The following is a 72,089-nucleotide window of genomic DNA, read 5'->3' on the forward strand; positions in this document are numbered from 1 at the left end:
ACATAGAATAGAGGTAGCGGTCCTGGGCAGCGGCACGCAGAGCAGAAGATTTAATTCTGGCAGCCAACACCAACACGCAGACAAATTCTGGCAAACAGCGCAGATTCTGGCAAATCTCAGATCTACCCTCTCACGCAGGTTGGCAGATTCTGGCAAACCTCAGACAGGCTGAAAAAAGGAAATGTTTTGGTCTCCACACGCAGGTTCTAAAGCCGACCACGTAGGCAGCAACTACACAGCCGCTCTTCTGGCTCTTCACGCTTGACACAGTCACGCAGGTGGTACAGCCGCTTTATTCACAACAGACAGACAGCCTTTCACGCCCTTGGAGCTCCGATACCACTTATTGAACAAATGAAGGAAAAAGAAACAAAGAATCAACAAGACAAGAAACCGAAATACGAAACTGAATTCTGGATCAGACTTTTTCATTCAACAATGAGTTTCTTTGCCTTACATTTCATAGGCAAAATGATAATTTTATAGTTACATAACTAATTATTCGTTACAAACTTATTCGTTGCAAAACTCTCTATACCTAAATTTACTAAATCGTTGTCAAACTAACATAAAGGAATTGATTAATTGATTAATTATTATTTCTTAACAGAATTATTATTTGGTAAAACAATATAGCTGTCAAAATTGTGCTGATATAAGATACTTGAAATGTTTCCAATTTACGTGCGTAATGAGAGAATCTCGTTAACATAGTATATGAAATTTACGATGAAGTGAATCAAAATTATCGGAAATTGTTTTTATATTATTTATATTATAAAGAGAAAAAAACATTTCCGTATTGAACTTTAAATTTTATTTATTTTTTACTTATTTATATGGTTAAAAAAATAATAAATAAAAATAATAAAATTTTATTTATGATATTTTGAGTGATATAATATAAATATATTTTAAATAATTTGAGTGGGTTTAGTTTTTATCATTTTTGGGGTTTATATTTTATAGTGAGAGTTGATGATGGAAGTTATTTTGGGGAATTAAACTATTTTAGGGTGTCACCAAACACGGTTTATGATAAGTCTATGATGGAAGTCACATTAGGGAATTCAACTATCTTAAAAGATGTCACCAAGTCTCACATAATTTTGGTGATAATATTCCATTGTAAATTAATCTTTCTTCTTTCATCCAATAAAGATTTTAGTCCAATCCTAAACATAATCTAAACACAAAAATAAATAAAATAAATAAATATATTTTAAATTGCTTTTATATTTTTTTTAAATAAATTATATTTAAAATAAATAATTAAATACGATATTTTGGAAATATTTATATATTAGATTTTAAATTCAAAATTCTATTTTTTTTAATTGATTTATATTTTTAAAAATAAATAATTGTATTGAGAGACACTATATTTTAGTTAGCGGAAAAAGTAGTTATTGTTATATTGTCAATTTTTTTTTTTATAAAATTACAATTTTTTTTATGAAAATCCTATACACATATATTAACTAATGATTTAAATTAATAATGGCCATGGGTATGTCTATTTTGGAATAAGGATTATAAAATTTTATTTTAATTATCAATAATTATTAGCTAGATGGTAGGAATTTAACCTTCATAGACTATTCTAGAATATTTATATTAATATACACAATTCAAAGGATGAGATTCATCTCCAAAGTAGTTATGCTTTTTTTGTTGTTTTAACTAAATTGATTAATTAGAAAGAAAATGTCATTTGAACAAGTGTCATTTGAAATGAATTATGGTTTTTTTGGGCATGGGTATTGATAAGTCATGATATTGGTCCATAGCATTGTAATATGTAATAAAACCTATTTTCATATTAAGAATCTACATGGTAAATCTCCATAGTTAAGAATTTTGTTCCTTATTCTAAATGTATATATGTTTAACTTATATATTAATTCTTTTTATAATTAATAGTAATGATAATAATTTTTTCACAAGAGACAGTTTAATTAGAGATGGCCATATTATTAAGTATCATGTAAATCATAAAATTCAATATTAATTATTTTTATAATTAATAGTAATGATAATAATTTGTTCACAAGACACGGTTTAATTGGAAATCACCATGTTATGAAGTATCATGTAAACCATAAAATTTAAGGTTCAAATCCTAGTGGGTCAAGCTAACAAAAAAAATAGTAATAATAATAATTTAAAATAAAATTATAATTTTATTTTATTTTATTTTTTTCAACGTGAGATGCATAATGAAGTAATTGATTTGATGCTTGTTATGAATTGATGCTTATAAGTGTTTATCAAGAATTTAAGTTATCTGACTACCTTAATAACTATTATGTTGTAAACTTCATATTTAATTTTTTATTTTCTTTCTAAGTAATTCTATTCTATTAATATGAAACAAAATATGTTTAGATTGAGGCACAGGCCTCAGCAGTACTGAACATCATCTGTCAAAAAATAACTTGACTGCCCCATCGATGGGGAAACCAATCCACGAAGGAAAAAATACCCACATATGGGTTATCAGTCTTAAAAACAGGAAATATAAAAACATGGCAAAAAACCCAGGAAAGTTTAATCAGTTCAACCATTTCAGAAAAGAGCCAGTCAGTAAAAGAAATACCCAGTTGGCATAAGGGTGATACCTGGCTGCCAAGTGTCATCACTTGAGGTCGTTCGGGGCGGGCTCCTTTTCGATGAGGAACACATACTTATACCAATCATCCTCCTCCTCCGACACGCTGGTTTGAGGTCCACGAGCAGGTTGAATGCCACTAGAGCTGCCAGTAGCTGCATGTGGAACTGATCTGTCAACCATTCTGCCACCAGGTGTTTGCATGTCTCCAGATTTTCCTTCCACTACATGCTGACCGCCACCCAATGCCTTGCCATGCAGGATGACCATCTCCTCATCCATCAGTTGCTTGCCTGAATAAGGTCGCTCCTGAGCCTGTGAGCATCCCGTTGCTGCGCTCCAGTGTTCCCAACGGAGCATCCTGAGAATCATTTTCTTCAGAGAAAACGATGGTGATAGTGGCTGTAATGACAGGTCTCTTCAGGGTGTTGCGGAAGCGAAATTGGGTCAAGTGGGGAGCAGGGTGAGGGGGGAGAGGAAAATTTGCGGTGTGGACAGGAACATCTTTTCGGCTAGCGCCTTGAAGTTGTGCGCGTCCACGACCACTGCAGGTATCAGGATACCTGCCAGAGAAGGAGCCATATGGGTTGGGAATGTCAGGGGAAGGGGAGGTGGAGGCGGATTCAGGGCTAGGCGTCGCAAGAGGGCAGACGCTACCACCACGACATCCCCCTTTTCGAATTCGCATTCGGTGATGAATGCATGCCATGGCAGAATGCAAAGCCGAGCTATTAGTGGGGGAGTTGGCTGAAGAATTGAACAGAGGATGAGCAAGGGAAGGTTGGGTTGATGTCAAATTGCATAGCCTAGTTTGGGAGAAGTGATGCCCATTACCAAGGTCTACACAGCTTACCAACCAGCAACAGCTCCAGGTTCAGCAGCCTGAGGCGGACAAATGCAATGGAGCAGGGGGGGGGAAGAACAACATTATGGCGAGTGGAATTCATTGATATGCGCATGATGGGTAAATCTCAGCCAAAGTACCCATTTAATGAAGCTTGTAGGCCGCCATGAATTCATATCAGACTGACATGGGAGGGAAAGCAGAGGGTCATGTGGCCCATCTTCTCGCTGCCCATCAATCTAATCATTTTAAATGACTAGATTGTCACCTGCATCTGAATATATTTAAATTTAATTAATATGCATATAAAAATTTAATATTTACGATAAACCATTCTAGTTAAATATATAAAATTAATATTATATATATTAAATTGAAACATATAAAAAAATACCAAACATATATATAATCTAAATTTTAATAAAATTAAAATAAACATATTTTTATATATAAAAATGTAAAGTTTATATAAACATTTTAAACTTATATCTACCATACCACGTGTTAAGCCTTATCTACCGAGTGTTAAGTGTTTAGAAGCCAAATAATGGCATCACCACTATGATGTTGATCGTGTATTTAGAGGTTGTGAAAATAAAGGAAAAGTTAATACGGTGAAAGCTTGGTGTTATATTTTAATTAGTTAGAGTAAGATAAGATCTTTGTTAGTTTTGTTATAGCTAATCACATATGTGTCTCGTGTATTTTATTGGTTTCTGCATATTTTAGTGACATATTTGAATTTTATTTCTCACGGAAAGATATTTATTTATGTTTGTGTTTTACTTATTTTATGTTTTATTTATGTTTTACTTATTTTATGTATATTAAAATATTTTAATGATTTAAATATATTTAGGAAGATTATATTTAGTTATTTTTATGTATATTAAAATATTTTAATAATTTAAATATATTTAGGAAAATTATACCATTGTTAATTTTAATTATGTTTTTAAAACCATGATGTATACTAAAAATATTTATATTGTCATGGTAAATTTTGGTAGTCTTTATTATTATTTGAGGGAGTTGTCTTTAGTGTGATTTTTTGGACTTTCTGGTGCCAGAATAAGGTGGAAAAATTTGAGGTGAAATCTTGAATTGTGTTATTTAAACTCGTTTTTTTTATTGTATATATTGATTCAACGCCTGAAAAACTCCTAGGGCACTTCCATTGTGTAGGGGTTACCCATGATTTCAATAAATTCCTACCCAATTTTATAGAAATTAGAGCTAAAAAACCCACTAGAAAAACTTCCAAAAAATCACACTAAAGACAACTCAGAGTGCACTTTGTTCCCGACCTCTATAATCTTAAATTGAGTAAGCCATCAACAATAAAAAAAAAACAATACTGAATATATCTTCCACTTGTCTAATCATGCTTTCAAATACAATGTTCCATTGGTGTTAAAAACTCTTCTCTCCTATTCTTACACTTGAATTCATAATCACCGTTAAAAAAATTACAATTTACTAGTATCACGTCCCCTACATGAGATTTAGCTTTAACAATTGAATAATGCCAAGACCCAATATAATATTAAGGTCTTGCACATCCCTCCTTACATCATCGGTTTAAATGAAAGAAAAAACATGATAACTATGAAAACTTATTTAAACCTCTTTTAACAAGGCATTAAAAAACATTTAACAAAAAATCGTGTTCCATAAATGAAAGTGATTTCAGATTACACTAACCCCTTTTTAAGAAAATAAATATAATTTTTTTTAGCTAAATAAATATAATTTTTTTTAGCTAAATAATGTATTAACGTTGGTAAACTCATAACATGTATGGCTAACCAGCAAAGACTCCTAGCAATTTTGTTCATAAGCTTAAAGAAATAATTAAACTCAATGATAGAAATATTCCACAAAATTAATACTCACAATGATTTTATATTCTTTTTCACTTATACTTCTCTAATGATGAACATTAAAATGTGCAAACATGTTTATTCAATCAAAAATATTTTGAAAACCAAAAAAGAGCCATAGAAAATAAAATAAAATAAAATATATATTAATTTTTAATTTTTAATTTTATTTCAATTTTTTTATTATCAAAAACTCTCAACCACCAATATGAACTTACTCTTGAGAAGCATCATTCACATACTAAAGTTGTTATTGCTCTAAATTTATTTTATTTTAAGATAACCCTGCTCAAGAAAGAATCAATCACAAATAACAATAATCATACATATCTTTTGTAAATTATACAAGCTATCATAGCTCTAAACCCCAAATAAGAAAATGTTTGTCCGCATGAAATGACAATAGTTTGTGAACCGATAACCGTCATATTACTATAGATAAAATCCTAAATATTTATGAAAATATGGATAATTGCCATTACAATATGGTCGTGCTTTCTTTATCGGGGCTCCAAGGTTATGATTTTCCAGGTATCTCGTTCAATTGTCTTGTTTTGGTCTATGGGGTATGGTATCTTGGGAATTGTTTTATTGAGTTTTAATGGTAGCTTCTACCTTGACATTTCAAAGACGAAATTGAGAGTTTTATGGCTCACTGTTGTTAGTTTTGGGCTACATTGTTTGATGTTGGTGTTTGGCAACAAAACTCAGTCTGTAATCGATGGTTTTCTGCTATCGTATTCTGTGGGTAGTCCTATTGTATAAATTTTTCTCTGTAAGGTCAAGGAATTTTTTTCAGCATGTGTTGATTTCATAAAACTATTCAAGTTTCTGAAGGAAGATATGGTTTGGAGAGTGAATAACATATCAAAGATGACATCATTTTGGTATATGATTCCCATTAATGGAATACAGATCAGCAATGATCATAAAATTTTGTCCTCTTAAAGAAACATGGTGATTTTGGCAATTTATTTCTAGCTTTAAATTGCAGTTGAAAAACAAGCCTGTTTGCAAAACTTACAAAAATGTTGGGAAAATTGGTAGCAACTATAACTTCTAGGAAAGATTTAGAAATATAGATTCCTGTTCTTAATGTTTCCACTTGGATCTTTAAGTTAAGAATAGGTTTTTCTAAGAACATGTTACATCCAAGTTTCCAATAGTTTTTAAAGAGCACAACAATGATAAAGTTATTGTACTTTCTAACTATACAAGATATGAAGGATAATCTGCTCATGTTCAGACCCGTCGATACTACGAACTGTACTATAGGACACACTAGCTTTGGATTGGGAAGCCTTGGTCATTTTGCAAGTTGTCTAGCGACTGAGGTTAGCTTTAGTTTTGCTCTTGTACCTAGTTTTAAAGTGAAATGTCTAGAAATGAAGTTTTCACTTGTAAACTAGATAATTTTTTAATGCAATGGCCATTTCTGTGGATTTATAGCACTAGTTCATAGGCCTGCAATAGAATTAAGATATGATTTGTTACAAGGTTCAAATATATCACATTTAAATCCTATGGCATTTAATACGATGATAAAGGCCTACTTTTAAGCCATAGGTCTATGATGTTATGCATATGTTCAAACTTACAGAGAATTGAGTTGGTCCTTCATATCATTTCCTAGATGATTTAGTGAAACCCAACTACACTTATATCTATAAAAAAACCCTTGCAGACAGATATGGATGTGAGAAAAATACTTCCCAAAGCTTTTACTTCCAATAATATTATACATGCTCTATGTATAGATGGTAGCCTAAAAAAATTTAAGTAAAGTTTGTCAAAACTTTCACTCCCAGTAGACTCGATCTCTCATCAATGGGTTGTAAAAAGAGAGATAATGGTCAGCTCAATACTTTGATGTCGATTTGCTTATTGATGCTTTTGAAGAGGATAATAGTGACATCATTTTTTTACTTTATAACTGCAAATGATATAAAGGATAGCTATAGTCTAAATGTTAGATGTTTTTGCCCTTTTCCGGGCAATTTTTCCTGTCAATTTTGACTAAAATTTGGCAGGAATTTATTGGAATATTAAGTTTCAGTCGTGTAATCTGCAGAAATCAAGTGCCCCAGGAGTTTTTCAGGCCACTGAATTTATTTATACACTCACAGACACATTTCAAACAACTTAAATTCATGTTTTTTCCAAAAATTGTGACGTCAGATTCTAGTGGAAAAGGAAAAACTATCTAATAATTAGACTGCTCCTAAAAGTTAATTTGTTGATACCAAGACCCATCAATAGTTCAAAGTGTATAAGAGGAAATATTAGGTTTGTCTTGGGAAGCCATGGTTATTTTGCAAGGTGTTTGACTACTGACAATAGTTCTGGTTGTGATCTTGGACCCCAACTTAAATTGCAATGCAAGGTGTTTGACTACTGACAATAGTTCTGGTTGTGATCTTGGACCCCAGCTTAAATTGCAATGCTTAGAAAAATGAAGTCTTTGTTTCTAATCCAGAATACTTTTTTATTCAATGGCCCTTTTTTAAGAAAGAAGGAAAACCCTTGTTGGGATGGACTGGGTGTGCTTAACTTAAATTGCAATGCTTAGAAAAATGAAGTCTTTGTTTCTAATCCAGAATACATTTTTATTCAATGGCCCTTTTTTAAGAAAGAAGGAAAACCATTGTTGGGATGGACTGGGTGTGCTTAACTTATTTATGTCGTTGTTCTGGTGGTGCCTTTGTCTCTATTTCTGCTGGTGCCCTGCGTCATCTATCTCTGTTGCTGGAGTATAGATTTGTGGGAATAGGTCCCAGAAAGATAGTGAAGGATAGGTTTGGATGCCACCTTACCCCTGCAGAAGAGGGTGGTTCTGGAATTGAATATTATTTTTTTACTATGTAATTTAATAAATATCACAAATATCAACAACTTCTTTTGTTGCTCTTGTTTATTCTACCTCGGATAGGAACTGAGTTTAAAAAAACATGAATAGCAAGATTGATATAAATAACATACAAGTACATTTCCCAGTTCTATAAAACCCTTATCTAAACAGACTAAATCTAATGGAAAATATGTCATTAAATATATTTCACAAAACAATATGAATCATTATGGCAGATAAACTCGTCCCCTCATTGAACATAACCCCTACACTTTCCCATTGCCAAGGATTGTGGGGAAAACCTCTGTTTGGAAGGGAAATCGCAAGGACATCGGAAAACTGAACCTAAGAATTTTGATCTCCGAAAACTCAATGTCAACGTGGAAAATTTTATTTCTGGAATCTTATTGTCCGAAAAGAGTCAGACAAACATAGTGGCAGCAACATCATGATCATGCCCCACCAGGTTGAGTGGGATGTATTTAGAGAAAATAGTGGGATGTATTTAAAGAAAATATACAGGAAGTGTGGGAAGTTTTCAGTGTTTGTATAGACCGTTTTTAGGATGCTGTAGTAAAACCACACAAAAGTAGGGTTTAATCATTCCAACGTTTGGAAAAGAAGCACTTGAATGGCCCTTTGATGTGTAACACTGGACCGAGTTGTTTTAGGAGCTTATCGAACATGGGAGACAATAGTTAACATGAGTTGTGAAACTGCTAAATTCTTATGGTTTAAATGTAAATTTGATAAGTTTCCTGACTTGACCACGGATTCAGTGAACTATTGCTGAACCAAAAAATATTGGCAAAGCCAGCGCTCAGAGCGTGCTCTTCACCATCATGTGCAGAGGTAGGGTGCTCAAGCCTTTAAATTTCTCGTAATGCGAGTTGTTTCTCCCAACCTCAACGTCTCACAATGCATACTCAATAGTCCAGTTATCGTAATAAATTATGTCAAAAGAATAACTTTACAAAACAGACGAGCACAACTCAAACATACTCTTGAATAATATATAGAATATAACTATGATAGAATTAAATTCAATTTTTTTTTTTATGCCATACCTTCATTTATAACTATTAGATTGATTAGATAAAATTTCGCTGAGATATTCATTTCATCTCATTATTAAATATAGATGGAAAATTAGGTAGAATCTTTTATGTATTTTTTTAGTGTCGCTGGTTTTTTTTTCCTATTTTTCCTATTCGTGATATTAAAATAATTAGTATTTTATTTTATTTGTTTAGTATAATTTTTTTCTTCTTCTTTAGTAAGATGTAACAGTACAATTCTCTTCCTCTTTTCCTGTAAGATGTAATTGTTTATGCTTTATTAATAAATCAAATGATATTTTAACATTTACTAATTTAAAAATAATTTATAAATTTTATTTTAATACTAGATAAATCCTTATTCCCATACATAAATATTCTTAATCTGAGATAGATCCTTATTCTCATATATGAATTATTCATAGGCATAATATACTTTCAAAAACTTACTCTCTAAAAATATATCTTTAAATTTATTACTAATTTAAAAGGAGTTGTCTTTAATGCAATTTTTTGGACTTTTTGATGGCGGAAATTTTTGAGGTGAAATCTTGATTAAACCTAGGTACAATTTTTTATTTTTTTTTAGTATTGCTTGGTTTTTTTTTCCCACTTGTGATATCAAAATAATTAGTATTTTATTTTACTTAATTTGATTCTCTTAGTACAATTCTTTTCCTCCCTCTTCTCTAGTAAGATGTAACAATACAATTCTTTTCCTATTTTCTGGTAAGATGTAATTGTTTCTTCCTTATTACAATTTGTCAATAAATGAAATGATATTTTAACGTTTACTAATTTAAAATAGTTTATAAAATTTCTCTAAATATTAGATAAATCCTTATTCCCATACATAAATACTCTTAATTTGAGATAGATCCTTATTCCCATCTATGAATTATTCATAGGCATAATATACTTTCAAAACTTATTCTCTAAAATATATCTTTAAAATTTCTTAGTAATTTAAAAGGAGTTGTCTTTAGTGCGATTTTTTGGACTTTTGAGGTGAAATCTTGATTTGTGTTATTTAAACTGGTTTTTTGACTGTGTATATCTTGAAATTGTGCAAGGATTACTTATAAAGCTTGTGATTTCAATAAATTCCTATAGAATTTTGAAGAAATTAGTCCAGACCACTGGAAAGGTTTCCAAAAAGTCTCACTAAAAACAAATCGATTTAAAAACATATCAAACTTACTTACTCTCTATAAATATATCTTTGGAATTTATTAGAAATTTAAAACCCTGTTTATGAGCAATTAAGATTAGGAAATTTATGTAAAATTTTAAAAAATAATTTTTCAAAAAGCAATATATTATTTATTATTTATATTTAACTAGTTTCAACTCATTTCTTGAAATAGTTTATGATTTATTTTTGCATTAAAATAAATCATATTTAATTATAATATTAATATTAAAAAATTTACACAAAATTTAAAATCTTATATTTTAAACCAATACTATAATATCTATATTTTATTAATTCCAATCAATTTTTCTAAATATTTCAATTTGTTATTACATATAAAATAAATTATATATAGCCCATGGAGCTTAGAATACACTGGTGTATTGTTAAGACACTTTGTGATGTGAAGCTCACTAGTTCAAAATTCCATACTAGATATTTTGACGTCTTAGATGTCTTTGCATCATAGTTTCATAGATCCTTCCTTCGCATTTTCTCAAACTAAAGATTCAACATACAATCATCTCAAAAGTCACATAACTTCACAAACAAAAAAATGATATATATTTAAAGTATTAATATTAAAAAGTTAAAAAATAATATCAAATTAAAATCAATATATCAACTTTTTTATTAAAAATATTATTGTAAAATTCATATTAATTTATTAAAAAAATTATGCAAAATTTTAAAGTTTATCTAATGGATCTTTAAACTATTCCTACCTACTTTTATATATCTTTAAACCACTCCTATCAATTTGAGAATTACGATTTTTTTTTGAATGCATGAAAAAAAATATAAATTTATAGAGTTTATATTACAAATTTGATATATCTATATATATATATATATATATATATCTATATATATATATATATATATTTTATTAATATATATATATATATATATATATATAATTTATAGTTAATCTAAAAAATTATAATTATTTATAGAAACATCTAAAACCTAATAACATAATATTTTATGATAAATTCTCTATTATGAATACTGAACTAAGTTTCACCTATCAATTATTTTTCTTAAAGATAGCTACGATTTTTAGGTATGTAGAAAAATCGACTCTGTTTAAATCATTTATATTGTAAAAACCAAATTTATTTTCCTAAAAACAACCTCCAAAAAAGAATAAAAATATCTCGAATTAGCAAAAAGGAAAAAACCTAAATCGTGAAGACGGTTCGCTTTTTGGAGAAAAAAAAATATGGGGGTAGTTAAAAAAATTGGGACGATAATTATTAATTAAATTTCCATAAACACTTTCCTAGTCCAACGCTCGTTTTATAACCTAAACTAACGTTTTATAACCTAAACTAACGTCAACCGCGTGACTTGGTATTCAGGTGCGGTAAAAAAATTCAATTAAATTTCCATAAACTCTTTCCTAGATTTATATCCTAAACTAACGTCAACCGCGTAACTTGGTATTCACGTGCAGTAAAAAAATTCATGGACTTTTCCTGTTCCAATGCTACTTTGCATAACCTTGAGTAATCTAAAAGCTCATCTCCATATGTGTGCATGAGTTAAAAAGAAGAAAATTAGTGGGCAGCACGAACTTAAAAAAACATCTCCCAGTACGTAGGAACAGTATCATTCTTTAAAATTTAATATGACAAATTCTGTGCAACTAAAATTTCAAAATCAATATAGCAGATTCTCTGAGTGCACAATTTTCCAAATCAATTTTATCCCAAAACTGAGAAAATGGCAATGATCTGTCTATAGATAAAATAAATCGTGCCGTTCCTTACAGATTTCATAGAGTACTAATTTCAACATAGATGCAAAAAAGAAATTGGGTTTTCCTTAGGGTAAGAGGAAGCGAGAAGGAAAAAAAGTCATGACTAATTTCAACATAGATGCCAGAAAGAAATTGAAATGCGAAAAAGAAATTGGGTTTTCTTTATGGTAACAGGAAGCGAGAAGAAATAAAAGTTCCATGACTTCTGTATGTTCTTATTCTGGTATGAATTTTCATTTGTCATGGATAGTATGAAAAAATGGCAATGATATGTCTATAGATAATATCTATAAATCGTGCCGTTCCTTACAGATTTCATAAAAGACTAATTTCAACATAGATGCAAAAAAGAAATTGGGTTTTCTTTATGGTAACAGGAAGCGAGAAGAAAAGAAATAAAAGTTCCATGACTTACGTATGTTCTTATTCTGGTATGTTCTTATTCTGATATGAATTTTCATTTGTCATCCATAGTATTTAGAATTTGTCATCCATAGTATTTAGAATTACTTTAAGAAACTCACCTCCATAAGATGAGATGCGATGCGATGTGGCTGAGTTCCAAGATCCTAGTAAGCATAAATATGTTGGCATGTGGACTAGAAAACCAACTAGTGCCTCATAGCTCTTCTGAAACTTTCTCAAAACCGTGCTAATGATATGTGTAATCCTGCACAGTAGTACCACAACAAAACAAAACAAAACATATCAGTTAATTGCCAAAACAAAACATATAATTCCAATGACTTTGTAAGAATCGTGATTTCCATCACTGCAAAATATACACACCAACCTGCATGAATCAGCGACTTCTCAAACTACACATGGCAATGGCAAGGGAATGATTTATCTTACTGTGTCATTAAATTATGTCGATTTAGTGCACTCCCATTCATTTTTCTGGTCAAGAGATGTCATGCATTTGAAACTCATCAATATACCCGCACAAAAAAATTGAAAAGCAAAATTCGGTGCACCGAAAAAACACAGAAATAGGCCATGCAACCATGGTTCTGGAAATCAAAACCAATTGAATTTTGATAATAGAAAAAATATATAATATTTAAAATTATACCTTTCAAAGTGTATTTATTTTGATAGAAAATATGGTAAAACCAATAACAGCCTAAAGGAATTGATTAATTATTTTCTTAACAGAATTATTATTTGGTAAAACAATATAGCTGTCAAAATTGTGCTGATATAAGATACTTGAAATGTTTCCAATTTACGTGAGTAATGAGGGAATCTCGTTAACATAGTATATGAAATTTACGATGAAGTGAATCAAAATTATCTGAAATTGTTTTTATATTATTTATGTTATAAAGAGAAAAAAACATTTCCGTATTGAACTTTAAATTTTATTTATTTTTTATTTATTTATATGGTTATTTGTATCAAGCTGTTAAGCAAGGGTTCCCTAAACCTTGGACTGAGAGCCTCATTATCCCTATTTTTAAAAGTGGTGATACAAATAACCCATCTAATTATCAGACAATTATGATCAGCCCTCTCTTAGCCAAGTTGTATGGTAGTATTCTCGAAAAAAAGTTAAGCATATGGCTTGAAAATGAAGGTAAGCGGGCTAAAGGCCAAGCAGGTTTCAGAAGGCATCACTCAACAACAGACCACCTTGTTACGCTTAGGATCATTGCGGAGGAGTGTCGTAATGATAAATCCAATTTATTTTGCTGCTTTGTAGACTTTAGAAAGGCTTTCGATACGGTTCCTAGATACAACCTTTGGAATAGGTTAGAAGAGCTAAAGGTTCCTCTTGAGTTGAGAGTTGCTGCTATAAGGCTATACGAGAATGTAATTGCCAAGCTAAAAAACAATGAGGGGTGGTCAAAAGATATTAAGTGTAACATCGGAGTTAAACAAGGTTGCCCCCTCTCCCCTACCCTATTTGGCATTTACATCGATAAGCTCGAAGGTTATTTAGAAGAAGCAGGATGTGGTGGCACAATCTTAGCTGGGATAGTCTATCTTTCTTCTCTATGCTGACGATATTGTTCTTTTGGCAAGGTGCCCTTCTGATCTTGATAAGCAACTCAAGCTTCTTAAGGATTTCTGCTCTACCATGGGTATGACTGTTAACACTGACAAAACAAAAGTTATGATTATCAAATCCAAGAAGGACACTTGCGCTAATTTTATGTATGACAATAATAACTTGGAGGAAGTGTACTCTTACAAATACCTAGGAATTGATATCCATCACAAGCTCAACTGGAACCATAGTATTGAGAAAAGGATCAATGGGGGATGGAAAGCTTATTTTGGTCTTGAAAATAATTGTAAAACAACAAACCTCGTAATGTGGGATAAAAAGAAGTTCCTCTTTGAAACTTTAGTCACTCCTGTTATCTTATATGGCTGTGAAGTTTGGGGCTGCAGCATCTCCAGAGAATCATGGAGAAAGATTGAGCAAATCCAGAAGCATTTTATAACTTATAACCTGAAAATTAAAAGTAATACACCCTATCCTATTCTCCTTATAGAAGCAGGTCTTTCTCCTATTGAGAGCTTGGCTATGCTCAGGTTTCTGTTGTACAAGCACAAGCTCAATAACATAGACAATCATAGACTTCCTAAGCTAGCTTTAAATTCCAGCCAAAACCACCTAAGGCTTAACCGAGGATGGCATAAGGACACAAGGGCCTGGTTAAACTATTGGGAGATCAATGAGAATGATGCTTTGCAAAACATAAATAACATTAAAGATATTGTTACTTCTAAGTTCAAAGAAAAATTGTGGTGTGAGAAAGATTTAGCGTCTAAAAGAAAATTAAGTTATTATAAGAAGGTCATCAACCCCACCCTTGAAGATCAAAAGTATCTCTCTATTTTAACTAGCTGAAAGAAGAAAATTAATATAGCAAAGATTAGAACGAATTCTCATGAGCTCCATAGTGAAACTGGCCGTTAGGCAGTTCCTAAAACGCCATGGATGGAAAGGATCTGCCATAATTGTGAGAATAGGAGCATCGAGGATGAAAACCACTTCCTCTTAGAGTGCCCTGCATACAACCACATTAGATCTCAATTTCACAACCTTTGTTACAATACTGACCTTCCTAGCCTTTTACAATGCCAAAATTATAGTGAACTCGAGAGGCTTCTCTCCAAGATTTTTGAGCATAGGAATAAAATCTTAAATCAAAATAAATAATTTGTCTTTTTAGGTCTGATAGATCATTATTTGGTCTCAGCGGACGTTAACCATCATCATCATCATGGTTAAAAAAATAATAAATAAAAATAATAAAATTTTATTTATGATATTTTGAGTGATATAATATAAATATATTTTAAATAATTCGAGTGGGTTTAGTTTTTATCATTTTTTGGGTTTATATTTTATAGTGAGAGTTGATGATGGAAGTTATTTTGGGGAATTAAACTATTTTAGAGTGTCACCAAACACGGTTTATGATAAGTCTATGATGGAAGTCACATTAGGGAATTCAACTATCTTAAAAGATGTCACCAAGTCTCACATAATTTTGGTGATAATATTCCATTGTAAATTAATCTTTCTTTCATCCAATAAAGATTTTAGTCCAATCCTAAACATAATCTAAACACAAAAATAAATAAAATAAATAAATATATTTTAAATTGCTTTTATATTTTTTTTAAATAAATTATATTTAAAATAAATAATTAAATACGATATTTTGGAAATATTTATATATTAGATTTTAAATTCAAAATTCTATGTCTTTTAATTGATTTATATTTTTAAAAATAAATAATTGTATTGAGAGACACTATATTTTAGTTAGCCGAAAAAGTAGTTATTGTTATACTGTCAATTTTTTTTTAATAAAATTACAATTTTTTTTATGAAAATCCTATACACATATATTAACTAATGATTTAAATTAATCATGGCCATGGGTATCTCTATTTTGTAATAAGGATAATAAAATTTTATTTTAATTATCAATAATTATTAGCTGGATGGTAGGAATTTAACCTTCATAGACTATTCTAGAATATTTATATTAATATACACAATTCAAAGGTTGAGATTCATCTCCAAAGTAGTTATGCTCTTTTTGTTGTTTTAACTAAATTGATTAATTACAAAGAAAATTTCGTTTGAACAAGTGTCATTTGAAATGAATTATGGTTTTTTTGGGCATGGGTATTGATAAGCCATGATATTGGTCCATAGCATTGTAATAAACCTATTTTCATATTAAGAATCTACATGGTAAATCTCCATAGTTAAGAATTTTGTTCCTTATTCTAAATGTATATATGTTTAACTTATATATTAATTCTTTTTATAATTAATAGTAATGATAATAATTTTTTCACAAGAGATAGTTTAATTAGAGATGGCCATATTATCAAGTATCATGTAAATCATAAAATTCAATATTAATTATTTTTATAATTAATAGTAATGATAATAATTTGTTCACAAGAGACAGTTTAATTGGAAATCACGATGTTATTAAGTATCATGTAAACCATAAAATTAAAGGTTCAAATCCTAGTGGGTCAAGCTAACAAAAAAAATAGTAATAATAATAATTTAAAATAAAATTATAATTTTATTTTATTTTATTTTTTTCAACGTGAGATGCATAATGAAGTAATTTATTTGATGCTTGTTATGAATTGATGCTTATAAGTGTTTATCAAGAATTTAAGTTATCTGACTACCTTAATAACTATTATGTTGTAAACTTCATATTTAATTTTTCATTTTTTTTCTAAGTCAATCTATTCTATAAATATGAAACAAAATATGTTTAGATTGAGGCACAGGCCTCAGCAGTACTGAACATCATCTGTCAAAAAATAACTTCACTGCCCCATCGATGGGGAAACCAATCCACGAAGGAAAAATACCCACCTATGGGTTATCAATCTTAAAAACAAGAAATATCAAAACATGGCAAAAAACCCAGGAAAGTTTAATCAGTTCAACCATTTCAGAAAAGAGCATGTCAGCAAAAGAAATACCCAGTTGGCATAAGGGTGATACCTGGCTGCCAAGTGTCATCACTTGAGGTCGTTCGGAGCGGGCTCCTCTTCGATGAGGAACGCATACTTATACCAATCATCATCCTCCTCTGACACGCTGGTTTGAGGTCCGCGAGCAGGTTGAACGCCACCAGAGCTGCCAGTAGCTGCATGCGGCCCTGATGTGTCAACCATTCTAGCACCAGGTGTTTGCATGTCTCCAGATTTTCCTTCCGCTACATGCTAACCGCCACCCAATGCCTTGCCATGCAGGATGACCATCTCCTCGTCCATCGGTTGCTTGCCTGAATCGCGGTCGCTCCTGAGCCTGTGAGCATCCCGTTCTTGTGCTCCAGTGTTCCCGACGGAGCATCCTGCGGATCATTTTCTTTAAAGAAAACGATGGTGATAGTGGCTGTAATGACAGGTCTATTCAGGGTGTTGCGGAAGCGAAATTGGGTCAAGTGGGGAGCAGGGTGAGGGGGGAGAAGAAAATTCGTAGTGTGGGCAGCAACATCTTTTCGGATAGCGCCTTGAAGTTGTGCGCGTCCACGACCACTGCAGGTATCAGGATACCTGCCAGAGAAGGAGCCATATGGGTTGGGAATGTCATGGGAAGGGGAGGTGGAGGCGGATTCAGGGCTAAGCGTCGCAAGAGGGCGGACACTACCACCATGACATCCCCCCTTTCGACTTCGCATTTGGTGATGAATGCATGCCATGGTAGAATGCAAAGCCGAGCTATCAGTGGGGGAGTTGGCTGAAGAATTGAACAGAGGATGAGCAAGGGAAGGTTGGGTTGATGTCAAATTGAAGAGCCTAGTTTGGGAGAAGTGATGGCCATTACCAAGGTCTACATAACTTACCAACTAGCAACGACTCCAGGTTCAGCAGCCTGAGGCGGACAAATGCAATGGAGTAGGGGGGGAAGAACAACATTATGGCGAGTGGAATCCATTGATGTGCGCATGATGGGTAAATCTCAGCCAAAGTACCCATTTAATGAAGCTTGTAGGCTGCCATGAATTCGTATCAGACTGGCATGGGAGGGAAAGCAGAGGGTCATGTGGCCCATCTTCTTGCTGCCCATCAATATAATCATTTTAAATGACTAGATTGTCACCTGCATCCGAATATATTTAAATTTAATTAATACGCATATAAAAATTTAATATTTACGATAAACTATTCTAGTTAAATATATATAATTAATATTATATATATTAAATTGAAACATATGAAAAAATACCAAACATATATATAATCTAAATTTTAATAAAATTAAAATAAACATATTTTTATATATAAAAATGTAAAGTTTATATAAACATTTTAAATTTATATCTACCATACCACGTGTTAAGCCTTATCTACCGAGTGTTAAGTGTTTAGAAGCCAAATAATGGCATCACCACTATGATGTTGATCGTGTATTTAGAGGTTGTGAAAATAAAGGAAAAGTTAATACGGTGAAAGCTTGGTGTTATATTTTAATTAGTTAGAGTAAGATAAGATCTTTGTTAGTTTTGTTATAGCTAATCACATATGTGTCTCGTGTATTTTATTGGTTTCTGCATTTTTTAGTGACGTATTTGAATTTTATTTTTCACGGAAAGATATTTATTTATGTTTGTTTTTTACTTATTTTATGTATATTAAAATATTTTAATGATTTAAATGTATTTAGGAAGATTATATTTAGTTATTTTTATGTATATTAAAATATTTTAATAATTTAAATATATTTAGGAAAATTAAACCATTGTTAATTTTAATTATGTTTTTAAAATCATGATGTACACTAAAAATATTTATATTGTCATGGTAAATTTTGGTAGTCTTTATTCTTATTTGAGGGAGTTGTCTTTAGTGTGATTTTTTGGACTTTCCAATGCCAGAATAAGGTGGAAAAATTTGAGGTGAACTCTTGAATTGTGTTATTTAAACTCGTTTTTTTGATTGTATATATTGATTCAATGCCTGAAAAACTCCTAGGGCACTTCCATTGGGTAGGGGTTACCCATGATTTCAATAAATTCCTACCAAATTTTATAGAAATTAGAGCTAAAAAACCCACTAGAAAAACTTCCAAAAAATCACACTAAAGACAACTTAGAGTGCACTTTGTTCCCGACCTCTATAATCTTAAATTGAGTAAGCCATCAACAATAAAAAAAAATAATACTGAATATATCTTCCACTTGTCTAATCATGCTTTCAAATACAATGTTCCATTGGTGTTAAAAACTCTTCTCTCCTATTCTTATACTTGAATTCATAATCACCGTTAAAAAAATTACAATTTACTAGTATCACGTCCCCTACATGAGATTTAGCTTTAACAATTGAATAATGCCAAGACCCAATATAATATTAAGGTCTTGCACATCCCTCCTTACATCATCTTTTTAAATGAAAGAAAAAACATGATAACTATGAAAACTTATTTAAACCTCTTTTAACAAGGCATCAAAAAACATTTAACAAAAAATAGTGTTCCATAAATGAAAGTGCTTACAGATTACACTAACCCCTTTTTAAGAAAATAAATATAATTTTTTTTAGCTAAATAAATATAATTTTTTTTTTAGCTAAATAATGTATTAACGTTTATAAACACATAACATGTATGGCTAACCAGCAAAGACTCCTAGCAATTTTGATCATAAGCTCAAAGAAATAATTAAACTCAATGATAGAAATATTCCACAAAATTAATACGTGCAATGATTTTATATTCTTTTTCACTTATACTTCTCTAATGATGAACATTAAAATGTGCAAACATGTTTATTCAATCAAAAATATTTTGAAAACCAAAAAAGAACCATAGAAAATAAAATAAAATAAAATATATATTAATTTTTAATTTTTAATTTTATTTTAATTTTTTTATTATCAAAAACTCTCAACCACCAATATGAACTTACTCTTGAGAAGCATCATTCACATAGTAAAGTTGTTATTGCTCTAAATTTATTTTATTTTCAGATAACCCTGCTCAAGAAAGAATCAATCACAAATAACAATAATCATACATATCTTTTGTAAATTATACAAGCTATCATAGCTCTAAACCCCAAATAAGAAAATGTTTGTCCGCATGAAGTGACAATAGTTTGTGAACCGATAACCGTCATATTACTATAGATAAAATCCTAAATATTTATGAAAATATGGATAATTTCCATTACAATATGGTCGTGCTTTCTTTATCGGGGCTCCAAGGTTATGATTTTCCAGGTATCTCGTTCAATTGTCTTGTTTTGGTCTATGGGGTATGGTATCTTGGGAATTGTTCTATTGAGTTTTAATGGTAGCTTCTACCTTGACATTTCACAGAGGAAATTGAGAGTTTTATGGCTCATTGTTGTTATTTTTGGGCTACATTGTTTGATGTTGGTGTTTGGCAACAAAACTCAATCTGTAATCGATGGTTTTCTGCTATCGTATTCTATGGGTAGTCCTATGGTATCAATTTTTCTCTGTAAGGTCAAGGAATTTTTTTCAGCATGTGTTGACTTCATAAAACTATTCAAGTTTCTCAAGGAAGATATGGTTGGGAGAGTGAATAACATATCAAAGATGACATCATTTTGGTATATGATTCCCATTAATGGAATACAGATCAGCAATGATCATAAAATTGTGTCCTCTTAAAGAAACATGGTGATTTTGGCAATTTATTTCTAGCTTTAAATTCAGTTGAAAAACTAGCCTGTTTGCAAAACTTGCAAAAATGTTGGGAAAATTGGTAGCAACTATAACTTCTAGAAAAGATTTAGAAATATAGATTCTTGTTCTTAATGTTTCCACTTGGATCTTTAAGTTAAGAATAGGTTTTTCTAAGAGCATGTTACATCCAAGTTTCCAATAGTTTTTAAAAGAGCACAACAATGATAAAGTTATTGTACTTTCTAACTATACAAGATATGAAGGATAATCTGCGCATGTGCAGACCAGTCGATACTACAAACTGTACTATAGGACACACTAGCTTTGGATTGGGAAGCCTTGGTCATTTTGAAAGTTGTCTAGCGACTGAGGTTAGCTTTAGTTTTGCTCTTGTACGTAGTTTTAAAGTGCAATGTCTAGAAATGAAGTTTTCACTTGTAAACTAGATAATTTTTTAATGCAGTGGCCCTTTCTGTGGATTTACAGCACTAGTTCATAGGCCTGCAATAGAATTAAGATATGATTTGTTCCAAGGTTCAAATATATCACATTTAAATCCTATGGCATTTAATACGATGATAAAGGCCTACTTTTAAGCCATAGGTCTATGATGTTATGCATATGTTCAAACTTACAGAGAATTGAGTTGGTCCTTCATATCATTTCCTAGATGATTTAGTGAAACCCAACTACACTTATATCTATAAAAAACCCTTGCATACATATATGGATGTGAGAAAAATACTTCTCAAAGCTTTTACTTCCAATAATATTATACATGCTCTATGTATAGATGGTAACCTAAAAAAATTTAAGTAAAGTTTGTCAAAACTTTCACTCCCAGTAGACTCGATCTCTCATCAATGGGTTGTAAAAAGAGAGATAATGGTTAGCTCAATACTTTGATGTCGATTTGCTTATTGATGCTTTTGAAGAGGATAACAGTGACATCATTTTTTTACTTTATAACTGCAAATGATATAAAGGATAGCTATAGTCTAAATGTTAGATGTTTTTGCCCTTTTCCGGGCAATTTTTCCTGTCAATTTTCACTAAAATTTGGCAGGAATTTATTGGAATATTAAGTTTCAGTGGTGTAATCTGCAGAAATAAAGTGCCCCAGGAGTTTTTCAGGGCACTGAATTTATTTATACACTCACATACACATTTCAAACAACTTAAATTCATGTTTTTTCCAAAAATTGTGACGTCAGATTTTAGTGGAAAAGGAAAAACTATCTAATAATTAGACTGCTCCTAAGAGATAATTTGTTGATACCAAGACCCATCAATAGTTCAAAGTGTATAAGAGGAAATATTAGGTTTGTCTTGGGAAGCCATGGTTATTTTGCAAGGTGTTTGACTACTGACAATAGTTCTGGTTGTGATCTTGGACCCCAGCTTAAATTGCAATGCAGGGTGTTTGACTACTGACAATAGTTCTGGTTGTGATCTTGGACCCCAGCTTAAATTGCAATGCTTAGAAAAATGAAGTCTTTGTTTCTAATCCAGAATACTTTTTTATTCGATAGCCCTTTTTTAAGAAAGAAGGAAAACCCTTGTTGGGATGGACTAGGTGTGCTTAACTTAAATTGCAATGCTTAGAAAAATGAAGTCTTTGTTTCTAATCTAGAATACTTTTTTGTTCAATGGACCTTTTTTAAGAAATAAGGAAAACCCTTGTTGGGATGGACTGGGTGTGCTTAACTTATTTATGTCGTTGTTCTTGTTATGCCTAGGTTTGCCTCTGTCTCTATTTCTGCTGGTACCCTGCATCATCTATCTCTGTTGCTGGAGTATAGATTTGTGGGAATAGGTCCCAGAAAGATAGTGAAGGATAGGTTTGGATGCCACCTTACCCCTGCAGAAGAGGGTGGTTCTGGAATTGAATATTATTTTTTTACTAGGTAATTTAATAAGTATCACAAATATCAACAACTTCTTTTGTTGCTCTTGTTTATTCTACCTTGGATAGGAACTGAGTTTAAAAAAACATGAATATCAAGATTGATATAAATAACATACAAGTACATTTCCCAGTTCTATAAAACCCTTATCTAAACAGACTAAATCTAATGGAAAATCTGTCATTAAATATATTTCACAAAACAATATGAATCATTATGGCAGATAAACTCGTCCCCTCACTGAACATAACCCCTACACTTTCCCATCGCCAGGGATTGTGGGGAAAACCTCTATTTGGAAGGGAAATCACAAGGACATCGGAAAACTGAACCTAAGAATTTTGATCTTCGAAAACTCAATGTCAACGTGGAAAATTTTATTTCTGGAATCTTATTGTCCGAAAAGAGTCAGACAAACATAGTGGCAGCAACATCATGATCATGATCATGATCATGCCCCACCAGGTTGAGTGGGATGTATTTAGAGAAAATAGTGGGATGTCTTTAAAGAAAATATATAGGAAGTGTGGGAAGTTTTCAGTGTTTGTATAGACCGTTTGTAAGGATGTTGTAGTAAAACCACACAAAAGTAGGGTTTAATCATTCCAACGTTTGGTAAAGAAGCACTTGAATGGCCCTTTGATGTGTAACACTGGACAGAGCTGTTTTAAGAGCTTATCGAACAGGGGAGACAATAGTTAACATGAGTTGGGAGGGGTAGCCCAAGATTTGAACCCAAGACTTCCGGTTCGGTGAGACTTCATTTCCACGGCCCTTGCCGCTTGAGCTACCCCATGTGGACTATAATATCTATATTTTATTAATTTCAATAATTTTTTCTAAATATTTCAATTTGTTATTACATATAAAATAAATTATATATAGCGCATGGAGCTTAGAATACACTGGTGTATTGTTAAGACACTTTGTGATGTGAAGCTCACTAGTTCAAAATTCCATACGAGATATTTTGACGTCTTAGATGTCTTTGCATCATAGTTTCATAGATCCTTCCTTTGCACTTTCTCAAACTAAAGATTCAACATACAATCATCTCAAACGTCACATAACTTCACAAACAAAAAAATGATATATATTTAAAGTATTAATATTAAAAAGTTAAAAAATAATATCAAATTAAAATCAATATATCAACTTTTTTATGAAAAATATTATTGTAAAATTCAAATTAATATATTAAAAAATTTATGCAAAATTTTAAAGTTTATCTAATGGATCTTTAAACTATTCCTACCTACTTTTATATATCTTTAAACCACTCCTATCCAATTTGAGAAATAACTACAATTTTTTTAAACTATTCCTACCTACTTTTATATATCTTTAAATCACTCCTATCCAATTTGAGAATTACGATTTTTTTTAAATGCATGAAAAACAATGTAAATTTATAGAGTTTATATTACAAATTATATATATATTATAATTAAAAATTATAATTATTTATAGAAACATCTAAAACCTAATAACATAATATTTTATGATAAATTCTCTATTATGAATACTGAACTAAGTTTCACCTATAATATTTTATGATAAATTCTCTATTATGAATACTGAAATAAGTTTCACATATCAATTATTTTTTTTAAAGATAGCTACGATTTTTATGTATGTAGAAAAATCGACTCTGTTTAAATCATTTATATGGTAAAAACCAAATTTATTTTCCTAAAAATAACCTCCAACAAAGAATAAAAATATCTCGAATTAGCAAAAAGGAAAAAACCTAAATCGTGAAGACGGTTCGCTTTTTGGAAAAAAAAAATGGAGCGGTAGTTAAAAAAAAATGGGGCGATAATTATTAATTAAATTTCCATAAACTCTTTCCTAGTCCAACGCTCGTTTTATAACCTAAACTAACGTCAACCGCATGACTTGGTATTCAGGTGCGGTAAAAAATTTCAATTAAATTTCCATAAACTCTTTCCTACTCCAACGCTAGATTTATAACCTAAACTAACCTCAACCGCGTAACTTGGTATTCACGTGCAGTAAAAAAATTCATGGACTTTTTCCTGTTCCAATGCTACTTTGCATAACCTTGAGTAATCTAAAAGCTCATCTCCATATGTGTGTATGAGTTAAAAAGAAGAAAATTAGTGAGCCATCACGAACTTAAAAAAACATCTCCTAGTACGTAGGAAAAATATCATTCTTTAAAATTTAATATGACAAATTCTGTGCAAGTAAAATTTCAAAATCAATATAGCAGATTCTTTGAGTGCACAATTTTCCAAATCAATTTTATCCCCAAACTGAGAAAATGGCAATGATCTGTCTATAGATAAAATAAATCGTGTCGTTCCTTACAGATTTCATAAAATACTAATTTCAACATAGATGCAAAAATGAAATTGGGTTTTCCTTATGGTAACAGGAAGCGAGAAGAAAAAAAAGTCATGACTAATTTCAACATAGATGCCAGAAAGAAATCGAAATGCGAAAAAGAAATTGGGTTTTCTTTATTGTAACAGGAAGCGAGAAGAAATAAAAGTTCCATGACTTCTGTATGTTCTTATTCTGATATGAATTTTCATTTGTCATGCATAGTATGAAAAAATGGCAATGATATGTCTATAGATAATATCTATAAATCGTGTCGTTCCTTACAGATTTCATAAAAGACTAATTTCAACATAGATGCAAAAAAGAAATTGGGTTTTCTTTACGGTAACAGGAAGCGAGAAGAAATAAAAGTCATGACTCCTACACAATGTCCTAATGCCTCCTACACAATGTCCTAATGCTACTACATGATCCCCTGTACTCCTACAGGATCCAGCTAAGAGCAAGAGGAGGGATTTGGAAGGTGGTGTAGGGTTGAGCGAAGGTGAATGGTGGGAAAAATGAGGCAAGGGAGTGGCTAGGACTCCTTCAGAGCTCAAAATAGAGTTTTTGAGATGGTTGGATTTGCTCAACGAACTTGGAGAAGTGTTCTTATGAAATTATGAATTTGGTGAGGGATTACCGGAAAGAGTGATAATCATGGATGGATGAGGTTAGGATGAGGTTTTTGGTCATGATATATCTATACACTGCTGAAAATCCTACACTGCATCAATCGCTGGCATTTATCCATGAATCTTGTCAAACAAGAAAGATTTTCAATCAATTAAGAATACATAATTTCATTATCTAGTTGCCTATTTCATGCATGGAAAAACTTGCAGAATAATGTGAAAGATTTATGGCATGTAATGCAAGGCTGAAGATATCAGAAATGACAACTAAATCCTATTCTTGAAAACTGGTAAAATGTTAGCCTAAATAGCAAAAAACCATAAATTCCAGAAGAAATCAGAATTCTGTCTTTTTAGGGCTGCATAAGAGTTCTTTCCATGGTCCTGAAGGGAGGAGTGAGGCCAAAGCTACCCACTATGATATTTTTGATATTCCTTTATCTTCCTAAGCTACTGCTAAATCAATGCACAAATTGAAGCAAACTAATCAAATCCACAACTACTTGAAATGAAATAATGCTAAAAACAATTCGACTATTAATCTATGAAATCAGCTAAGCATACAAATACAAGAAGAGGAGCCTTTGCTGCTAGGGGTGGGCCATAATCCAAGAGCTTCATCCATATCAGAAAGTTACATAACAATGGCTTCCACAATTCTTGAACTCGAAAATGCCTAGTTCTTTTACATCAAAAACCCGAATCCTAATGAGGCTCTAGGCCTCTTTATTTATACAACTGAAGTCTCCAACGACTTCCTTAAATCTAGGGAGGCTCGACTCCCAAACTCAAGATGAACTAGTTCTTTAATTGTCACTGGCTCGACTACCTTTTGATCTTCATGACTCAGCTGCTTGCAACTCTGAGCTAGTGTGATTTGATGGAGGAATATTTGAATGAGTGAGGATTAAATGAGGAGGATCTATCTCCTATAATCTCTCCTCCTTGTCTCATTTGAGTTTCTGCCCTTAATTAGCCAAAATTGGCATGATTTTCTCTCAAAAACCTGCAATCAATGCACATTAGTCCACTAGACATAACATATCACTTTTATTCATCTCATTAAGAAAAATATAATCAAAATATGTAAGGAATTATGATAAGAGTTTATTTAAATAAGCTTGGAGGTGTATGAAGGTCCATAAAGTTCCCCAATGATGAGGCTCATCACCACCTAATAGATGATGATGGTCATCCTTAATATTACAAGATAGGGCTTGTACATCACATTCGAGTGCCAACACTTAGCTAGTTAATTCCACATAAGCCCTTTTCCTCTTCTAAGGGTGATGTAGGGCACTTTTTGGTCATGATGTCCTGGCATGAAGATACCTTTGATGGCTTGTACATGATAATATGGAGCACTCATTAGCGCTTAAGTCACATCTTCATGCCTTTTTGAGTACATTTGAAAAATTAACTAAATATATGTGTGTATTTAGTGTAATTAAAATGAAAAAATACTATTGACTTTGTTATAATTATTTGTTTTATTTAAACTATTTAAAAATTAAAAATAAAAAAACTACAATTAATAAAATTCTATATTTAAAAGCTATAAAATTATAATAAAATCTATAAAAAAAAAGATAGAAAAAAGCATGGTATCTGTTTAAAATAAATAAATAAAAACAATATGATGACATGCTCATAAATCCATTGATTGTTGAAAAATATATACTAATAATTATATAATTAAATGCCAAAAAAAGTATTTAGGAATTTAGAGATGAATTAATAAATTATGATGGATTTAAATGTAAAACAATAAAAATACCTAAAATATTAGATATGATATTAACATAGAATTTTTTTGTTTCATAAATTTAGTGTTAAAAATAAAATTAAAGTCGTTATATAAATTTAAAAATTTGAAATTTGATTTTTTGGGTTTATAATTAAATTTTGAATAAGATAAGGTTAAAAATTATCTCAAATTTGATTATTAAAATAAATCTAATATTTGAAATATTAAAAACAAAATTATTATTCAATTGAGAAGTAAATGTAAATCTATATGGAGTGTATAATAAATTATTAGATTGAAGAAGAAGAAGAAGAATATCCATAGTCAATAAGGTATAAATAAAATGCAAATTTATATGGAGAGTATAATCACTTATTCAATTGACATGTACTGTGAATAAGTACTATCATAAATATCTAAATGATATGGTTATAAATCACTTGGAAAACTATGGGTGTGACACTATTTTCCTGAGGAATAGACAAAGACATGGAATATAACAATTTTTTTTATCATAAATGTTATAATAGATTAATATATGATATGTGTTGTGGAATAATCCAATATCGCTACTTATATGATGTGAATTGGAACATTTTCATAAATTCTTTAAAGTAACAAGAAGTGATTTCACAAGACAAAAATTAGCAGCCATATAATTCATATAAAATAGTAAGCAACATTGAGGGTAAAAAAATTTGAATAAAGTATTGCAAAATGTGACAAAATAAAGTACTATAGAGTGTTGTAAATGATATTCAAATTCACTTTGTCATTCTTTAATCACTAAAGGCTCCAACTATTTATAATTTTATCAAAACATCTGAAATATATCTCCAACAAGGAACAACATAACATTTTGAATGGAAATCTATGATGAGATGACATGTGAAACACATGAATCTAACCATCTTTTTAAAGCTATGGTTATAATCCAGACTGGAAATTTACCCTTCATGTTTTTGTTTTCGATCAAATAGATTTTATTAGTTCTTCGAGATACATCAACAATTTTTTTGAGGTATGCTTCTTCCATGACCTCATTCCAGCCAAATTTATTAACCAGGAGAAAGATACAAAAGGTGATACCAAAGTGCCAAAATTTACAATGTGTCCTTAAAATAAATGCACAAAGAATCCAAAACCCACATAGAATACATATTAAAAGAACTCTCTTCAAAGATTATGAGGGGGTACAAGTTCCTATCTAGAATTAAAAATGTTTGGAGGTCTATGGGCCCCATAAACATGAATATATACGTGGTCAATCTGACCCTAAATATGATCTATTCACTTATTAGTCAATATTTGGCTCATTATAAGTGAATTCGTCTTGTCCAGAATTTCCTATTTATTATGTTTTCAGTCAATCATGAATGTTATCACCTCATTCAAGTCATCATCTCTCTATTTCCCTAGCTCCACCATCAATGCGATAAGACTCTGTAACTACCTATACAAACATTATAAAGATGGTGCTTCCACGTGGCTAGGTGATGAAACATGTTCATGAGCCAATTCACCCTCATAAATAGCCTCAACACCCCCATCAGCCTCCACTTCTCCTATGCACCTACAATGGCCAACCAAGACTTCGTGAGGTGACCTACCTTGCACAACATGCCCCATTCATCTAATAATCCCACTATATAATCCAGAACACAAAGACCAATTTAATTCAACCACCCAAATGTTGTATCTTTGTAATCAAATCCCGCTTCAAAAATCAACAAGATAAAAATTGTCAAAAATTACATTTGTTCCACAATTATCATTGAAGAAGCACCCCCATGATTACAATACTTCCCCTTGAATAGAGTACCCAAAGAAACCAAGGATAGAGGTAGTGAGCCTCAGATCTCAAACTACATCTCTCAACCCTAAGAAAATTTTGTGATAGATACGAGAAACAAATACCGCTAAAGATGACAGGGACCATGACGAATTCTTGAAAGTGTAAAGATGAGGAAACCCAAAAAGAACAGACGACCACCACATCCAAAATTCCATTTAGAAAGAAACTCCTAGGGCCTAGAGGCATAGCCATATTTCTTACTAAACAAGGAAGAGAATAAAACCACCCCATTTTAACTCCTACAGCAAGAAAATTTAGTAGTTCTCTTGTCCTCACCACGTCTCACCATCCAAAGGATAGTTCACCACCCTTCAACTCACTGAGGTGTCAAACCGTGCAAGTTAGCACACCATAATGACCAAAGCACAAGCCCCTATAGCTGGCATTATCCTTTCACTCTAAAGAAACCAATTGAATGAGCATGCATAGGTTAGCGGTCTATGCATAGTCAACATTCCCCTACCACCTTCCCAAACTCCGATATCCAGAAAAATCAACTTCTAAGAAAAAAGAATCGTTCATGCAATAATCTCATTCACATGTTTGTAGAAGCTTTTGGGTGTCCTACACAACTTGTCTATGGCCCCTGGCCCATCGATCCCCCATGTTTGGCCACACTCATCAATGTAAACATTAACCTTCATGTTATTTTAATTTTATAATATATATAAAAATAGTATATATATATATATATATATATATATATATATATATATATATATATATATATATATATATATATTTCATTTAAGTTTATTAACTTATCAAAAAGTTTGAAATAAGTTAGTTTACAGGTAGTTATTTCAAACCTTTTGATAAGTTAATAAACTTTAATATATATATATATATATTATATATATATATATATTCTTTCCATGCGTCAACTCCAAACTAACTGAAAAAAGAACTGGATATCTCTTTCATTTTGAGTTACACGCCACTAAAATGTTTTAATCATAATTTTCTTATTCATATATATAATATATATATATATATATATATATATAGTTGAAATCTGGATATTTATCTATACTACTACAACTAAGACACACAGACACACACATTCATGTCGTATGTCAACTCCAAGATAAATAAGGAAAAAATTACACATCTCCATCATTCTGAGATATGCACCGTTAAAATTTTTGAATCATTCTTTATAATTTTTTCAATTCTTTTGTATACAAAATACCAATCTTCCCTTTTTTAATATATCTTAAATTCTAATTCATATCAAATATTGAAGGAATTATAAATCTCCATGATGTCATTGAATTAGAAAGCGCAAATTTAAATGAAAAATATCCATCACTTTATTTATTTATTGTTTACACTGAATATGTTCTTGCCATCAATATTTTCTAAATGTCTCGTATGAAATATTATTAATTATTAAAGAAATTTAACATCTCCTTGATATTACTGAGTGGCAAAAAAAAAGTTTAACAAAGGGAAAAAAAATTATATTCAATTTTTTTCTCTTTATAAATGTTAAGTTGATATAAAATACCCCTAATTTGGGTGGGAATTGATGGTTGTCTTGAATGCATTTATCATCACCATGCATTCACACGGAAAGTGGCTCTCATCCAACTTTAATATGCCCACTCAGTATGCTAATCCATTGATTTTCATGATGCCTAATCCGCTGTTCCATATCCTCTGTGTGATCTCCTTGTACTTAACAATAATGCATCATTCACTTGCTTGGTGTTGGAGAACATTATGTATGTCTAAACATTTCTTGGTTCTTTTGTCACCGAAGTTGTTCACGATTCGTCACTCACCCTATCATACTCTTATTTCCTTTCAAAAGAAAAGTTACAATTCCCTCAGTGATTCTAAATTCCTCCTCCTCATTCTCCCACTTAACACTATGGTTCAAGATGGTAGATGTGTAAGCAACGGAGGCAATGGATGTGATCATGATCGTCATCCCCACGCTGTAGATTTTGACGAAAAATTCTAATGTCTTCATTCCAAATATTCATGAAGGCATACCACACAATGTATCCTCCATGGAAGTTGATGAATTAAGGAACATAGGTGGCGGGCATTGGGCCTCAAAAGTTTACTAGCCGGATAGTTATGGAAGAAACAACAAGCCAAAGAAGCTTCCCTAAGGAAGGTTTTTAATTCTAATGAATTAATAGTCTCCACGAATCTCTATGGGACCTTATCCACTCCTTCGACATCTCCTTCTCTCCTATCCCACTCTCCCATTCCCGCACTAGCTCCCAAGATGGCATAGACTCCCTTTCAATCTCACCCACTTCCCTTGGGGCCTTTCCCTTCGATCATGATTGATGATATGGAACTGAAATGTCAAGTGAGAGGGGCAGCTAATAAGGCACAACCATAGCAAGCTTTGAGTTCTTATGGTTGACTTATCGTTGAGGAGGAGCCAGAAGATGCACTGGCACAATTGTGGCCCAATAGCACACTTGATGGCTCAACAACCTCCAAAGGAAGGAAAAATGTTTGAAGCGTCTTTTTGAATGACTTGTATTCTTAGCCCTAAGGAAAAGTCTCACAGGTTTTTTTGTATTACGATAACCAGTTATGTATGCTACTAACTTTGGATTTGTCCATGAAAAGATATTTCTTTTACCCTAGCTTTCAAGAAATGACCTATTGGTTTCCCCATGGTGGGAAGATGGTCCGAAATCTAGCTCCACCAGAAGAACCGACAATATTATGGTTGTGTAAATTTTGTACATCATTTTTACTAATATGAAGTTCTTGACATTCTTACAAAAAAGAATGTATAAAATTATTTTATTTAAGGTTCACACTGAAATATTTTATATATTATCAACATTAGAATATTATTTCTTGATATGTATAGAGTAGATATTGAAATATACTAGTTGGAATGAATATTCAAATATTTTATCCAATTTTGGTACTGAAATAATTTTAAATAAATGAATTACATATCTTCCCAATATTGAAAAGAAAAAAGACAACAATAATTTTTTTAATTATTTTATATCTCTCAAATTGAAAGAAAATTATGTTAGTTATTATGGACATTAAAATATTTTTTTATTTGCTTACTATTTAATATGAATATTAATTTAAATGTCATCTTCTTTGTACTAAAGAAATAAAAAGCAATTAAATATTTTTTATCATTATTATTAATTTGATGCTTTTTTAATGTAAATACTTTTATTATTTTTCGATCTAATGTTGAGGCACAATATATATTCATACTCGAAAGCACTTATCAACGGAAAAATAAAATTTATTTGGTAGATTATGTAAGGAATATAGTCAAGCATATTGTGATAAATTTCAGTGGCCAACCAACAATTTTCTATTCAGGTAATAAATAACTATTTACATGGGAATATATTATCCATTAACACATTCAAAATAAATTGTAATTGGATGAATACAAGTTTTGTTGTTTTTTTAGCATTTTTTAAAATCAATTTTGCTTGAAATATAATAGAGAGTTTATAGAATACTAAAGGTTTTAATTCATTTATATATTCAAAGATTCATTTTAAAGTACAAGAAATCTCAATCAATCTTAAAAATATGTGATCTAATTTAAAAGAAAACAGCCAAAAAAAATTACAATCTAAATTAATTTATAAAATATTTTAATATATTTATAAGTAAAATAAACATAAACTATAAAAAAGGTTATTATTAAAACATTGATATTAAGGGATTATTAAAAAAAATTATTTAAAAAAAATTAAAGAGTGGGAAAGTTATCATATTTTAGTTGTTAAAGTAAGATTACATATAGCCATCACATATTGCTATCTCTTTATACTACTGTCTTTTAATTCAGAGTTAGTCATCATTATTCATGGAAAGCCACATCAGCAGTAATTACATTGATGGTGGTTAGTAAGGCTTCATACTTGTTTTATAATTATCGTTAATTTTTTTTCTTATTATTTCTAATATTTATTTAAATATTATATCTTAAATTTTAATTATTGTCGTATATGATTAAGTTACATAAAGGATTTAATTTAACATAAAAACCCTAAAATTAATTTTATGTTATAAATACTTTTTTATTATCATTATTTTTATGTATACAAGAAACTAAACATAAGTAAATATTAATTCATAAAACTATAAATAATAATTCACTATTCAACATTAAATACATATTTCAAACTTTCACGGTTATCATTTATCATTTATCATTTTTAAGATAAAGAAAATCATATGAAAATTTTGATTTTCTTGAAAAAAACGATTTAAATGTAAAAATAAATATTATGTTATTAATATAAAATATTTATACATATTTTTAAATTTTAGCATAACTAAGATGTAAAATTGAAATAAAATGCTTTCATTTAAGCATTTTTGTGAATATATAATCATTATGTCAGTGAAACATAGAATTTTACGATAAAATTATGTAAATCTTATCACTCAACATTTTTGGGAGTTGTGTATGAAATCCAAACAAAATTGCCATATATGATTTTTTGTTCTAACTTTTCTATGTCTTTTTTTAATATATTTTAATTTACAAATTATTATTTTAAAAATACATTTTAATTTATAAATTCTTACTTTTGCTTATAGTCCTACTAAACCATAAAAAAAATAAAAAAAAAATCAAAAATATGAAGTTTACAGTTTTTTTTGACTTAGAGTTAATTAATTAATTTATAATAAAAGATGATTTGGTTGAAAAATTTCTCCATTGGAAAAGTGGAAGTGGAGACCTCCCTAAAATAGAAATAACTATGATGCATGAGTTTGTCGGAAACGCCTAAAAAGCCGGAGTGAAAGCGGTGTTGTCTAAAGTATATCCGTTGATCTGTAAAAAGCCAAAGAAAGCCTCCGTTGATCTGTAAAAAGCCAAAATATCCGCTGATCTGTAAAAAGCCAAAAAGGCGGAAATATCCACTGATCTGTAAAAAGCAAAGAAAGCGGTTGTCTAAAGTATATCCGCTGATCTGTAAAAAGCAAAGAAAGCGAGCGGAAGAGGTACAGAGAATCAAGCATAAATTTCGTTTGTGATATGTTTTCTGAGAAGAGCTTTCATTTGGGTGTTTGTTTTTTTGTGTCTTTGTGGAGAGTCTCCGTCCAAAATTTTTATGTTGACAGAAGAGGATGACAATGGATCTGGACCTCTGTTCGATGCAATTTTGATGATTTCTCTTTAATTAGCACAATGGATTTTGATGAATTCTATTTCTGTTCCAGAAGATCCTCTGCTACATCCAATCGATCGAGCTCTGTAACTGTTCCTGAAGATCCTCTCCTATTTCTTGATTCGGTTATTGATTTAGATATACGCTCTGTCCCTTTGTATGTATATATCAAAGTAAATTCATTTACAAATTCATTTATGATTTGATGCACAGGAACCACCAACCGCCAAGGGGAGAGTTGTTATATTACAATGCGCTCTTCTTGCTGCTGCTACGCAAACCCTCATTCTCCTTGTGCTATTCTGTTTCACTACTCCAAATTGGTTTCAGGTAGTCTGTTTATTTCCTTCCTCTGTGTTTATTTAAATTAAATTTAATGTAATTTGTTCTTCTCATAAAGTTTCTATTTCATTTTCTTCAACTTAGTTTAACCTCCCTCGCCTTAGTTTAATTGATTTTGATAATTAGTTCGATTAGGTTTCAATTCTATGTTGGCTTTCAAAATCACTTGTAAGATTTTGAGGGTCTCCCTTAGGTTCGTCTTCCGTATTAGTATAAAATCCATTGAGACGAATTTCAACAAACCGACCTAGGAAGCATGAGATCAGGAGACAATGCTTATTTTTGATGAAGCACAATAACTGTTCAATTACTATCCTTCATTGCCATTTTCGATAGATTTCAAGGAAACTGCACTAGCTCTGGCTGTATGGTGGCCCAGCATGTAAAACAATGACTTCCATCTTCATTTAAATCGTCCAGTTTCCAGTGAAGCCCGTAGGAGATCGAATCCTTCCTCCAGCTGTGCAACCCAGATTTTCGCAATTTCAACCAACCTAAGACTATCCTTCATTGCCATTTTCAATAGATTTCAGCGGCAATGTTTGGACCTCATCTCATCTCATCTTCTCGTCGGAGGAGATAAACTTCCATCTTCATTTAAATCGTCCAGTGAAGCCCGCAGGAGATCGAATCCTTCCTCCAGCTTTGCAACCCAGATTTTCGCAATTTCAACCAACGTGAACACTATCTTTCATTGCCATTTTCAATAGATTTCAGCGGCAATGTTTGGACCTCATCTCATCTCATCTTCTCTTCGGAGGAGATCAAATCCTTCGTCGAGGAGTTTCTAGTGAAGTCCGTATAGAAAAAAAATCAGAGGAGATCAAATCCTTGGACTACGGACTAAGAGATTGTTTCATCGTTTCTATTTCTATTTCTGACAAGGGGATCAAGTTCAGCAAAATCTAATATCACCCAAATCTGAAGGGTTGTCAAATTGAAAGCAATCCATCTATCAATGCCACAAAATCTGTACTACCTAACCAAATAAATAGTGGGCTATTCATCTATAATTGTGAGATTTCCTTCCCGAGTCATCCCTTTCCAGTTGACTATCTATTCTGTTCGGAAAGACGCCGATGCACTATCCCGTTAGTGTTTGTTTTGGAAATATGTAGTTTAATCTTTTACAAATAATGTAGTATAAGACACAACCCATCATTTAACGTCAAATAATGGCGTGATTGTCAAGTTGTGCTATTTGAATTTTTATTGCATTCAAGGACCTATGAACTTCAAACATTAAAAATGAACTTCTTGTTTACGGAACATTTGAAACGCTCCCTCTTCTTCCAGCCTTGTTTTCTGCATTTATGGATAATTTGAAATGTTGACTACTTGTTTATAATTATTTTTCTTCGACTATTGAAATACAGCTTAGTGAACCAATACATACCGACAGTACTGTTGTTTTTGTAACCTTGTGTTTCGGCCACCCTAACCTGATTCGGCCCAATGACGAGGAACATATTTGTAGTTCCATTTCAGAGCAGATGTGCGAGATTATAATATTATTATTATAGCGGAGGTTTTCTGAAGTATTGTTGTCTTTGTGATATACTTATATTTAGAGGTTTCTAGAATCTATGTTTAAGATAACTGTGATTGTAGTTTATTTTATTTTTTAAAGATTTTATATAATTAATTTATTGATTTTAAATAGTTTTGGCCATTAAGAATAAACATGGACTTCTATGCGATCTCTTTCAACTGCGTTTCATTATATTTATATAAATCTTACAAATTTTTATTAATTAAATTGTTGTTTTCATAATTACTTATTTCTATTGCAATTTGTTTTTACATATTATTTGTTATATTATTAGGTATATTGATATATGAATTATCATGCTAAAGAATGAATCAATAAGTATTATAAATAAAGAGGTGGTGGTGTAGGAGGAGGTGGATGTGGTGGAGGAGGAGGTAGAGTAGGAGGTGGCGGTGGTGGTGGAGGAGGAGGTGGTCGAGGTGGGGGAGTAGGATGAGGCGGTGGTGGTGGAGGAGGTGGCGGTGGTGGTGGAGGAGGTGGTGGTTGAGGTGGGCGAGTAGGATGAGGAGGAGGAAGAGGTGGTTGAGGTGGAGGAGGAAGAGGAGGCAGAGGTGGTAGAGGAGGAGGTGGTAGAGGAGTAGGTGGTCGAGGAGGAGGAGGAAGAGGTGGTTGAGGTGGAGGTGGAGGTGGAGGAGGTGATGTTGGAGGTGGAGGAGGAAGAGGAGGCAGAGGTGGTAGAGGAGTAGGTGGTCGAGGAGGAGTAGGTCGAGGAGGAGTAGGTCGAGGTGGAGGAGGAGGAGGAGGAGGGGTTGGATGTTGAGGTGTTGGATGTGGAGGAGGGGGTGGAGGTTGAGGTGGTAGAGGAGGAGGTGGAGGAGGTGATGGTGGAGGTGGTGAAGGCAGAGGTGGTGGAGGTGGCAGAGTTGGAGAAGGCGGAGGAGGTGCTGGAAAAGGATGGGGAGGAGGAGGAGGGGAGGATGAGGAGGAAGCGATGGAGGAAGTGGAGGTGAAGGTGGAAGAGTTGGAGTTGGAGTTGGAGTTGGAGGAGGAGGAGGAGGAGGAAGAGGAGGAGGAGGTCGAGGTTGTGGAGGGGATGTGGAGGAGGAGGAGTTGGACGTGGAGCAGTACGAGGAGGAGGTGGACGTGTAGGAGGAGGCGTAGGTGAAGGTTGAGGAGGAGGAGGTAGAGGTGGAGGTGGAGATGGAGGTTGAGGAGATGAAGTTAGAGGTGGAGGAGGTGGAGGAGGTGGAGGTGGAGGTGGAGGAAGAGGAGGTGCTGGAGGAGGACGTGGAGGAGGAGAAGGGGGAGGATGAGGAGGAAGCAGTGGAGGAGGTGGAGGTGGAGGAGTTGGAGTTGGAGTTGGAGGTGGAGAAGGAGGTTGAGGTTGTGGAGGGGATGTGGAGGAGGAGTAGTTGGACGTGGAGTAGTAGGAGGAGGAGGTGGAGGTGGAGCAGTAGGAGGAGGCATAGGTGAAGGTTGAGGAGGAGTAGGTACAGATGGAGGTGGAGGTGGAGGTGGAGGTTGAGGAGGTGATGGTGGAGGTGGAGGAGGCAGAGAAGGAGGAGGAGGATGTGGAGGCGAAGTTGGTGGAGGAAGAGGCGGTGGCAGAGGAGGAAGAGGAGGAGGAGGTGGTCGAGGAGGAGGAGGAAGAGGAGGAGGAGGAGGAGGAGGGGTTCGAGGTCGAGGTGGTGCATGTGGAGGAGGGGGTGGAGGTTGAGGTGGTAGAGGAGGAGGTGGAGGTGGAGGTGGAGGGATGAGGAGGAGGAAGAGGTGGACGTGGAGGAGAAGGAGGAGAAGGAGGAGGAGGAGGAGGAAGCGAGGGGAAGGTGGTGGAGGAGATGGAGGTGCAGGAAGAGGAGGTGGCGGAGGAGGATGTGGAGGAGGATGAGGAGGAAGAGGAGGACGAGGACGAGGAGGGTGTGGAGGTCGAGGTTGTGGAGGGGATGGTGGAGGTGGAGGATGTGGTGGTGGAGGAGGAGGGGAGGTTGGAGGTTGAGGTGGTGGATGTGGAGGAGGGGGCGGAGGTTGAGGTGGTGGAGGAGGATGTGGAGGGTGAGGTGGAGGAGGAAGAGGAGGTGGAGGTGGAGGTTGAGGTGGTGGAGGAAGAGGATGTGTAGGTGGAGGAAGAGGAGGAGGCAAAGGCGGAGGCGGAGGAGGTGGAGGTAAAGGAAGAGTAGGTGGTGGAGGAGGAGGAGGAGGATGGGGAGGAAGCAAAGGAGGAGGAGGAGGTGGTCGAGGAGGTGGAGGTGGTGGTGGTGGAAGAGGAGGAGGACAAGTAGGAGGAGGCATATGCAGAGTTGGTGGAGGAGGTGGAGGTGGAGGTGGAGGAGGTGGAGGTGGTGGAAGAGTAGGTGGTAGAGGAGGATGTGGAGGAGTAGGAGGAGGAGGAGGAGGAGAGAAGGTGGTCGAGGAGGTGGAGGAGGAGGAGGAGGAGGTGTTGGAGGTTGAGGTGGAGGTGGTGGTGGAGAGGTGCTGGAGGTGGTGGTGATGTAGGAGGAGGAGGTTGAGGAGGAGGAGGTGGTTGAGGATGATGTGGAAGTGGGGTTGGAGGTGGAGGTGGAGGTAGAGGTAGAGGAGATTGAGGCAAAGGCGGAGGAGGAGGAGGGAGGAGGAGGAGGTGGTTGTGGAGTGGAGAGGTGGGTGGAGGTTGAGGTTGTGGAGGCGGTGGAGGTGGAGGAGGTGGTGAGGAGGAGGAGGTGGTGGAGGAGAAGTGGTGGTGAAGGGAGGAGGAGTGGAGGGAGGCGAGGAGGAGGAGGGAAGTGGGAGGAGGTGGAGGTGGAGGTGGAGAGGAAGAGTGAGGTGGAGGGAGGGAGGAGGTGGTGGAGGTGAGGTTGTGGAGGGGAGGTGGAGGAGGTGGAGGTGGTGGAGGTGGAGGTGGAGTGTAGGAGGAGGGTAGGAGGTTGAGGTGGAGGAGTGAGGTGGAGGTGGGAGGAGGTTGGAGGGATGGTGGAGGAGGTGGAGGTGGAGGTGGAGGAAGAGGAGGTGGAGGAGGAGTGGAGGAGGAGAGGTGGAGGATGAGGAGGAGAGTGGAGGAGGTGGAGGTGGAGGGTTGGAGGTGGAGTGGAGGTGGAGAAGGAGGTGAGGTTGTGAGGTGGAGGAGAGGTGGAGGGAGGAGAGGTGGAGGTGGAGCAGAGGAGGAGGTGAGGGGAGGGAGGTGAGGTGGAGTGGAAGGAGGTGAGGAGTGATGGTGGAGGTGGAGGAGGAGAGAAGGAGGAGGATGTGGAGGCAAAGTGGTGGAGGAAGAGGTCGAGGAGGAGAGGAGGAGGAGGTGGTGGAGGAGGAAGAGGAGGAGGAGGAGGAGGAGGTGAGGTCGAGGTGGTGCATGTGAGGAGGTGGAGTTGAGGTGGTAGAGGAGGAGGTGGAGTGGAGGTGGAGGTGGAGGAGGAAGAGGTGGAGGTGGAGGAGAAGGAGGGAGGAGGAGGAGGGAGGAGGAGGAGGTGGTGGAGGAGATGGAGGTGCAGGGAGGAGGTGTGGAGGAGGAGTGGAGGAGGTGAGGAGGGAGGAGGGAGGAGGAGTGTGGAGGGAGGTTGTGGAGGATGGTGGAGGTGGAGGTGGTGGTGGAGGAGGAGGAGGTTGAGGTTGAGGTGGTGGATGTGGAGGGAGGAGGCGGAGGTGAGGTGGTGGAGGAGGATGTGGAGGTGAGTGGAGGAGGAAGAGGAGGTGGAGGTGGAGGTTGAGGTGGTGGAGGAAGAGGATGGTAGGTGGAGGAAGGAGGAGGAGGAGGAGGAGGAGGTGGAGGTAGGAGGTAGGTGGTGAGGAGGAGGATTGAGGGCAAAGGAGGAGGAGGTGGTGAGGAGGTGGAGGTGTGGTGGTGAGGAGGAGGAGTAGGAGGGTGAGAGTTGGTGGAGGTGGTGGAGGAGGTGGAGGTGGTGGAGGTGGTGGTAGAGGAGGATGTGGAGGTTGAGGAGGTGAGGTAGGAGGGAGGTTGAGGAGGTGGAGGAGGAGGAGGAGGGTGGAGGTGAGGTGGAGGTGGTGGTGAGGAGGAGGAGGAGTTGGAGGTTGAGGTGGAGGTGGTGGTGGAGGAGTGTGGAGGTGTGATGTAGGTGGAGGAGGAGGTTGAGGAGGAGGAGGTGGTTGAGGATGATGTGGAGGTGGAGGTGGAGGTGGAGGTAGAGGTAGAGGAGATTGAGGAGGCGGAGGAGGAGAGGAGGAGGAGGTGGTGGTTGGTGGAGTGGAGATGGTGGACAGGTGGAGGTTGAGGTTGTGGAGGCGGTGTAGAAGGTGGAGGTTGAGGTGGTTGAGGAGGAGGAGGTGGAGGTAGAAGTGGAGGTGGTGAAGGAGGAGTAGGAGGAGGTTGTGGAGGTTGAGGTCGAGGAGATGTGGAGGTTGAAGTGGAGGAGGAAGAGGAGGAGGTGGAGGCAGAGGGAGGTGGAGTGGTGGAGGAGGTGGAGGTAAAGGAGGCAGAGGTAGAGGTAGAGGTGGAGTCGGTAGGTGGAGGAGGAGGAGGAGGAGGAGGAGGATGAGGAGGAGCATAGGAGGGGAAGGAGGTGGTCGAGGAGGTGGAGGAGGAGGAGGAGGCAGCAGAGCTGGTGGAGAAGGTGGAGCAAGGTGAGGTGGTGGAAGAGTAGGTGGTAGAGGTGGATGTGGAGGAGGAGGATGAGGAGGATGCGGAGGAGGAGGACGAGGTGGTCGAGGAGGTGGAGGTAGAGGATGAGTAGGAGGAGGGTTGAGGTCAAGGTTTTGGAGGAAGAGGAGGTTGTTTATTAAATATGAAGCCTTATGTCTTCTTTTTTTGTTTACTTGAGAAACATAGGAAATTAGGAATCATGTATGGCTTTGTTTATTCTTTGGGTATTCAACATATTTTGTGAAATTATTATTACTTTTTTTATATATCTAATAGTTTAAAGAAAAAAATTTAATTTCTAATTCACTTTCTGGGATGAAAGAAGATTCTTGGCTTTTTAGATAATCCAATATTTATCTTGTATTTTATTTTAAAATGTTTATCAAGAAAGGTAAATATGTTACTTGGGAAAGGCTAAAGGAGCAATACATGGAATTACTGGAGGTTGAGAGATTGTTCAGTGTATTATGATTTTTGAAGTTGAAATCCCTTGATGATACTTATTCTGTGACATGTTATACTAAGTAATGAACATTTTTCTTTGTGGGCTATATTCTTGAACTCGAAAATTGTGGATTTATAGTGAGTTTGTCTTAATAGATTTTTTTATCATATAGGAAATTAACTTTAATTACATATTTTGTTGTTCAGTCAATCTCGTTGCGCATATTGTGTTATTTCAAAAAATTGTGCATTGATCTACAATTATTACAGTTTTGATTGTAGAAGAAAACACAATAGCTTCTATCATAGTTACACACATGAAGGCGTTGAAAATCTTATAGATGGTGTTGAATGCCCAAATCCTAAATATGTTGGTTTATTTGAAGGGGAGTAATTGGATAACTGTTTTTCTATTAGAGAATCAATGCATAAGAAGGAAAAATCACCTGATGTAGAGGTTCAATGAGGGAGAAATAAACTGATGTAAAGGTTCATTGAGGGAAAAAAAATTAATGTATTTTAAGTTCTAATTCATATCAAATATTGAAGGAATTATACATCTCCATGATGTCATTGAATTAGAAAGCACAAATTAATTAAATGAAAAATATCCTTCACTTTATTTATTTATTGTTTACATTGAATTTCTTCTTGCCATCAATATTTTCTAAATGTATCGTATGAAATTTTATTAAGTATTAAAGAAATTTAACATCTCCTTGATATTACTGAGTGGAAAGAAAAAATTTAACAAAGGAAAAAATATTTTAATTTCAAGTTTTTTCTCTTTATAAATGTTAAGTTGATATAAAATTCCCCTAATTTGGGTGGCAATTGATGGTTGTCCTGAATGCATTTATCATCACCATGCATTCACATGGAAAGTGGCTCTAATCCAACTTTTATATGCCCACTCAGTATGCTAATCCATCGATTTTCATGATGCCTAATCCACTGCTCCATATCCTATGTGTGATCTCCTTTTACTTAACAATAATGCTTCATTCACTTGCTTGGTGATGGAAAACATTATGTATGTCTAAATATTTCTTGGGTCTTTTGTCACGCAACTTGTTCATGATTCGTCACTAAAACAGTCATACTCTTATTTCCTTCCAAAAGAAAAGCTACAATTCCCTCAATGATTCTAAATTCCTCCTCCTCATTCTCCCACTTAATACTATGGTTCACGAGAGTAGATGTGTAAGCAATGGAGGTGATGGATGTGATCATGAACGTCATCCCCATGCTGTAGATTTTGACGAAAAAATCTAATGTCTTCATTCCAAATATTCATGAAGGCATACCACACAATGTATCCTCCATGGAAGCTGATGAATTAAGGAACATAGGTTGCGGGCATTAGGCCTCAAAAGTTTACTAGCCAGATAGTTATGGAAGAAACAACAAGCCAAAGAAGCTGCCATAAGGAAGGTTGTTAATTCTAATGTATTAGTAGTCTCCACGAATCTCTATGGGACCTTATATACTCCTTCGACATCTCCTTCTTGCCTATCCCACTCTCCCATTCCTGCACTAGCTCCCAAGATGGCATAGACTCCCTTCCAATCTCACCCACTTCCGCTGGGCCCTTCCCCTTCGATCATGATTGATGATATGCAACTGAAATGTCAAGTCAGTGGGGCAGCTAATAATGCACAACCACATCAAGGTTTGAGTTCTTATGGTTTTCTTATCGTTGAGGAGGAGCCAGAGGATGCACTAGAACAATTGTGGCCCAATAGCACACTTGATGCTCAACAACCTCCAAAGGAAAAAAAAATGTTTGAAGCGTCCTTTTGAATGACTTGTATTCTTAGCCCTAAGGAAAATTCTCTCATGCTTTTTTTGTATTACGATAACCAGTTATGTATGGTACTAGCTTTGGATTTGTCCATAAATAGATATTTCTTTCACCCTAGCTTTCAAGCAATGACCTATTGGTTTTCCCATGGTGGGAAGATGGTCTAAAATCTAGCTCCACAGAAGAACTGACAATATTATGGTTGTGTAAATTTTGTACATCATTTTTGCTAGTTTTAAGTTCTTGACATTCTTACAAAAAAGTGTATAAAATTATTTTCTTTAAGGTTCACATTGAAATATTTTATATATTATCAACATTAGAATATTATTTCTTAATATGTGTAGAGTAGATATTGAAGTATACTAGTTGGAATGAATATTCAAATATTTTATCCAATTTCGGTACTGAAATAATTTTAAATAAATGAATTACACATCTTCCCAATATTGAAAAGAAAAAAGACAACAATAATTTTTTTGAATTATTTTATCTCTCAAATTGAAATAAAATTATGTTAGTTATTATGGACATTAAAATATTTTTTTATTCACTTATTATTTAATATAAATATTAATTCAAATGTCATCTCAATTTCATCTTTGCTAGTTAAAGAATTACATATCTTCATTGTACTAAAGAAATAAAAAGAAATTAAATATCTATTATCATTATTATTAATTTGATTTTTTTTAATGTAAATTTTAATTATTTTCCTATATGACTAAGTTACAAAAAATAATTTATGTAACATAAAAACAATAAAATTAGTTTTATGTTATAAATATTTTTTTATTATTATGATTTTTGTGTGTACAAGAAACTAAATATAAGTAAATTTTAATTCGTAAAACTATAATTAATATTTCACTATTCAACATTAAATACACATTTCAAACTTTCCCGATTATCATTTATCATTTTTAAGATAAAAAAAATCATATCAAAATTTTGATTTTCTTAAAAAAATAATTTAAATGTAAAAATAAATATCATGTTAATAATATAAAATGTTTAGGCTGATAGACCTTCCTATGCATCAACAATCATCAACACTTTTACCTTGCTCAAGATGTCGAAGGTATATATGTATTATCCATTTTATTAATCTTGTATTGTTTCTTGGGAATGACTGAAGAATTATTTAGAGGTGTTTAACAGTTAATTGATGTGCAGAAGATGGTGTTTAAATCGACCATAGACGATAAGAAAAGCAAAATGAGGGCCATGAAGGCTGTTGTAGGGTCTGGAGGCACGGATAATCATTACCTTTATTGCATATATAGGCAAAATATTTTCCATCGATTTACTAGAGTTTTGATGTTTCATACTCCTTTACTAATGTTGTGATTGCTCTGTTTGAGTGGACTCTATTGAAGTCAACAAGGAGGTAAAGATAACTGCTATGGGAGAAACATATCCCATGTATCTTGCAAAAAAATTAAGGAAATTGGGCTACAAAGCAGATTGTTGAGCATAGGTCCTGTAAAGGAGGAGAAAGAGAAGAAGGAGAATATACCTATTGTGTAGCATGTGAATCCCATTTTACTGGATAATACATATACACGATATTTTTTCCATGGGTTATCGATGGGAACTGGAGACCCATAAGCATTAAATAAGAAATTTTATATTTTCTACAAAAACTTCGTTTATGTTTATCAGATTTTCTAAATAGAAATTTCATAAGAATACTTTAATTGGTTAAAATTTCATTGTGATACATTAATCGACTAAAACTACATTGTAATATATATGGATTTGGATTGGTGTATAGTTATGTTTATAAATATCGTGTATATATATATATATATATATATATATAGTAATATATTATATATATATATATATATATATAGTAAGTTTTATAAGATTATATATTTATTATGTTGAATATATTACCTCAATAATAGGGTGGGGAATTGAATAGGTAATTTCACATTAAGGAGTGAGGAATTGAACATGTAACTTTATATTAAAGAATTCCTTAACAGAACTCCTAATCACCTGAAGACCAATATGGTATATTTTATAATTTTCATTTAAAAAATAAATAAAAAAATTACAAATAGTCTAAAATTAGTAAGTTGAGAATATTCTTTGTCATCAGATGCATTTAAAAGTTTTCAAACTATTTTTTTATTACAACTTTATTGATATTACAAATTCTCATCATTAGAAATGTCACATAAATATTTTTATCACATTTTACTTCTATACTAATATTAGAAATTAGTATCATTACAAATGACACATAAATATTTTGATAACTATCCATATTTATCCCCTATTTAATCTATAAATACATGCTAATTATTAACCATTTAATCTATAAATATTTGTTACTTATACATCTAATTATCCATAAATCTTTGCTGCTTATACATCTAATTATCCATAAAGGTAGCTAGTCTGTAAGAGGATTTTTCTTCTTCATTGTCAAAAATAATATATCAGTCAAAGTGGCACATGTTCGTGTTCCCCTAGAAAATAACATTCCAACATCATCATCATATAATATATGCAAAACCACTTATGGATCTTTAGCACAATTTACTATCAGATAAATAGCTAAAATTGTGAGGGGCACTATTTTATTGACGATTCAATTTCATAAGCGCTTTATATTCACAGGCAACATGGTCTCATTAATACTTCTTTCTATAGTTTCGAAAAACTATTCCAAATTCTCATTATTACGCCTCGCTTTAGCCATATCGTCTGATTGATAACCAAGGTCAATCCTAAGTGATCACTAAATTCAGTCATATGTGGAATCGACGGATCAAGTTTTACTAGAATCAAAACCTTAGTCTTTGGTTGAATTTTTGGTCATGCCAGTTTTTAGAATTGGTACAACATTATAAGGACAGAAAAATCTTTATTTATATTGACAAATTTGACCAAAATTTTATTAAATTTCAAAAAATTACTTATAGCTAAAAGAAAATACATTTTTTTTTCAAAATTTTGAAGTTAGTATTAATTAATTTTCACTTACAACTAAAAAAAATTGTTCACATTACGACAGCTAGAGAAGTTGTATTAAAGAATAATATCATAGGAAGTTGGAGCTAGAAATCTTCTAGTAACCTAATCTAGACAAGTTTACCCAAACCACCTTAACAATCCCTCTTTTAAACTTGACTATGGGAGATTAACCTGGTCTCAATCATTCATTAGCCATCTCACATGAGATGTCACATTCCACCCTTCAAGCTAGGATACTAGTGGACCTGCAACCCTAGTACTTATTCAAGTGGTCCATTTCACAACTTGGTGACTCCATGCTCCAATGCACTACATGTATGCCTCGTCAAAGCCTTATAACAATCCATAATCCTAGACATCACGTATGTTTGAACAACATGCCTTACATCGTCCTAGGGAAATGCACTTTTATTGAACCAAAACCCTTAGGGTGTTCACACACCCTGCTATTATCACACCATTACCACTCTCAATCACAAGCTAGCTCCTTCATATGTTCAAAGACCATTAACTCTCTAGCCACATCTCTAGCTTTTTTTATCCCTGCCTTCACTTAATCTCTCTTTCCTTACATTCATACTTTGAGTTTCCCTTCCTATCATAAACAAATTCCACAAAGCTTTGACAATTTTGAATCCATTACATTTTGTTATTCTAATATGCTCTCACAGTGGCTCTCACTTTGGTTTTGATACTAGTTGTTAGGATCACTAAACACCTAGAGAGAAGTGGTGTTGTCTAAAGACACTCCTACTAGAATCTCACTAGTCAACTAGAAAGACACTCTTGCTAGAATCCCATGGGTCACTCATACCAATTAACAAAAATCGACTCCATTAAAAAATAAAACCATGGTGAAAACTATAGATTGTAATAAACTTGGAACTGAAAACCACTACTAATTTGACCAAGTAAAATTTTCGCAGATTATCTTAACAAACTATGTCTAAATAATAATATAAAATCTAATTAATGTTATAACTTTTCAATCAAAAAAAGTATACAACATTAAAACATCTAATGAATTTTCAATACAAAAAGTTAATCAAGTATATCAACTAGTAATTATCTCAAAAGGTACAAAGAGAGGCCGATAGAATTATTAAATTGGAATTGTTGAATTTTTCTAGAAGAGTTAATTGGTTTGTGGAAAACCTTGTTTTCTTGGACTGGATCATTGTGCAATTACTTTTCTTTAGATGTTTTCTTTATATCTATATTAGAAGGAACGCATTGAATGTCTTATTTCATTTTAAAGTTAATTACCCAAAATCAAGAAACCTCTATAGATGGCCAAGCATATACAAAGCTTGCTAGTGACCAAGGCAATAACCACCATGACTATCCCCTACCAATATATTTCATTGAAAACCATAATTGTATATTGCATTTAGAAAGTCAAAACATAGTATTAGAAAACATGTTGATATATTGCTATTAAAAAGTTAATTCCATTAGAAACCATGATATTATTATTATATTTTATAAAGAATAATATACATATATAGAATGATACTACATTGAAAACCATAATTGTTTAGTGAGATTAGAAAGTCAAAATATAATATTCGAAACCATGCTAAATATGACATCACTGTTCTTTATTAAATTTGGTTTGTGATAGTGTATTCGTTTGAGCATAATGCTCATAAGCATAAGCTAAATAAAATTAGGTAACGAGGATGCACATAAGCATAATGCCAAATCCTATCATGTGAATTCTTTAAAACTCTATGGGTTTGGCCTAGCAACCCCAAGACACCTACACTTCTATTTGGGGTCTCAGCAATTATGTTATATATTTTTAAGATAAGTTATATATTTGATTTTGGGTAATTAACTTACTCTAAAATGAAATAAGACATTCAATGTGTTCCTTGTAATATAGATATAAACAAAACATCTAAAGAAAAGTAATTGCACAATGATCCAGTCCAAGAAAACAAGGTTTTCCACAAACCAATTAACTCTTCTAGAAAAATTCAACAATTCCAATTTAATAATCCTATCGGCCTCTCTTTGTACCTTTTAGGAGAATTGCTAGTTATACATATTTTTAAATTTTAGCATAGTTAGAATGTAAAATTGAAATGCAATGTTTTACGTTACCTGTTTTTCTGAATATACAATCATTTTGTCCGTAGTAGAACATAAAATGTTATTATAAAATTATGTAAACCTTATCGTTCAACTTTTTGGCGGCTGTGTATGAAATACAAACGAAATTATCATGTATTTTTCTCTTATTTTAAATTAAAGATATTCTTCTAATATGAAAAACTTTATTAAATTTTTATATTATCTGATTTTTTGTTTTAACATTTCCATACATATTTTTAAAATATATTTTAATTTATAAATTGTTATTTTGGAAATGTATTTTAATTTTTAAATTCTTACTTTTTACTTATAGTGTTTTAAAAATCTTAGAAAACCATATTAATAATAATAATTAGAAAACAAAAACTCCAAAATAAAAATGTGAAGGATGTTGAACGTTACCTAATTTTCTTGAATTAGAAAACGACATGAACACAAACACAAATAGTAAGTTTTTTTTTGAAATAATTAACCACCACATCAATTAATTAATTTATAATAAAAATGAGTTTGGCTGAAAAAGTTTTCCGTTGGAAGAATTGGGAGTGCGAGTGGGAGTGGGACTATAGACCTCCGTAAAATAGAAATAACTATCATGCATGAGTTGGTCAGAAACGCGTGATTTGTAAAAAGCCAAAGAAAGCCGAAATATACGCTGATCTTTAAAAAGCAAAGAAAGCCGAAATATCCGCTGATCAAAGCCGAAATATCCGCTGATGTGTAAAAAGCGAAGAAAGCGGAAGAGGTACAGAGAATCAGGCATATCATTTATAGAGAATCAGGCATATCATTCATCTATTTTAGGTTAAAGTAAAACGAGGCGGAAGCACCTATAAATTTTAAATTTCGTTTGTGATATGTTTTCTGGGAAGAGCCTCCATTTGGGTGTCTGGTTCTTGTGTGTTTGTGGAGAGAGACTTTATAGTTAAAATTTAATGTCCAAAATTTGTATGTTGCCAGAAGAGAATGACAATGGATTTGGACCTCTAGTCCGTTTCAGAGAATCCTCTGTTGGATGCAATTTTGATGAATTCTCGACAGAATAGATCCTCTGTTGGATGCAATTTTGATGAACTCTCGACTTTCTGTCGATGAGCACAATGGATTTTTATGAATTCTCGACTTTCTGTCGATGAGCACAATGGATTTTTATGAAATCTCTTTCTGTTCCAGAAGATCCTCTGCTACATCCAATGGATCGAGCACGATTGATTTGGTCTGTTCCAGAAGATCCTCTGCTATTTCTTGATTCGGTTATTGATTTAGATATGCGCTCTGTCCCTTTGAATGTATATATCAAAGTAAATTCATTTATCATTTTATGTACAGGAACAACCAACCGCTACGGGGAGAGTTGTTATATTACAATGCGCTCTTGTTACTGCTGCTACACAAACCCTCTTTCTCCTTGTGCTATTCTCTTTGCCTATTCAAAATTGGTTTCAGGTACTCTGTTTATTTCCTTCCTCTGTGTTTATTTAAATTAAATTTAATGTAATTTGTTCTTCTCATAAATTCTCTATTTCATTTTCTTTAACTAGTTTAACCTCCCTCGCCTTCACCTTAGTTTAGTTGATTTTGATAATTAGTTTATCTTGTTCGATCTAGGTTTCATTTATGTCTTGGCTTTCAAATTTGTGTTGGTTGCAAGAACAAGTATAAAATCATTTTTCCAGTCTCGCTTAGGTTCAGCTTCCAGAACAAGTATAAACTCATTTTTCCATATTAGCGTAAAATCCATTGACTTCTTGATACTAATTTCAACCAGCCGACCTCTAATACTAATTTCAATTACTTGAATACTATCCTTCATTGCTCCCTGACATTACGCGTGAACCATGGTCTTCGTTTTCTTCTCTGCTCTAGGGCTTTCATATTATCTGTTTGTAACGAGGATTGATCCTAAGGCTGTGCACAGAAGATTTGTGAAGCTGAACGAGAAACTTCTAAAGGCAGCTGTCAAACCCAACGCTTGTACAAACATGGAATTCACAGATGCCACCAGTGTGTGACAGATAAGGTATGCTAAGTAGTGGGCGCTTGGAGTTGATCAAACGTTCAAACCAATTTGAATGTAGATGCCAAGTAGTGGGCGTGTATTTGTCAGAGGCAAGTTTGTTATATTATCTAACAATAAAGAAGCATCTGACACTCATAATGCCACGTGTGTCTGTATTGCGCTCCTCCAACGTTCAATCCACACCGGAAATACGTATATACGGTGGAATGTTCCAGATGGGTTGATCCAACGTTCAAAATTCAGGTATCCGGTGTACGGTTCCAGGTGATACAAGCCGTTCAACCAACTTGGTAAATGGCTATATATATCTCTTTCGAAGTTCATTTATTTGAATGTAGATGCCAAGTAGTGGGCGTGCTTTTGTCAGAGGCAAGTTTGTTATATTATCTGACAATAAAGAAGCGTCTTACACTCCATAATGCCACTTGTGTTTGTATTACGCTCCTCCAACGTTCAAACCCCACCGGAAATACGTATATACGGTGGAATGTTCCAGATGGGCTGATCAAACGTTCAAACCAGAAATTCATATATCCGGTGTACAGTTCCAGATGATACAAGCCGTTCAATTAACTTGGTAAATGGCTATATATATCTCTTTCGAAGTTCATTTTGTAAATGGCTATATATATTTCTTTCGAAGTTCATTTTCTAAATCGTAATGTCGGAGTGTATAGATTCAATATCATCAAGAACCTTTGGGTACCCATAATTTTGATATTTGATATTTCTAATCCAAATTAAAAAAAATAAATAAACTTCTCGATTTTGTTATAATCTTGACGTAATTCTCATTATTTTTGGACTAATTTGTGAGTTTTTTAGACTATGCTATAAAGAAAAATGAACTATCACATTAATAATTTATCATCAATATTAAATAAAATTACAACATAAATCAGCTGTGTGCTTATTTATGGATGAATATATTATAAAATTTTGTGTAAGGAATAAAATTGAAGGTTCAAATCTCCATATATCAAGCTTAAAACAAATAAAAAAATTACCATACAAATTCAAAAAATGATTAAATATTATATAATTTTGTGAAAAATTAGTAATATATAAAATAAACATTATTATAAATAAATATAAAAATAAATAAATATATGTATGTAAAATTAACAAATTCAACAACTCTTGGCATATGATATTTGAAATCTTCACAAAATCCAACTCCATCATAATTTGATTGTATATATCATCAACTCATTTATGTATAAATAATGTTAAAAATGAGAATAACATTTGAAATGAAAATAGCAACAACAAAAAATTAATCCTCAAAAGGTTTTTGTCATAAGTAGAACAGTTTAAATAATTTTTAAGAATGATGTTAATGAAATCTAAAATCAAAATAGAGAAAGCATAAGAATGTTTGAGAATGGTGGTCGACTAGGGTTAATGTTAATGAAATTTAAATTCAAAATAGAGGAAAAATATTTAATGATGGTGACTGAAAATATGTTGATGAAATTTTGAATTAAAACGAAAACAAAAGCATAAATAAACAGAAAAACGTCATACTGAAAATATGTTGATGAAATTTTGAATTAAAACAAAAAAAAGCATAAATAAACTGAAAAACGTCATAATGATGGTATTTGAAAAGCATTGCAAATGTGACAATCGATATCTAAAAAAAGAAAAAAAAGGGAGCATCCACTAATGTTGACTAAAAAAAATACATTAACTGAAACTTTTAAGGACCAAAGAGTTTAATGATCATGAGTGAAAAGCCTTAAGACATCTAGTGATCGTGATCGAAATCCATTAACTAAGTCATTGATGGAGAGCTCTTGCAACTTTTTTAAACTTTAAAAACTAAAGAGAAAAATGACGAGAGAGATGGTAACTGAAAAGCACATACAAAGTGAACCGTTGAGAATATATATTAAACATAATGAATCGATGGTCAATATCAACAATTCATCCAACCCTAAGTATAATAAGAATTTGAAATCCCTAAATATAATAAACAATTTAAATCAAAATAACAGAAACGTTGAAACAACTGTGGCACCCAAAGAAAATAGATAAATAGAATTTTTTAGATAATATATGTTAAAAATGAAGATAATGGAACCTAAAATCAAAATAGAAAAAACACAAATACTTTCCAGGATGGTAACTAAGCATAAATGTTAATTAAATTTAAAATGAAAATAGTAAAAACTGTCATAGAATCATTTAACTTTCCATAAAATAAATTGCCATAATAATGTTTAAAAATAAAATAGCAAAAACTTAGAAATTTTAAAAGGGATGCCCAAAAAAATAAAAATCAAAATTAAAAAATATAATAAAATATAAAATCAAAACCAAAATTTAAAATAAATTTTGAATTAACGAAACAAATAATAATATCGTAAGACAACGTCTTGATGATGGTATACTAAACCCATCATAAACTTGACCGTTGAGAAAAAACATGATCATCCACTGAAGAGCGTCCACTCACTGTAGCATTGATGGGACAAAAGCGTTTAATGATTCTGAGATAAAAGTGATATAATCTTAACCGTTGATGAAAAAGAAAGAACATATTGAGATTGGGACTGAAATCTAATAACTGAACACCTTTGTTGTAATTATTTTGAAATTTAAAATGAAAATAGAAACTAAAGCGTCTTTCAGTTAAATAACTGAAAGACCGTTGTTGCAATTATTTAAAATTTAAAATGAAAATAGAAAATTATTTTAAAATTTAAAATGAAAATAGAAAAAGCACGAGAGATCGTGACTTAAAAGAACATACAAAATAACCGTTGATCACTTCTATTTTGGGAGAACTCAAGGAAGTCCACAAAATGAAACATCAAACATTGTCTCTCTCCTATATATATATGATCCATCTATGATTTTGTTGGAAACGCTTTTTATCTGTGTCTCTATGCTATATATATATATGATCCATCTAGGTAAATGTCTATATATATGTTTTGTTGGAAACGCTTCCTATTTGTGTCTCTCTGCTTGGGTGTCCAAGTCCGATTTAAATTTGGTTTTTATTTATGTCTCAGATTTAAATTTGGTTTTGTTTTGTGTCTGCGAGTATTAGAGAATTCGATTTGGGAGAAACAGAGAACGCTGGATGGAAAGAGAATTGGATTTTAATGTCTCGCAGAAATGAAAACCCGCTTGCTTATTCGAATTCTGCATTAAATCCAAATGCTTGACCATCAAAGCACTCAAACAAAACGCGAATACAGAGAGTTATCAAAGGCTCTGCATAAGCCGATGGCTGCTATGTACCCAGTATCATTATTATCCCGGAAACTTCTTTCTCAATGAATTCATAGCGCTTTTTTTAAATTCTATTGACGGGCTTGGTTTGCATGCATTTACTTTCGTTTTTAATTATTGGTCTGGAAGAATCCAATAATTATCGATTTGAATTCCAGCAAATATAACTCATATTAAATTTTAATGTCTTGCAGAAGTGAATGAGCAGCTTGTACCATCTTTTGGCAGATTTTTGTGTTTGTGGTTGCACTTTGTGGGTTCTGCAAGTGCTGCGAACTTTGTTGCTTCATCTCACTAATCATGGAATACTCGTTGTAGAAAAATCTATTTCAGATACAAGCTTTCGATATATTTTTTCAGCATTTACTTTTGCAATTGTGAACGTCGTTTCTTTTCCCAATTTGACAATTCCATGCATATCAATATTTCACAATTCGATCCATATCAATATTAGACAATTTCGTGGATATGAATGTTTCCTATATAATGGTTTCTTTTAATTTAGAGATCATATCTGTCTTTTTCTTTCTGCGTGTGAATTAATTTCAGAGTTTCTTAGCTTTCCTGTTCACCTTGGGGCTTGAATTTCCTCTGTTCTCCTTGGGGTTTTTATTTTAAAAGATGGTATGTATGTATTGCAGGCTTCCGTTAATTTATGTGCCTTTTTCATCTCTTTGTGCATTTCTTCATTAAGGTATTCTATCATTGCAGGATTTGGACTTGACGATTTGGGTTTGCTTTCTGGCTTTATTCGAACTCTGCTTTAAACCCAATTCCTTGACCGCCATAGCATTCAAACTAAACGCGAATACATGAGAGTTATCAAAGTCTCTGCATGCGCCGATGGCTGCTCTGTCGTTCAAGCGCTTTTTCATCTTTGAATATTTTGCTGCAACTCCAATTAATTGTGTTTTTCAATCTCCGAACTCCACATCATTTGAATAACCTGCTTGACTTGGTTAGAGGGTTTGAAATATGGTTTTGATATTAGTTGAGATGTTTACCTTTGTCTCTATGTTATTCTATACTATTCCCCTCCCTAGTTTCTCTTTTTCCAGCCCCAGCATATTTTGAGTCATGGAAATGAATTTTCCATATATAATGTGTATGTATATACTAGAGACTTCCATTGATTTAGAAATCAGCTCTGTGTGTTTTTTTATATATTGTTATATCTCTCCATGAATTCATATATGAGTTCTTGATTTAATTTTTCTGCAATTTCAGCGGGATCCCTTTGCCTTGGATGGTTTGGACTTGACTTACCTCTATTCGCCTTTTAGGGTTTGGCTTCAATTTCCTCTATTCTTATGGGAGGCCGTGAAGAACAAATAAATAAGTATGAAGTCAACTTCGAGGCATGTGATGGTCGTTCGAATGTCATTTTATCTTTGAACATATTGTTGCAACTCCAGGTATGTATGTGTCTTAATCTGAGTTTTTTTATTTAACATGTTTAACTCTAATTTAGTGTTTGATATTTGCTTTTGATTATGTTTAGTGATTTATTTTTTCCTATACTGTTCTCTTCTCTACCTTACTTTAGATTATGCTTTTTTTTTCCATGTTTTCAGCCTTGCTCTAGTTTAGTTTATGCTCTTTATTTTTCCATGGCTTTAATTAAATAGAGTTCTATTTTTGAAAAGGCCTGCCTTAGTTTAGTTTATGCTCTTTCTTTTCTTTTCTTCTGGCTTCAGCTCTTTCTTTTTCCTTGGCTTCAGCCGTACGCTAGTTTAGTTTATGCTTTTTATTTTTCCATGACTTCAATTTCAATAGAATTTTACTTTTGAAAAGTAAAAGTTGATAAGTTTTTCTAGCAGCGAATTTAAAGAGCCTTTCACCATCATATATGCGAGATATTAAGCAACTACACTATCCATATACACCATGTTTTGATTTATTTAACAATTTGTCTTTTTCAAAAAGTTTGTGTGACTTAAATTTTTTTACTCATGCTAGTTTGTATTTAGTATACAAAAATATTTTGAATATCTTATATTATTTATATTTCAATTTTATAATCTTTGTATATTTTTTATTATTATATTTTATTTATAAGTATTTATTCATATTTTTTATATAGGTGCATTTACTAAACTTGGAAATAGGAAAAAAAAATTTCCCCCTTTTTATATTAATATGGAAGGTTCATTTTTTTTTTTCATATTAATTTGTTTAGGATAGAATATGATATGCTAGGCTAGGTTATGTCACCTTAGGCAAGGCGAGGAAAGACTATGTTAGGCTAGGGTAGGTTATGTTACTATAGGCTAGGCTAGACTACATTAAATTAGTATAGGCTAGGTTAGGCTAGGTAAACGTAGGCTAGGTTAGGCGGCTTGGTTGGGCTACACTAGGCTAGGTTAGTCTAGGCTAAGCAACACAAGGCTAAGGCTAGGTTAGGTAAGGTTAGGTTAGGCAAGGCAAGGTTAGGCTCTGATAAGGCTGCGTTAGGTTAGGTTAGGTTAGGTTAGGATAGGTTCGGTTAGGTTAGGTTAGGTTAGGTTAGGCTAGGTAAAGCTATTTTAAGATAGCCTACATTACGTTACGTTAGGCTAGGCTAGGTTAGCTTAGCCAAGGCTACGTTCACCTAGGCTAGGCTAGGATAGGCTAGCCCAAGGTAGGCTAGGTTAGTCTAGGCTGGGCTAGGTTAGGCAAGGTTAGGTTAGGCTAGGATAGATTAGGCTATACAACAGGTTTGGCACAGAAGCAGGTATGGCTTATTGCTTATACAACTGTTAAAAGGTTTAATGTTTACCTTTTGTACTGTACAAAGAAAAGTGAAATGAGTTAAGTGTTATCTGCTTACTATTATGAAACAGTGTCAAGAAAACAGACATGACACTCTGTGTGCATTGTAGATAAACAAATTCAGCGTTAGAAAACATGTAAAATTTACTGTGTGAATTATAAAACAACAGAGTCGAGTGCATTAACGGATTTGAACAGAAATCTGAAGAAAGAACCTAAAAATCTGCATGAGAAGTATTAACAGAGTCTGCGTTTACAGTACTCCACTAAAAAACCTAGAATATACTCTATAAGGGTTTGTAATCACAGTGTAGATAACCTATTCAGAACAGAACCCCGTATATATGAACAGGAACGGAGAAAACATAAACAAGTATAAGCGAGGAGCCAGAATAAACATATACAACCATTTAGCGAAAGCAAGAAGGCATACAGCCGTTCTCTGTAACAACGAATGGGGTAAAAACTCTGATAATATATTATATACACAGAAAATGAATCTAGAGTCTCGCGTTCAAGCGAGTTAACAGAGCAATGGTGTCATCGTTATATATATTGCAATAAAAAAAAAAAACCATTACCACAGCACCTTATTTATGGACAACCGAACCATAAAAATTACAGAGATTTCAAAGGAGATACATTCCGAAGATAACCTGGATATATACGTATTCAAAATAAACAAATGTATTGCATGACATGGAAAGCACAGTATTCATCTAACGAAACAAAATAAGGGTATAAACATGAACGCCGAGACAGGGGGAAACTGTAACCGTAAGTTCATGACCCCTGGCTGTTCTTCATATCAAAATGCCGCTTGGTGAACCCCCTCAGGCCGAGCTGTAGCTTGCGCTAGGCTGGTCGAGGCACCAAGCCGGTGTCCACAATTTAAAAGACGTATTCATAAACATTAAAGGAAAAAAAAATATACAGTGCCTCGACGGATATACGTGCAATTATTTTAACTGGAACAATGCTATTCATTTATGTTGAACTGGTAAAAGACCCAAAATAAATATCCATACATATTAGACTGAGTCTATATATTAACTGTGCGCTTGAACATACATATACCACAGTCAACCAGTGCAGGGACGTCTTATGGTTCGAAAATCAGATTTAACATTAAGATTACAGCTGGGTTCAAAAGAACCAGTCTAGAATCATGAGATAGAATAACCGACTACATTTAGGAATATACATATATCATCTGAGACTATTCTGCCTCTTAGCAGAGGAGTTCGAGCTTGAACAGAGAAGAAACTGAATCATCCGGTAATCCCTGCCAAGGGAATAGTGTTTTAGCTAAACCTTGAAAACCCACATAAGAATAAAGTCCAGTGTTCAAAATCTTACCCGGTGCTGGGTAACCGGCGAGAAGAGGGACCCCTTGCTCCGGAGGTGAGGACGATAACCATCTGCACACCAGCATGAATAAAATGTTAACAGAAACCCTGGCAGAACTTAGTTAAAAAAAAACTGTAAAACAAACATCGGAAAGCAAGGTCCATCACCTGTAAAAACAAGACCTGGAGGAAACAATGCCTTCAACGATGAAGCATGCCGAACCTGGAAGCCATGGCTGCATGCCTGTGGACCTTGGAAGACGGAGGATGTGGAGCAGCGATGCAATTTTCTTTAAAGAAAACGATGGTGATAGTGCTGTAATACAGCCTATTCAGGGTGTTGCGGATCGAAATTGGTCAAGTGGGAGCAGGGTGAGGGGAGAAAAAATTCGTAGTGTGGCAGCAACAACTTTTCGGATAGCGCCTTGAAGTTGTGCGCGTCCACGACCACTGCAGGTATCAGGATACCTGCCAGAGAAGGAGCCATATGGGTTGGGATGTCATGGGAAGGAGGTGGAGGCGGATTCAGGGCTAAGCGTCGCAAGAGGGCAACACTACCACCATGACATCCCCCCTTCGACTTCGCATTTGGTGATGAATGCATGCCATGGTAGAATGCAAAGCCGAGCTATCAGTGGGGGAGTTGGCTGAAGAATTGAACAGAGGATGAGCAAGGGAAGGTTGGGTTGATGTCAAATTGAAGAGCCTAGTTGGGAAAGTGATGGCCATTACCAAGGTCTACATAACTTACCAACTAGCAACGACTCCAGGTTCAGCAGCCTGAGGCGGACAAATGCAATGGAGTAGGGGGGGAAGAACAACATTATGGCGAGTGGATCCATTGATGTGCGCATGATGGGTAAATCTCAGCCAAAGTACCCATTTAATGAAGCTTGTAGGCTGCCATGAATTCGTATCAGACTGGCATGGGAGGGAAAGCAGAGGGTCATGTGGCCCATCTTCTTGCTGCCCATCAATATAATCATTTTAAATGACTAGATTGTCACCTGCATCCGAATATATTTAAATTTAATTAATACGCATATAAAAATTTAATATTTACGATAAACTATTCTAGTTAAATATATATAATTAATATTATATATATTAAATTGAAACATATGAAAAAATACCAAACATATATATAATCTAAATTTTAATAAAATAAAATAAACATATTTTATATATAAAAAATGTAAAGTTTATATAAACATTTTAAATTTATATCTACCATACCACGTGTTAAGCCTTATCTACCGAGTGTTAAGTGTTTAGAAGCCAAATAATGGCATCACCACTATGATGTTGATCGTGTATTTAGAGGTTGTGAAAATAAAGGAAAAGTTAATACGGTGAAAGCTTGGTGTTATATTTTAATTAGTTAGAGTAAGATAAGATCTTTGATAGTTTTGTTATAGCTAATCACATATGTGTCTCGTGTATTTTATTGGTTTCTGCATTTTTTAGTGACGTATTTGAATTTTATTTTTCACGGAAAGATATTTATTTATGTTTGTTTTTTACTTATTTTATGTATATTAAAATATTTTAATGATTTAAATGTATTTAGGAAGATTATATTTAGTTATTTTTATGTATATTAAAATATTTTAATAATTTAAATATATTTAGGAAAATTAAACCATTGTTAATTTTAATTATGTTTTTAAAATCATGATGTACACTAAAAATATTTATATTGTCATGGTAAATTTTGGTAGTCTTTATTCTTATTTGAGGGAGTTGTCTTTAGTGTGATTTTTTGGACTTTCCAATGCCAGAATAAGGTGGAAAAATTTGAGGTGAACTCTTGAATTGTGTTATTTAAACTCGTTTTTTTGATTGTATATATTGATTCAATGCCTGAAAAACTCCTAGGGCACTTCCATTGGGTAGGGGTTACCCATGATTTCAATAAATTCCTACCAAATTTTATAGAAATTAGAGCTAAAAAACCCACTAGAAAAACTTCCAAAAAATCACACTAAAGACAACTTAGAGTGCACTTTGTTCCCGACCTCTATAATCTTAAATTGAGTAAGCCATCAACAATAAAAAAAAAATAATACTGAATATATCTTCCACTTGTCTAATCATGCTTTCAAATACAATGTTCCATTGGTGTTAAAAACTCTTCTCTCCTATTCTTATACTTGAATTCATAATCACCGTTAAAAAAATTACAATTTACTAGTATCACGTCCCCTACATGAGATTTAGCTTTAACAATTGAATAATGCCAAGACCCAATATAATATTAAGGTCTTGCACATCCCTCCTTACATCATCTTTTTAAATGAAAGAAAAAACATGATAACTATGAAAACTTATTTAAACCTCTTTTAACAAGGCATCAAAAAACATTTAACAAAAAATAGTGTTCCATAAATGAAAGTGCTTACAGATTACACTAACCCCTTTTTAAGAAAATAAATATAATTTTTTTTAGCTAAATAAATATAATTTTTTTTTTAGCTAAATAATGTATTAACGTTTATAAACACATAACATGTATGGCTAACCAGCAAAGACTCCTAGCAATTTTGATCATAAGCTCAAAGAAATAATTAAACTCAATGATAGAAATATTCCACAAAATTAATACGTGCAATGATTTTATATTCTTTTTCACTTATACTTCTCTAATGATGAACATTAAAATGTGCAAACATGTTTATTCAATCAAAAATATTTTGAAAACCAAAAAAGAACCATAGAAAATAAAATAAAATAAAATATATATTAATTTTTAATTTTTAATTTTATTTTAATTTTTTTATTATCAAAAACTCTCAACCACCAATATGAACTTACTCTTGAGAAGCATCATTCACATAGTAAAGTTGTTATTGCTCTAAATTTATTTTATTTTCAGATAACCCTGCTCAAGAAAGAATCAATCACAAATAACAATAATCATACATATCTTTTGTAAATTATACAAGCTATCATAGCTCTAAACCCCAAATAAGAAAATGTTTGTCCGCATGAAGTGACAATAGTTTGTGAACCGATAACCGTCATATTACTATAGATAAAATCCTAAATATTTATGAAAATATGGATAATTGCCATTACAATATGGTCGTGCTTTCTTTATCGGGGCTCCAAGGTTATGATTTTCCAGGTATCTCGTTCAATTGTCTTGTTTTGGTCTATGGGGTATGGTATCTTGGGAATTGTTCTATTGAGTTTTAATGGTAGCTTCTACCTTGACATTTCACAGAGGAAATTGAGAGTTTTATGGCTCATTGTTGTTATTTTTGGGCTACATTGTTTGATGTTGGTGTTTGGCAACAAAACTCAATCTGTAATCGATGGTTTTCTGCTATCGTATTCTATGGGTAGTCCTATGGTATCAATTTTTCTCTGTAAGGTCAAGGAATTTTTTTCAGCATGTGTTGACTTCATAAAACTATTCAAGTTTCTCAAGGAAGATATGGTTGGGAGAGTGAATAACATATCAAAGATGACATCATTTTGGTATATGATTCCCATTAATGGAATACAGATCAGCAATGATCATAAAATTGTGTCCTCTTAAAGAAACATGGTGATTTTGGCAATTTATTTCTAGCTTTAAATTCAGTTGAAAAACTAGCCTGTTTGCAAAACTTGCAAAAATGTTGGGAAAATTGGTAGCAACTATAACTTCTAGAAAAGATTTAGAAATATAGATTCTTGTTCTTAATGTTTCCACTTGGATCTTTAAGTTAAGAATAGGTTTTTCTAAGAGCATGTTACATCCAAGTTTCCAATAGTTTTTAAAAGAGCACAACAATGATAAAGTTATTGTACTTTCTAACTATACAAGATATGAAGGATAATCTGCGCATGTGCAGACCAGTCGATACTACAAACTGTACTATAGGACACACTAGCTTTGGATTGGGAAGCCTTGGTCATTTTGAAAGTTGTCTAGCGACTGAGGTTAGCTTTAGTTTTGCTCTTGTACGTAGTTTTAAAGTGCAATGTCTAGAAATGAAGTTTTCACTTGTAAACTAGATAATTTTTTAATGCAGTGGCCCTTTCTGTGGATTTACAGCACTAGTTCATAGGCCTGCAATAGAATTAAGATATGATTTGTTCCAAGGTTCAAATATATCACATTTAAATCCTATGGCATTTAATACGATGATAAAGGCCTACTTTTAAGCCATAGGTCTATGATGTTATGCATATGTTCAAACTTACAGAGAATTGAGTTGGTCCTTCATATCATTTCCTAGATGATTTAGTGAAACCCAACTACACTTATATCTATAAAAAACCCTTGCATACATATATGGATGTGAGAAAAATACTTCTCAAAGCTTTTACTTCCAATAATATTATACATGCTCTATGTATAGATGGTAACCTAAAAAAATTTAAGTAAAGTTTGTCAAAACTTTCACTCCCAGTAGACTCGATCTCTCATCAATGGGTTGTAAAAAGAGAGATAATGGTTAGCTCAATACTTTGATGTCGATTTGCTTATTGATGCTTTTGAAGAGGATAACAGTGACATCATTTTTTTACTTTATAACTGCAAATGATATAAAGGATAGCTATAGTCTAAATGTTAGATGTTTTTGCCCTTTTCCGGGCAATTTTTCCTGTCAATTTTCACTAAAATTTGGCAGGAATTTATTGGAATATTAAGTTTCAGTGGTGTAATCTGCAGAAATAAAGTGCCCCAGGAGTTTTTCAGGGCACTGAATTTATTTATACACTCACATACACATTTCAAACAACTTAAATTCATGTTTTTTCCAAAAATTGTGACGTCAGATTTTAGTGGAAAAGGAAAAACTATCTAATAATTAGACTGCTCCTAAGAGATAATTTGTTGATACCAAGACCCATCAATAGTTCAAAGTGTATAAGAGGAAATATTAGGTTTGTCTTGGGAAGCCATGGTTATTTTGCAAGGTGTTTGACTACTGACAATAGTTCTGGTTGTGATCTTGGACCCCAGCTTAAATTGCAATGCAGGGTGTTTGACTACTGACAATAGTTCTGGTTGTGATCTTGGACCCCAGCTTAAATTGCAATGCTTAGAAAAATGAAGTCTTTGTTTCTAATCCAGAATACTTTTTTATTCGATAGCCCTTTTTTAAGAAAGAAGGAAAACCCTTGTTGGGATGGACTAGGTGTGCTTAACTTAAATTGCAATGCTTAGAAAAATGAAGTCTTTGTTTCTAATCTAGAATACTTTTTTGTTCAATGGACCTTTTTTAAGAAATAAGGAAAACCCTTGTTGGGATGGACTGGGTGTGCTTAACTTATTTATGTCGTTGTTCTTGTTATGCCTAGGTTTGCCTCTGTCTCTATTTCTGCTGGTACCCTGCATCATCTATCTCTGTTGCTGGAGTATAGATTTGTGGGAATAGGTCCCAGAAAGATAGTGAAGGATAGGTTTGGATGCCACCTTACCCCTGCAGAAGAGGGTGGTTCTGGAATTGAATATTATTTTTTTACTAGGTAATTTAATAAGTATCACAAATATCAACAACTTCTTTTGTTGCTCTTGTTTATTCTACCTTGGATAGGAACTGAGTTTAAAAAAACATGAATATCAAGATTGATATAAATAACATACAAGTACATTTCCCAGTTCTATAAAACCCTTATCTAAACAGACTAAATCTAATGGAAAATCTGTCATTAAATATATTTCACAAAACAATATGAATCATTATGGCAGATAAACTCGTCCCCTCACTGAACATAACCCCTACACTTTCCCATCGCCAGGGATTGTGGGGAAAACCTCTATTTGGAAGGGAAATCACAAGGACATCGGAAAACTGAACCTAAGAATTTTGATCTTCGAAAACTCAATGTCAACGTGGAAAATTTTATTTCTGGAATCTTATTGTCCGAAAAGAGTCAGACAAACATAGTGGCAGCAACATCATGATCATGATCATGATCATGCCCCACCAGGTTGAGTGGGATGTATTTAGAGAAAATAGTGGGATGTCTTTAAAGAAAATATATAGGAAGTGTGGGAAGTTTTCAGTGTTTGTATAGACCGTTTGTAAGGATGTTGTAGTAAAACCACACAAAAGTAGGGTTTAATCATTCCAACGTTTGGTAAAGAAGCACTTGAATGGCCCTTTGATGTGTAACACTGGACAGAGCTGTTTTAAGAGCTTATCGAACAGGGGAGACAATAGTTAACATGAGTTGGGAGGGGTAGCCCAAGATTTGAACCCAAGACTTCCGGTTCGGTGAGACTTCATTTCCACGGCCCTTGCCGCTTGAGCTACCCCATGTGGACTATAATATCTATATTTTATTAATTTCAATAATTTTTTCTAAATATTTCAATTTGTTATTACATATAAAATAAATTATATATAGCGCATGGAGCTTAGAATACACTGGTGTATTGTTAAGACACTTTGTGATGTGAAGCTCACTAGTTCAAAATTCCATACGAGATATTTTGACGTCTTAGATGTCTTTGCATCATAGTTTCATAGATCCTTCCTTTGCACTTTCTCAAACTAAAGATTCAACATACAATCATCTCAAACGTCACATAACTTCACAAACAAAAAAATGATATATATTTAAAGTATTAATATTAAAAAGTTAAAAAATAATATCAAATTAAAATCAATATATCAACTTTTTTATGAAAAATATTATTGTAAAATTCAAATTAATATATTAAAAAATTTATGCAAAATTTTAAAGTTTATCTAATGGATCTTTAAACTATTCCTACCTACTTTTATATATCTTTAAACCACTCCTATCCAATTTGAGAAATAACTACAATTTTTTTAAACTATTCCTACCTACTTTTATATATCTTTAAATCACTCCTATCCAATTTGAGAATTACGATTTTTTTTAAATGCATGAAAAACAATGTAAATTTATAGAGTTTATATTACAAATTATATATATATTATAATTAAAAATTATAATTATTTATAGAAACATCTAAAACCTAATAACATAATATTTTATGATAAATTCTCTATTATGAATACTGAACTAAGTTTCACCTATAATATTTTATGATAAATTCTCTATTATGAATACTGAAATAAGTTTCACATATCAATTATTTTTTTTAAAGATAGCTACGATTTTTATGTATGTAGAAAAATCGACTCTGTTTAAATCATTTATATGGTAAAAACCAAATTTATTTTCCTAAAAATAACCTCCAACAAAGAATAAAAATATCTCGAATTAGCAAAAAGGAAAAAACCTAAATCGTGAAGACGGTTCGCTTTTTGGAAAAAAAAAATGGAGCGGTAGTTAAAAAAAAATGGGGCGATAATTATTAATTAAATTTCCATAAACTCTTTCCTAGTCCAACGCTCGTTTTATAACCTAAACTAACGTCAACCGCATGACTTGGTATTCAGGTGCGGTAAAAAATTTCAATTAAATTTCCATAAACTCTTTCCTACTCCAACGCTAGATTTATAACCTAAACTAACCTCAACCGCGTAACTTGGTATTCACGTGCAGTAAAAAAATTCATGGACTTTTTCCTGTTCCAATGCTACTTTGCATAACCTTGAGTAATCTAAAAGCTCATCTCCATATGTGTGTATGAGTTAAAAAGAAGAAAATTAGTGAGCCATCACGAACTTAAAAAAACATCTCCTAGTACGTAGGAAAAATATCATTCTTTAAAATTTAATATGACAAATTCTGTGCAAGTAAAATTTCAAAATCAATATAGCAGATTCTTTGAGTGCACAATTTTCCAAATCAATTTTATCCCCAAACTGAGAAAATGGCAATGATCTGTCTATAGATAAAATAAATCGTGTCGTTCCTTACAGATTTCATAAAATACTAATTTCAACATAGATGCAAAAATGAAATTGGGTTTTCCTTATGGTAACAGGAAGCGAGAAGAAAAAAAAGTCATGACTAATTTCAACATAGATGCCAGAAAGAAATCGAAATGCGAAAAAGAAATTGGGTTTTCTTTATTGTAACAGGAAGCGAGAAGAAATAAAAGTTCCATGACTTCTGTATGTTCTTATTCTGATATGAATTTTCATTTGTCATGCATAGTATGAAAAAATGGCAATGATATGTCTATAGATAATATCTATAAATCGTGTCGTTCCTTACAGATTTCATAAAAGACTAATTTCAACATAGATGCAAAAAAGAAATTGGGTTTTCTTTACGGTAACAGGAAGCGAGAAGAAATAAAAGTCATGACTCCTACACAATGTCCTAATGCCTCCTACACAATGTCCTAATGCTACTACATGATCCCCTGTACTCCTACAGGATCCAGCTAAGAGCAAGAGGAGGGATTTGGAAGGTGGTGTAGGGTTGAGCGAAGGTGAATGGTGGGAAAAATGAGGCAAGGGAGTGGCTAGGACTCCTTCAGAGCTCAAAATAGAGTTTTTGAGATGGTTGGATTTGCTCAACGAACTTGGAGAAGTGTTCTTATGAAATTATGAATTTGGTGAGGGATTACCGGAAAGAGTGATAATCATGGATGGATGAGGTTAGGATGAGGTTTTTGGTCATGATATATCTATACACTGCTGAAAATCCTACACTGCATCAATCGCTGGCATTTATCCATGAATCTTGTCAAACAAGAAAGATTTTCAATCAATTAAGAATACATAATTTCATTATCTAGTTGCCTATTTCATGCATGGAAAAACTTGCAGAATAATGTGAAAGATTTATGGCATGTAATGCAAGGCTGAAGATATCAGAAATGACAACTAAATCCTATTCTTGAAAACTGGTAAAATGTTAGCCTAAATAGCAAAAAACCATAAATTCCAGAAGAAATCAGAATTCTGTCTTTTTAGGGCTGCATAAGAGTTCTTTCCTCAAACCATGGTCCCTGAAGGGAGGAGTGAGGCCAAAGCTACCCACTATGATATTTTTGATATTCCTTTATCTTCCTAAGCTACTGCTAAATCAATGCACAAATTGAAGCAAACTAATCAAATCCACAACTACTTGAAATGAAATAATGCTAAAAACAATTCGACTATTAATCTATGAAATCAGCTAAGCATACAAATACAAGAAGAGGAGCCTTTGCTGCTAGGGGTGGGCCATAATCCAAGAGCTTCATCCATATCAGAAAGTTACATAACAATGGCTTCCACAATTCTTGAACTCGAAAATGCCTAGTTCTTTTACATCAAAAACCCGAATCCTAATGAGGCTCTAGGCCTCTTTATTTATACAACTGAAGTCTCCAACGACTTCCTTAAATCTAGGGAGGCTCGACTCCCAAACTCAAGATGAACTAGTTCTTTAATTGTCACTGGCTCGACTACCTTTTGATCTTCATGACTCAGCTGCTTGCAACTCTGAGCTAGTGTGATTTGATGGAGGAATATTTGAATGAGTGAGGATTAAATGAGGAGGATCTATCTCCTATAATCTCTCCTCCTTGTCTCATTTGAGTTTCTGCCCTTAATTAGCCAAAATTGGCATGATTTTCTCTCAAAAACCTGCAATCAATGCACATTAGTCCACTAGACATAACATATCACTTTTATTCATCTCATTAAGAAAAATATAATCAAAATATGTAAGGAATTATGATAAGAGTTTATTTAAATAAGCTTGGAGGTGTATGAAGGTCCATAAAGTTCCCCAATGATGAGGCTCATCACCACCTAATAGATGATGATGGTCATCCTTAATATTACAAGATAGGGCTTGTACATCACATTCGAGTGCCAACACTTAGCTAGTTAATTCCACATAAGCCCTTTTCCTCTTCTAAGGGTGATGTAGGGCACTTTTTGGTCATGATGTCCTGGCATGAAGATACCTTTGATGGCTTGTACATGATAATATGGAGCACTCATTAGCGCTTAAGTCACATCTTCATGCCTTTTTGAGTACATTTGAAAAATTAACTAAATATATGTGTGTATTTAGTGTAATTAAAATGAAAAAATACTATTGACTTTGTTATAATTATTTGTTTTATTTAAACTATTTAAAAATTAAAAATAAAAAAACTACAATTAATAAAATTCTATATTTAAAAGCTATAAAATTATAATAAAATCTATAAAAAAAAGATAGAAAAAAGCATGGTATCTGTTTAAAATAAATAAATAAAAACAATATGATGACATGCTCATAAATCCATTGATTGTTGAAAAATATATACTAATAATTATATAATTAAATGCCAAAAAAAGTATTTAGGAATTTAGAGATGAATTAATAAATTATGATGGATTTAAATGTAAAACAATAAAAATACCTAAAATATTAGATATGATATTAACATAGAATTTTTTTGTTTCATAAATTTAGTGTTAAAAATAAAATTAAAGTCGTTATATAAATTTAAAAATTTGAAATTTGATTTTTTGGGTTTATAATTAAATTTTGAATAAGATAAGGTTAAAAATTATCTCAAATTTGATTATTAAAATAAATCTAATATTTGAAATATTAAAAACAAAATTATTATTCAATTGAGAAGTAAATGTAAATCTATATGGAGTGTATAATAAATTATTAGATTGAAGAAGAAGAAGAAGAATATCCATAGTCAATAAGGTATAAATAAAATGCAAATTTATATGGAGAGTATAATCACTTATTCAATTGACATGTACTGTGAATAAGTACTATCATAAATATCTAAATGATATGGTTATAAATCACTTGGAAAACTATGGGTGTGACACTATTTTCCTGAGGAATAGACAAAGACATGGAATATAACAATTTTTTTTATCATAAATGTTATAATAGATTAATATATGATATGTGTTGTGGAATAATCCAATATCGCTACTTATATGATGTGAATTGGAACATTTTCATAAATTCTTTAAAGTAACAAGAAGTGATTTCACAAGACAAAAATTAGCAGCCATATAATTCATATAAAATAGTAAGCAACATTGAGGGTAAAAAAATTTGAATAAAGTATTGCAAAATGTGACAAAATAAAGTACTATAGAGTGTTGTAAATGATATTCAAATTCACTTTGTCATTCTTTAATCACTAAAGGCTCCAACTATTTATAATTTTATCAAAACATCTGAAATATATCTCCAACAAGGAACAACATAACATTTTGAATGGAAATCTATGATGAGATGACATGTGAAACACATGAATCTAACCATCTTTTTAAAGCTATGGTTATAATCCAGACTGGAAATTTACCCTTCATGTTTTTGTTTTCGATCAAATAGATTTTATTAGTTCTTCGAGATACATCAACAATTTTTTTGAGGTATGCTTCTTCCATGACCTCATTCCAGCCAAATTTATTAACCAGGAGAAAGATACAAAAGGTGATACCAAAGTGCCAAAATTTACAATGTGTCCTTAAAATAAATGCACAAAGAATCCAAAACCCACATAGAATACATATTAAAAGAACTCTCTTCAAAGATTATGAGGGGGTACAAGTTCCTATCTAGAATTAAAAATGTTTGGAGGTCTATGGGCCCCATAAACATGAATATATACGTGGTCAATCTGACCCTAAATATGATCTATTCACTTATTAGTCAATATTTGGCTCATTATAAGTGAATTCGTCTTGTCCAGAATTTCCTATTTATTATGTTTTCAGTCAATCATGAATGTTATCACCTCATTCAAGTCATCATCTCTCTATTTCCCTAGCTCCACCATCAATGCGATAAGACTCTGTAACTACCTATACAAACATTATAAAGATGGTGCTTCCACGTGGCTAGGTGATGAAACATGTTCATGAGCCAATTCACCCTCATAAATAGCCTCAACACCCCCATCAGCCTCCACTTCTCCTATGCACCTACAATGGCCAACCAAGACTTCGTGAGGTGACCTACCTTGCACAACATGCCCCATTCATCTAATAATCCCACTATATAATCCAGAACACAAAGACCAATTTAATTCAACCACCCAAATGTTGTATCTTTGTAATCAAATCCCGCTTCAAAAATCAACAAGATAAAAATTGTCAAAAATTACATTTGTTCCACAATTATCATTGAAGAAGCACCCCCATGATTACAATACTTCCCCTTGAATAGAGTACCCAAAGAAACCAAGGATAGAGGTAGTGAGCCTCAGATCTCAAACTACATCTCTCAACCCTAAGAAAATTTTGTGATAGATACGAGAAACAAATACCGCTAAAGATGACAGGGACCATGACGAATTCTTGAAAGTGTAAAGATGAGGAAACCCAAAAAGAACAGACGACCACCACATCCAAAATTCCATTTAGAAAGAAACTCCTAGGGCCTAGAGGCATAGCCATATTTCTTACTAAACAAGGAAGAGAATAAAACCACCCCATTTTAACTCCTACAGCAAGAAAATTTAGTAGTTCTCTTGTCCTCACCACGTCTCACCATCCAAAGGATAGTTCACCACCCTTCAACTCACTGAGGTGTCAAACCGTGCAAGTTAGCACACCATAATGACCAAAGCACAAGCCCCTATAGCTGGCATTATCCTTTCACTCTAAAGAAACCAATTGAATGAGCATGCATAGGTTAGCGGTCTATGCATAGTCAACATTCCCCTACCACCTTCCCAAACTCCGATATCCAGAAAAATCAACTTCTAAGAAAAAAGAATCGTTCATGCAATAATCTCATTCACATGTTTGTAGAAGCTTTTGGGTGTCCTACACAACTTGTCTATGGCCCCTGGCCCATCGATCCCCCATGTTTGGCCACACTCATCAATGTAAACATTAACCTTCATGTTATTTTAATTTTATAATATATATAAAAAATAAGTATATATATATATATATATATATATATATATATATAAATATATATATATATATATATTATATAATATATATAATATAATATATATATATATATATATATATATATATATATATATAATTATATATATATATATATATATATATATATATATATATATATATATATATAATTATTATTAAATAATAATAAATATATATATATATATATATATATATATATATATATATATAGTTGAAATCTGGATATTTATCTATACTACTACAACTAAGACACACAGACACACACATTCATGTCGTATGTCAACTCCAAGATAAATAAGGAAAAAATTACACATCTCCATCATTCTGAGATATGCACCGTTAAAATTTTTGAATCATTCTTTATAATTTTTTCAATTCTTTTGTATACAAAATACCAATCTTCCCTTTTTTAATATATCTTAAATTCTAATTCATATCAAATATTGAAGGAATTATAAATCTCCATGATGTCATTGAATTAGAAAGCGCAAATTTAAATGAAAAATATCCATCACTTTATTTATTTATTGTTTACACTGAATATGTTCTTGCCATCAATATTTTCTAAATGTCTCGTATGAAATATTATTAATTATTAAAGAAATTTAACATCTCCTTGATATTACTGAGTGGCAAAAAAAAAGTTTAACAAAGGGAAAAAAAATTATATTCAATTTTTTTCTCTTTATAAATGTTAAGTTGATATAAAATACCCCTAATTTGGGTGGGAATTGATGGTTGTCTTGAATGCATTTATCATCACCATGCATTCACACGGAAAGTGGCTCTCATCCAACTTTAATATGCCCACTCAGTATGCTAATCCATTGATTTTCATGATGCCTAATCCGCTGTTCCATATCCTCTGTGTGATCTCCTTGTACTTAACAATAATGCATCATTCACTTGCTTGGTGTTGGAGAACATTATGTATGTCTAAACATTTCTTGGTTCTTTTGTCACCGAAGTTGTTCACGATTCGTCACTCACCCTATCATACTCTTATTTCCTTTCAAAAGAAAAGTTACAATTCCCTCAGTGATTCTAAATTCCTCCTCCTCATTCTCCCACTTAACACTATGGTTCAAGATGGTAGATGTGTAAGCAACGGAGGCAATGGATGTGATCATGATCGTCATCCCCACGCTGTAGATTTTGACGAAAAATTCTAATGTCTTCATTCCAAATATTCATGAAGGCATACCACACAATGTATCCTCCATGGAAGTTGATGAATTAAGGAACATAGGTGGCGGGCATTGGGCCTCAAAAGTTTACTAGCCGGATAGTTATGGAAGAAACAACAAGCCAAAGAAGCTTCCCTAAGGAAGGTTTTTAATTCTAATGAATTAATAGTCTCCACGAATCTCTATGGGACCTTATCCACTCCTTCGACATCTCCTTCTCTCCTATCCCACTCTCCCATTCCCGCACTAGCTCCCAAGATGGCATAGACTCCCTTTCAATCTCACCCACTTCCCTTGGGGCCTTTCCCTTCGATCATGATTGATGATATGGAACTGAAATGTCAAGTGAGAGGGGCAGCTAATAAGGCACAACCATAGCAAGCTTTGAGTTCTTATGGTTGACTTATCGTTGAGGAGGAGCCAGAAGATGCACTGGCACAATTGTGGCCCAATAGCACACTTGATGGCTCAACAACCTCCAAAGGAAGGAAAAATGTTTGAAGCGTCTTTTTGAATGACTTGTATTCTTAGCCCTA

General features: G+C 33.1%; 1 protein-coding gene across 3 annotated transcripts; it reads left to right on the forward strand.

Annotated features, from left to right (window-relative positions):
* The first annotated feature begins 49,040 nt into the window (after window positions 1-49,040).
* Window positions 49,041-50,738, forward strand: LOC149190304 (uncharacterized). 3 transcript variants are annotated; one of them, XM_089412099.1, is made up of 3 exons: window positions 49,041-49,458; window positions 49,572-49,688; window positions 50,161-50,738. In XM_089412099.1, exons 1-3 carry the CDS (start codon window positions 49,375-49,377, stop codon window positions 50,269-50,271), a joined length of 312 nt encoding a protein of 103 aa, XP_089268225.1. In that variant the 5' UTR covers window positions 49,041-49,374; the 3' UTR covers window positions 50,272-50,738. The 3 variants fall into 3 exon arrangements, with proteins under 3 accessions (XP_089268225.1, XP_089268226.1, XP_089268227.1); XM_089412100.1 differs by having other exon boundaries at window positions 50,164-50,738; XM_089412101.1 differs by having other exon boundaries at window positions 49,044-49,458; window positions 50,109-50,738.
* Window positions 50,739-72,089: the final 21,351 nt, after the last annotated feature.

Source organism: Pinus tabuliformis, chromosome 3_1 (assembly GCF_031772625.1).
Source record: "Pinus tabuliformis cultivar Carrire ecotype Pingquan chromosome 3_1, CPIR1, whole genome shotgun sequence".
Classification (NCBI taxonomy): Eukaryota; Viridiplantae; Streptophyta; class Pinopsida; order Pinales; family Pinaceae; genus Pinus; species Pinus tabuliformis.

Coding starts and splice junctions, on each gene's coding strand:
- LOC149190304 (XM_089412099.1), top strand. CDS start 49,375: ATGAGCACAATGGATTTTTATGAAATCTCTTTCTGTTCCAGAAGATCC. Junction 49,459..49,571: donor GATCGAGCACGATTGATTTG/GTCTGTTCCAGA, acceptor TTTTATGTACAG/GAACAACCAACCGCTACGGG. Junction 49,689..50,160: donor CTATTCAAAATTGGTTTCAG/GTACTCTGTTTA, acceptor GGCTGTGCACAG/AAGATTTGTGAAGCTGAACG.